The 66,168-nt window shown below is 45.7% G+C and overlaps 1 protein-coding gene across 2 annotated transcripts; it reads left to right on the top strand.

Annotated features, from left to right (window-relative positions):
- Positions 1 to 34,173: 34,173 nt before the first annotated feature.
- AQP1 (aquaporin 1 (Colton blood group)) lies at positions 34,174 to 62,642 on the top strand. 2 transcript variants are annotated; one of them, XM_020811431.3, is made up of 5 exons: positions 34,174 to 34,964; positions 54,718 to 54,882; positions 55,865 to 55,945; positions 56,726 to 56,842; positions 62,234 to 62,642. In XM_020811431.3, the coding sequence occupies exons 1-5, from the start codon at positions 34,575 to 34,577 to the stop codon at positions 62,246 to 62,248; spliced, it is 768 nt and encodes a 255-aa protein (XP_020667090.1). In that variant the 5' UTR covers positions 34,174 to 34,574; the 3' UTR covers positions 62,249 to 62,642. The 2 variants fall into 2 exon arrangements, with proteins under 2 accessions (XP_020667090.1, XP_020667089.1); XM_020811430.3 differs by lacking the exon at positions 62,234 to 62,642 and having other exon boundaries at positions 56,726 to 57,165.
- The last annotated feature ends 3,526 nt before the right edge of the window (positions 62,643 to 66,168 follow it).

The raw sequence follows: 66,168 nt of genomic DNA, 5'->3' as shown, positions 1-66,168 counted from the left end.
CCATACATTATTCGTTTCTGTACCTCTTCCACGCAACCCTTTCCCACGGGCAAAGCTGGTTTAGGGGATTCTGGGAACTGGAGTCCTAAACAGTCACTTTTCCAAGCTTCGTCTCTTACTCCACCCATGTTGCTAAACGAGAAAGCTTCAAGCCATCCAGTCACTCCCTACCGGGAAGATGCTCCATGTGGCTTGAGATGCACCACTTATTATCCTTTCTGCTTTCTACTATTCAGACGAGGCGCCAAAACAGGAGGTTAGTTTTTTGCAGGAGTGCAAAAGAAAACCCCTCTGCCCCCCCCCAAAACCCATACACAGGTATGAACACACACACACCTACAGCCCAATGAAGAATGAGCATACTCAGGAGACCTAGAATGTTTTCTTTTAGAGGCCGGAGGGCTAAGGAATCTCCAACTGGTATGGTTCAATTTCCAAACACCCACATTTCCCCTGTGCAATGTTTTGTCCAACGGCCCCCATGTTTTGATCTCGGCCCCTTTTCCTTCCCTTGGAAGGCTGCTGATCTGGCTGAACAGAAGATCTCAGGCCTTGCACAAAAATGTCATTTTATGGAAAGAAAGAAAAAGACCCTGGAAAATCAGATTTATTTGCTCCAGACTCTCTGGGACGCCGAAGCAATTGAGAAAACGATGCAAAAGCTTTGCCCCCTGCAGCGGGAGAGAGCGCGCCAGCCATAACCCTGGACAAGCGGGCAGAGAACCGGCGCCTGGGTGCCCGCCAAGGGAGCGGCCCAAAGGGTTTCTGCAGTCCGTCTAGAAGAGGGGGAGCCTCTTTCTGCAACTCTCCTGAAGCAAGCAAAAGAGAGAAGGAGAGAAATGTAGGATTTATGTGCGTTGGGCTCGTCGTTAAATTATCTTAAACTCATTTGGCACCAGGCTTGCAAACCATCAGCAAAATGCTCCCATAGCGAGGCGCAAAGAAACAAGCATGCCTGAATGATATCCAACCAACATGCACCTCCTTTCAGCCATTGTTTGTTTCAGTTGCATCTTAGAAACAACCGCTCTGAGCTGTGTGCCAAACGATGGCTTTCAAAACACCAAATCTTGGATGTAGAGATAGTTGCTGAAGAAGGTTGGGTCGTGGCACCTGTGGGATTCTAAGGCAGCCATTCCCAACCTTGGGTCCTCAGATGTTCTTGGACTACAACTCCCAGAAATCCTGGGCAGCACAGCTAGTGGCAAAGGTTTCTGGGAGCTGCAGTCCAAGAACATCCGGGGAACCAATGCCGGGAACCCCTGCCTTAGCAACTGCCCTCCACATGCGTTGGTCTATAGCTCCATCAACTTCATCATGAATGATAGTCTGGAGGCAACCATGTTGCGGAAGGATGTTTCCAAATACAGTGATGAGGATAATTTGTTACATTGAAATCGCTGTTAAGCGAAATCCTCGTCAAGCGAAACAAAAAAGCCCATTGAAATGCATTGAAACCGGTTCAATGCGTTCCAATGGGCTAAATACCTCAGCGTCCAGCAAAGATCCTCCATGGGGCGGCCATTTTCGGTGCCTATAAAGTGAGGAATCCATCTTGAAAACACGGCAGGGAGCCATTTTGCACAGCGGGCAGCCCTTTTAGAGCTGCCGATCAGCTGTTTCAAAATCATCGTTTAGTGAAAAATCGATTCCTGAAGCAGGGAACCGATCATCGTTAAGCGAATTTTTACCATCAAAACATTGTTTTGTGATCGCAAAAACATCGTCAAGCGTTTTTGTCGTTTAACAAGGTAATCGTTAAGCGAGGCACCACTATAGGTCTAAATGTCCAAAGACTTGAGATGTGGAGTCTCTGATGACTCGGAGGACCAGAACGACCCATTTTTTGATTCCACCTTATACATACCCCTCCTTCCATGAGCTGTCCACATCTTTCAAGGCCAGGGATTAAGCCAAGGGGGGGAGGAGAGGGAGAAACAATACCTGGCAATAGATTCATCGCTGTTCATACATCACCTCCTCTATGAGTAGGAGCTGGATAGAACAAACACACAATGCACTTCCTCAGATTTACTGCCTTGTTCACTTCAAGTCCTGCCAACAAAGCCTGGTTGAGGAAGCCCTAATTAGGAAGCGCTGATGTTTTTAATGGCCCTACCCTACGAAGCAGTTTTTGACGACTGTTCTCTAGGACGTTTCGCCTGGAACACTGGTAGAAAACATCTCGCTGGTCTTCCTGAGGGAGCATTGACTAGGTTTCCCTTTTTTCTTTTGCTTCTTCTCTTTATATAAACACAGCTCGGAGCTGTTTATAAAATACGACATACCATTTTGTCACATCAGCAATCTGTTTCCCTTCCCGTTTGGGGCTGCAAAGGGGCCTAGCCTTGTAAATCAATTTTGCCCACCAACAATAAAGACTTCTGCTGAATGGTCGCCCCTTCCAGGCATGAGTGGTGGGATTTTACAAGCCCCGTTGTTTATAAGAAGAACCTTGTAGATTCCCGTCAGACTTAGGAAGGGCCTCTATTCAGCAGAACCAAACAGGAAACATATATATGTCGCTGGATAGCTGGGAAGCGTTTATGCATGCCACCTAGGCCCTATAAGGCCATCGAGTTCATCCTCCTGCTCAGTGCACAATACAAATCAAATGATATCTGCCAGGTGGTTGTCTAAATTTTTCTTGAAGGCCTCCAATATTAGACCACTCACCACCTCTCGAGGTGATGGGTTCCATTGTCATACCTCTCTAATGTTGAGAGGTCTTTTCCTAATATTCAGCCTAAATCTGTCTTCCTGTAGCTTGAGGCCATTATTACATGTCCTGCTCTTTGGGATGATGGAGGACAGACAATGCCCCTCTTCTGAATGACAGCCTTTCAAGTATTTGAAGAGTGTTATCCTATCACCGCCTCAGCCTATTTTTCTCCAGGCTTCTTGTTGTTGTTGTTTAGTTGTTAAGTCGTGTCCGGCTCTTCATGACCCCATGGACGAGAGCATGCCAGGCACTCCCGTCTTCCGCTGCCTCCCGGAGTTGAGTCAAAGTCATGTTGGTTGCTTCGGTGACCTTGTCCAGCCATCTCGTCCTCTGTCGTCCCCTTCTCCTCTTGCCTTCACTCTTTCCCAACATCAGGGTCTTTTCCAGGGAGTCTTCTCTTCCCATGAGATGGCCAAAGGATTGGAGCCTCAGCTTCAGGATCTGTCCTTCCAGTGAGCACTCAGGGTTGATTTCCTTCAGAATGGACAGGTTGGAACTCCTTGCAGTCCAGGGGACTCTCAAGAGCCTCCTCCAGCACCACAATTCAAAAGCATTGATTCTTTGGTGGTCAGCCTTCTTTATGGTCCAGCTCTCGCTTCCATACATCACTACAGGAAAAACCATAGCTTTGACTATGCGGGACTTTTGTCAGCAAGGTGATGTCTCTGCTTTGTAAGATGCTATCGAGGGTTGTCATCGCATTCCTCCCAAGTAGCAGGCGCCTTTTAATTTTGTGGCTGCTGTCACCATCTGCAGTGATCATGGAGCTCAAGAAAGTAAAATCTGTCACTGCCTCCATATCTTCCCCTTCTATTTGCCAGGAGGTGACGGAACCAGTGGCCATGATCCTAGTTTTCTCCAGGCTAAACAAACCCAATTCTTTCAGCCTTTCCTCATAAGGCTTGGTTTCCAGCCCCCTAATCGTCCTTGTCACCCTCCTCTGAACTTATTCCAATTTGTCAGCATCCTTCTTGAAGTGTGGTATCCAGAACTGGACACAATACACAAGGTGAGGCCTAAACCATGCTGAATAGAGGGGTCCAGCACCTCACAGGATTTGGAAACTATACTTCTATTAACGCAGCCTAAAATAGTGTTAGCCTTTTTTGTAGCCACATCACACTGTTGGCTCATATTTAGTTTGTGATCTACAACAAAACCAAGATCCTTCTTGCTTATAGTTTTGCTGAGCCAGGTATCCCCCATCTTGTAACTGTGCAATTGGTTTCTTTTTCCGAGGTGCCAGGTCCACTTCTCCCAGTTGAATTTCATTCTGTTGTTTTTAGACCCATGCTCAAGCCTATCCAGATCATTTTGAATTTTGTCATCCACAGTGTTAGCTTTTCCACCCAATTTAGTGTCATATGCGAATCTGATTAGCATTCCCTGCACCCCATGATACAGGTCATTAATAAAAATGGGGAAGAGCACCAGGCCCAGGATTGAGCCCTGGCGTACCCCACTTGTTACTTCCACCCACTTTGAAAAGGAACCATTAATCATCACCCTCTGAGTATGATTCTGTAGCCAACTCTGTATCAGCTTTACAGTTGTTCTATTCAGCCTAGTTAGTTTGCTAATCAGAATATCATGGTACACCTCGTCAAAAGCGTTGTCAAGATATACTATGTCTACAGCATTCCCTCTGTCTATCAGGGAGGTTGCCTGATCAAAAAATGAGATCAGATTAGTCAGGCAGGATTTATTCTTGACAAATCCATGTTGGCTTCTAGTTATGACCGCCTTGTTTTCTAGGTGCTTCCACAATGATCGCTTTAGGATCTGTTCCAAAATTTTACCTGGGACTGAGGTCAGCCTGACCGGCCTGTAGTTCCCAGGGACCTCTTTTCTGCCCTTTTTGAAGATCGGAACAACATTGGCCCTCCTCCAATCTTCTGGCACCTCAACCGTTTCCCATGATTTCAAGAAAATAACGGATAGCGGTTCTGAGAGTTTTTCAGCCGTTTCCTTCAATACTCTTGGATGCAGTTCATCTGGCCCTGGAGATGTGAACTCGTTCAAGGTAATAAGACATGCTTGTAAACATATTTACACAGAAGTAAGCCCTACTGGGATAAAGGGATTCTTGTTTCTATTAACTGATTCTTAGGATGATCATTGCTTGCTGTCAAGGAGATTCTAACTTATGGTTTTCAAGCTATGGAGTCCTCAGAAGTGGCTTACCATTTCCTTCTTCTGGGGGCAACCAAGTCCATGCAGGCTGGCTTCCCCCCCCCCCCCAATAAACTACGGTTTGGAATTGAACTCCCAAACTCTGGCTCCACAGCCAGCTATCTAAACCACAGAGCTACGCATCCAACTACTTATACAACAATAAGCCAAGGTCATATGTCAGATCAGACACTCAAGGTATCAAGCCCGGTTTCATCCATGTTTCAATGTGTTAACATCAAACATGTGTGTGGCGATGGTGGTGGAAGGCAACAGGTTCCATGTTTAGTCACTGGCCTGTCCAGTTCAATTAATAATAGTAACCATGTACAGTCAAGTCCATTCTAACTTAAAACAACCTTTTCCATGGTTTTCCAGGTAGAGAATACTCAACAATGTTTTTCCCTTCCATTCCTCTAAGGGGGCAACCCCGGGAATGTGGAGCTGGCCCAAGGCCACCCAGGCTGGCTCTTCTCCGCTGGGGGCCCAGTGAGGAATCGAACTCCCAGCCTCCGGTTCCACTCCTCATCCAGGTGCTCCAACTCCGTGAACTGTCCGGATGATGGCTCAAGATGATACCTACTCTATCTTTATTCGATTCATATTCCCCTTCTCTTAGCACATTTCAAGATGGGGGATATTTGGCTCACTCGTCCTACGAGTGAGAAAGATCTTAGAATTGTAGATCACAAGCTGAATATGAGCCCACAAATGGGGAGGGAAAAGGCAAGCGCTATTTTAGGAGCCATTAACAAAGTACCGTATAAAGCTGGACCATAAAGAAGGCTGACCGCCGAAGAATGGATGCTTTTGAATTGCGGTGCTGGAGGAGGCTCTTGAGAGTCCCCTGGACTGCAAGGAGAACAAACCTATCCATTCTGAAGGAAATCCACCCCGAGTGCTCACTGGAAGGACAGATCCTGAAGCTGAGTCTCCAAAACTTTGGCCATCTCATGAGAAGAGAAGACTCCCTGGAAAAGACCTTGATGTTGGGGAAGGTGTGAAGGCAAGAGGAGAAGGGGACAACAGAGGACGAGATGGTTGGACAGGGTCATCGAAGCGACCAACATGAATCTGACCCAACTCCGGGAGGCAGTGGAAGACAGGAGGGCCTGGAGTGCTCTGGTCCATGGGGTCACGAAGAGTCGGACACGACTTAAGGACTAAACAACAAAAGTATAGTAACCAAATCTGATGAGGAACGAGTCCCCCCTCTATTCAGCCCTGGTTAGGCCTCACCTTGAGTACTATGTCCAGTTCTGAACACCACACTTTAGGAAACATGCTGACAAACTGGAACAAGTCCTTTTATACATTTATTTGTCAATTCATTTAATTTATTGGCCACCTTTCTCCCATTCATCATTCTTACGTTGTAGATCTTGTTATGTCGGTACCGACACTGAGCACCCCTAATAGATTTTTAAGGTAAGTGAGATTGAAAGAGCGGTTTCACCAGTTCCCCTCTTCCCCCAGTGAGCTTTCATGCCTAAGCGGGGATTCAAACTCTGGTCTCCAGAGTCCTACTTCCATCACTCTTTCCACTAAACCACACTGGGGTGTCTCTTTTGCAGGGTCCTCAACTCTTGGCAATGGTTTTTAGAACTGACGGGGGTATTGCAGGCCAAGAACGGCAAGTTGCCCACCCCTGCAATATACAGTATGATCCTTTTTGTCTCAAAGTCTCTAATCATCGTATAAACATAAAATATTTTATAAGGCTCTGCGGAAAACCCAAGCCAGAGGGTATGGGGGTTAGGGGAGAATACCCGTTTTGCACCTCTCTTTTCCTCCCATCCTCCTTTCCGTAGCTTTTCCACCCCTTCTGAGTTTCAGACATTTTTTTTAATCTCTGAAAAGAACTGAACTGCTTGTTCTTTGGAAGAATTACAGGAGCGCAAGACAGGGGACGATCCGCTTCGTCTGGAGCCCTTTTCTACTGACATTTTTCAACCCGCTGAGTTCAGGGCGTAGGAAACAGCCTCTGGTGACATTATTTGGCTTCGAACGGCACAACTCAAATGTGCCAGGAAAGCTGGGTACACAACCCGGGGAGGAGCGGGGGGGGCGACACCCCTTTTCAGCAAGTGCCTTTTGTGGCATTTGAGCTCTGGACAACGGAAAGGCCTCGGGCGTAGAGAGCCGAATGCATTTCGTATGTCGCGAGAACAACAACAACAACAACACCGGTCTCCGTTTCGGCGTGTAAACGCGCGAGAGAAGAAAAGTTTGGACTTTTTAAAAAAGAAAATCATCAGGAAGAAGCTGACTGGTTATTTATAGGGAAAACACATTTTTCATGGGGGAAGTTGCTTCTTCTTCTTTACAAAACATCTCCCACAATTTGCACTTCCTAACTAAATGTGCCAAATTAGAAACTGAGTTACAATGCATTTCTTTGGAGTGACAGATACAGGCGACCTGTGTCCTTGCTTTGGAAGTTCCTCTTCAGGAAGTGTGTATGGGCATCCTTGAGGTCTCTAATCTCCCTCCTCACCAAGTCCAGCCCCAGTGGGGGGAATCGAGCTCCCAACCTCTGGAGCCAGAGACCCCAACCACTGAGCTATCCAGCCATTCCAGTTGTGGGAAGGGGGGGAATTTCAGCAGGCGTGGCTTGCATGAAATCAACTTTTAAAGCCATGGTTCCCAACCTCGGGGATCCCCAGATGTTCTTGGACTGCAACTCCCAGAAGCCTTCGCGGCTAGCTGGGCTGGCCAGGATTTCTTGGAAGTGTAGTCCAAGAACATCCGAGGACCCAAGGTTGGGAACCACCATTTTAAAGACCCCAAAATACTGTCCTCTTTTTCATCTGGAGCTCTCTTTGAGACCTTCAAGTGGAAACCTATAGAAGAGGACCAGTGTCCAGCTAATTTAGGAGAACGCCCATCACAGAAGGTTTGGCCAAAGGTCCCATCAAGGGAGAGAGACACAGCAAGTGGGCCACACAACTGGACCAACTTTCGCTGCGCTACGATTTGCAAGGACTTCGTGTACTCTTTAATATCTCTGTCCCTGAGGACAAAATGCAGCACGCAGTCTTTTGACCAGCATCAAATGTATGCTCCGAAATTGGCCTGGAGGCCCAGTTTCTGAGGGACAATAACGTACGACCTGCCACACTCAGCGCTTGGCAAAAGCCGAGAGAATCAGAGCATGAATGTGGTCGGCTTAAAGAGGAGACGCTGGAATTGTTTGGAGCTGTGAATAAAATATTAATTACTCCAGGAGGGAGGGAGGATTCTACTCTCTCGAGGCAGAGCTCCTGGCAGAGAGCAAATGGATTTCCTCTTTGGAAAAAAAATAATGTAGTCATGGCCCTGAGCATTTGAAAGACAGGCCACAACAATTTATTTACCAACAGTTGCAACCAATGGCTGAGGAAGGGTGTGGGGTGTGTGCGCGAGAGAGAGCAGGGGGTTTGAGAAACTGATCCTGTCAAAACCCAGTCAATGCATACGAAAGAGTGAAGAATTCTGCCAGCTTCATTTCATCCCACATGTTTTTTTTAAAAAAAGCACTTTCTGCAAGGAATATGAAGAAAATTGCAAATTGGAGCGTGTTCGTATTAAAAACGAACCCAACCAAATCCTCACCCATCGCTCTCCGCTGAATTCAAAAGCTATCATTATTCCTAAAAAGACTCATAGCGTCCATACATACTGTGTCATTCGGATGAGGTGCTCCTTAGAGGGGCAGAGAGGAAAAATGTGATGGCTAATGTAATTCAGCACCATTAACAGAATTAACTGTTAGATCGCTCAGTGGTTTGGGAATCTGGCTGGGAGTTTGATTCCCCCCTTTCCTTAATAGGGGCTGCCTCCATAATCTATAGGGTCCCTTCCAGCTCTGCAGTTCTAAGATGAGGATGATGATTAAAATACTCAGATCTGCACGGGGCCAGAGTTGAGTCAACTGGAGATGGCACACAGAGACAGTCTGTTTGTATAGTTGTGTTATTTATAGGCTGCCTTTCTCTCCCTCGCAGGCAAAAGGCAGCTCACAACGAACTGAAACTATACAGCTCAAAACACCATAGGAAACTGGCTAATATGCAATTAAATATCTACCAATATAAGAAAAAAACCCATTAAAATTAATTAAAATTTTAATTTTTAAAAATTAAAAAATTGCCTCTGCAATTTTGTCGGAGGAGATTAAGTTTTAGAACAGTGCTAATGTCACTCTGTCCAGATTATGGTATATTTTTTCCTCTTCTCCTGTTCTTTAGCCCCATTCGGACTGTTTCATTTACCCACTCTTGACCTCCCTTTACTCTAAACTTGGAAGTAACTAGTTATATGCAACTTATTTGTTCCTTTTCCCCAATGACAAAGGATGACTCCTACATTTTGTTACAGATGTAACTTAACCACTGGCAGCTGCACTCCTTTGGTAGTAACTTTGAAGTTACTTTTAAGGTTGCAGGGGTGTGGCCTCACAACATGCTAGAGGAGGGAGATCACATGGTTCAAGGGTCGGCTGGTGATGCATGACATACTGATGCTTGAGGCTCCATTGTAAAGTCCGGAGGCAAAGGAAAAATGGACAGGAGGAGAATGTGTTTTCTACAATAGGCCAGTGACCTGTAGCATTCAAATATATGTATGCTCACATAAACCTCAGTCACTTTGCAGTTACAATACAGTTAGCTTATCATTAGAAGCGGAGCTCTCTCAAGTGAGAAAAGATGTCTAGTTGTCACAATATAATTAGTTTAAGAGATAGCAGAAAAGACTCTGTGGAGAGCACCAAAATTCAGAGCCATCGTTATCTGGTGAGATACAGTCTGTCGTCATGGAGAAACATGAACCGAGGCTCAGGAGATCTGGGTTCAAATCCTTACTTGGCCACAGAAAGTCAGTTTAGGTAAAACCATTCCTTAAATATCTCAAATTCATTGAAAACTCTCTTGGGGTCACTTTTCGGTCACATAGGTGGCACATTAAAAACAACAGATCTTTCAGCAGTGGTGGCCGTGGTGATAAATAGGATCATGAAGAGATGCAGAAATGGCCAGGGCCCTCATGTAGCTGGCTGGCCACATGCTCCCCACTCCTGATAAGAACAGCAAACGCCCTTTCTTTCAACTCGGGGAAGGCTCTAAGGACCCGGTCATCTCATAGATTTACAACATCTGGATGGGTTGCGATAAAGTCTTCCTTTGCCTCTAACTCCAAATTTCATTCCTCCCTCGCATCAGCCAGCGTTCATCTGGTAACGTTCAGGTCCGTCCACATTTTATTTCCCTGAAGAAATTCTGGCCCATCATTTCAACCCTGGAACGTCATGTTAAGATGGCTCCCAACCTCCCTTGGCCGACATCCTAAAGACATTGTTATTTTGTGAACTTCCTAGGAAAGGCTATCTAAAAGGGCACACCCAGATCCCCTAAAAACAACCTTGTTTTTCTAAAATATTTTGAGGTGGAGCTTTGGTGGAAAGAGCCGCAGTCGGTCCATTAAACTCCCTGACTGACAGGGATGATTACATAAAGCCAAACTTGAACCTTCTTAGATTTTTTTAAAAAATCTCTTTCCCCACAAGTATCAAAAAGCCCTTCCTGTTTTTAGTTGGTGGTGGCTGTTGGTTTTGGCAGTTGCTGCATTGAATCCATTTGATAACTTCCATTGTTGTCTTTTTGGGTGCCACGCTCCTCCTTCCTCTTTACCTCAAAGTCCCCGGCCACATTTGCCCCGTTCGCGGTCTAACACTACCTCACTGAGGTAATTCAGCATGGTTTTGTCAACAGTGCCACGATGCTACCCAGGAGCTGGCAATGTTACATGTGTTTGTCTTTAAAATGCATGTGGTTTATCATGACTGAACAGATAAAGTGGCAGAAAGGAATCGATTCGGAAGCATAAGAGGCAAAAATGGAGAGGCAATATATATGAAACTGCCCTGTGCTTAGACTCGCCGTTGGTCCATCTAACTGAGCACGATCATTTCAACTGGAAACTGTTCTGCAGAGTTTCTGGCTGAATTCTTCCTAGCTCTACCTGAAACCCCTGGGAGCCATAACCAGGGCTGAACCAATGTAGCTTCTGCAACGAGTCAAGAGCAAGTATGTCTGAGATGCTAGGGTAGCCACAGGAAATGAAACAGAGCAGGTATTTGCACATTCAGATTCTTTGGATGCCATTATTCAGGATTCTCCTTTCTGGGAGCGCCACCTGACAGACTCCCCTCAACAAATAATTTTTGCTCACCTGGAAAAAGGCTTAGCTCAAAAGCTTCATAGCCTTTCACCAGGTGAGCCAAGTTTGGGTGTTGGTCAGGTGACTCACCAGCTCATGGTCCACCTGTTTTCCCCCCATGAATCTCTCCAGTGAATTTTCCAGAAATTCATTTTTCCTGCTTGAGCTTTAGTTCTGGAATTTTGCTTTGCTTTGTTGGGTGCTATCTGACACCATCCAGCCAGAAGGTTCCAGCCTTAGACATGAACTTCCATGGTTAGCGCTGTAGCACTAAAGCTCCACCCTGGAACAAATCCAAGCAAAAAATAAACCATGCCTTCAGGAGGGACCGAGAAAGCACAGAAAGTTGGGGGGGGACGACAGTGTACTGTGCAAGAGCCCACTGAATTAAGGGGGGGGGGACTCCATCAGGAAGAGCCTTAGGAGTCAAAGACATCAGTCTCCCTAGGACAACTCAGCGATGTTTGATCCTATTTATTCCTTTTATGTTGTTTTAAAATCGATGTGTGTGTGTGTGCAAAACTTGCTTTTGCCAAGAAGAGGAAAAGAAGGTATCTAATTTCTGCTATCTTATTTTGCTCCTCCTGCCAAATGGTCTCTGCCTCTTTTGCAAAGCTTTGTTTATTTAAAATTAGCTCTTTTGTGATGTTTTTTGGGAAAAGTCCAGTGGCAAATTCACTGGGGAGGTAGTTATTCTTGGGGAAAACAGAGGCGGACCACGTGCTGGTGAGTCACCTGGCCTCCGTTCTGAGGCATGAATTCGAATGGCATCGGAAGCCTCTGAAGAAACATGCCACCAGCTTAAGGGACTAAAGGAAACATTTTCCCCGTCCTTCCCAGGCTTCCAGACAGACCTCAGGCACGAAGCCAAGCATCAATTAAGGGGTGCCGTGCATTGGACGGATCAGGCTGGCATTGTGTTTGACCGAAGGCAGGAATCAAAAACAAACCAAGAGGCCAACAATAAAAGATCCACAACAATGTTTATTGTTCATGTTCATGAAACATTTCTTTAAAAGAAAAAAAATCAGAACTGGGTAACGTTATGTAGTTGGTCTACAGCACCCAGAATTTCTCCAATTCTAGAAAAAAAAGTAACAAAAATATGTCAGAGAAGTAACTTTTCAAAGCTCTCCTGCCGCTGAAATGACAGAAAGTCCTGTATGACTTTGAAAACTAATGTTTGTTTGCTTGAACCTAAGTCTTTGTGGTTTACAGCTCTCTGCTTCATATGCAAGTTTGATGGACTTTCAGTCCATGTGGGGGAAATGTGTTCTTTCTTTTGCAGACATTTTCAGAGCGACAGCTGCATCGGTCCATAATCTACTGTAGCAAAAAAGAACAAAACATGGCATGATGCTTTCAAGACTAATAACAGTTTGTCCTGAAGACCATCTCCATCAGATTCAGGTGAGAATGGCTGACGGTCAGATTCCAAAAGATCTCCTGGATGGAGAATTAATGCAAGGGAATCGCCCCAGAGGGAGATCACAGCTGTGATACAAGGATATCTGCAAGCAGGATCTGAAGGCCTTAGGAATGGACCTCAACAGATGGGAAACCCTGACATCTGAGCGTTCAGCCTGGAGGCAGGCAGTGCATCACGGCCTCTCCCAATTTGAAGAGACCCTTGTCCAGCAGGCCGAGGCCAAGAGGCAGTCCCGAAACCAGCAAAATCAGAGAGCTGGACAGGAGACAGATTGTATTTGTCTTTAGTGTGGAAGGGATGGTCCCTCTCGAATTGGCCTTCTCAGCCACACTAGACACTGTTTCAAGACCTCTATTCAGAGCATGTTATCATAGTCTCTCGAGACTGAAGGATGCCTAATGAATTGAGGAAGAAGAAGAAAAAAATGAAGGGAAAGTAAGTGGATAAGCCTGAACAGTGACGTGTTGATGGACATGCAGTGTGTTAAAGATGGTGTTTTCTCTCCTTCCCCCTGCATTGTATGTATGACACGGTATTATAACCCATATGTTGCTGGGGGAAAAAAAAATTAAGGACAAACTATGCTGAAATTTGTCCTTCTGGGACGGCAAGGCAAGGCTGTGAACTGTAGCGGTAAGAGGATTGTACAAAGACGAGAAAGGGCCACACATCGCCCAGAATTATTCACAGGAGACCTGAGCATTTGGGATGCAGGGAAATGATGCTTCCCATCCTTGGGTCACCCAGGTGTTCTCAGACTGCAACTCCCAGAAATCCCAGCCAGCAAAGCTGATGATGAAGGTCTCTGGGAGTTGCAGTCCAAGAACTCCTGAGTGACTCGAGGTTGGGGACCACCGCAGCAGAACATGCGTCTCCCGTGGGGTGGAGAATGAGAAGGGAAAGAGAGAGAGAGAGATCAGGAGACAGACCGAAAGAGAGAATGATGATGGATCGAGACGCACGTCCTGGCAACACATTTAAGTGAAAAATAAAGTGGTTTAGTCTAATAACTTGGTGGAGGGAGAGGCTGTCAAGAAACTCACCTCAACACAAGTGGCATTCATTTTCCCCTTCTTTTTCAAAGCTTTTAGAGGCCACTCAATACATCGATGTATCAGCGACGCCTTCGCAACGCACTAATAGCAATTAATGGATGAGCTGTTTGTCTGATGTAAGCGTTTCCATTCCATGATCTGCAAAAAGCATTTTAAAAGGAACTTTAAAGAGAGAGAGAGAAAGAGAAAGCTGGATTCAAAAGGCTCCAATCAAATTTCAACCAAGCACTCAGAGTCCAAAGAAGGATGAGAGAGAGAATAATCAGATGATCTAAAACCTGTAAGCAAACTCTCCAAATGATAGGATCAAAAGATCCATGCAGGGATCACTTTGATCCTTGCTTTCCCCTCCACTTGTGTTTGTTCTTTCCTCAGCTTACTTCCGTGTATAAGACGACCCTCAATTTTTAGTCTAAAGATTTTAGACAAAAGTATAGTCTTATACATGGAAAAATACAGTACATGTACCAAACTTAATCTGAGGAAGAACATAGGAATACACCTTGTATTGAGTGAGATTATTAGACAATCTGGTTCATTATTGACTTTAAATCTCAAGAATTTCAGACCAGGATTTTGCCCAGCTCTACATGATGATCCCTGGGCTTAAAACCGGAATGAGCCCCATGGCTGAACTGCAGTACTGCGGTCAAGCCTCTGCTCAGGAGGCTGGGTTCACGTTGCCGGCTCAAGATTGACTCAGCCTTCCATCCTTTTGAGTACCCAGCTTGCTGGAGGGATGGCAAGGTGGAGGCTGCATAATTCATTTGTAAATGAATTAATTTGTAGAGAGTGCTTCAAGCACGATGGGGCCGTACGTTGGAACAACAACTACAAGAACTTTCTGTATGCCGCACATCTGCTCTCTCTCACGGCGTCATGATGTCAGAGACAAAAGGAAGAACTAGGATGTTCTCTGTTTGCCTTTTGGTCCTGTTTCGGAGAAGCATGAATGGAATCATTGAGTTGGATGGCCTAGAACGTCATCGAGTCCAACCGCTGGCTCAAGGCAGGGATCCAAATCAAAGCAGATCTGATGGTTGTCCAATTTTCTCTTGAAGGCCTCCAGCGCTGGAGCACTCACCACCTCCCCCTGAGGTCACTGTTTCCATTGTTGTACTGCTCTAACAGTTAAGAAATTTTTCCTGAAATTCAGCCTAAATCCAGCTCACTGTAGCTTGAGCCCATGTGTCCTGTACTCTAGGATGACCGAGAACAGATCCTGCCCCTCCTCTGTAGGAGTACCTTTCAAGTATTTGAGGAGTGCTATCCTATCTCTCCTTGTTTTCCCAAGGAGTTCTTTCAGCTTTCCTCATAGGGCTTGGTTTCCAGTCCCCTGATCCTCCTTATAAATAAACTCTGGACTTGGAGTTTGTTCTGTTTCAACATTCCTGTCTTTTTTTTTAAAATAAGTATACATGCGCAATCATGTATGCACACGTTACCTCCTTCAGTTTTGCTTGAACTCCAAAGAGATGCAGAATCTGCATTCTATTATAACTTGAAAGCCACATCGGGTGGACCGTCAGGGTTCTAGCTGAACAACACAATACATAAAACAGTGCGAAAATCAGTCTGGCCATTCGGGTCCAGCCTCATCCATTTGCGAACCATCCAAAGCCATGAAAAAGGAATCTATTTGTGTCTAAGAATCCAGGTTCTGCTGCCAACCTGCTAAAGGAATATGGGATCCATCCGAATGAAGAGCACATCATCTCCGAACAGTATGAAGGCCATCCTCCTTCTATAATTCTGGTTATATTCAGCCCTAGAGATTAATCTGGTTTTTGTTGCATCCCAGTCTTGATCTCTCGGGTCGTCCAGATGTCTCTGCCCTTCCTGGTGACACTGTCATTTGAGGGTTTTCCAAGTTTTTGTGTAGGGCTTTTTTCCATTTCTAAAAGGTTGAGATCCTGATTTACATCAGATAAGTTTATAGCACTTCCTTCCCCATTAACATCCCGTATGCCTATCCGCCATATTGCCAAAGGTGTAGTAGATCCGGGGCCTGTGAGGTTGAAGCCACAAGATTATTTGAGTCGCATGGACCATTATGTTTTCTGCCATCACCAGCCTAGGGGATTCTCTCTTCTATCTGAACTTAGTTGCCATCTTCTCCATAGCTGGGAAAGAAATGGGTTTTCTCAAGAACACTGATGTGGTTCCAAGCTATTCCTGCATAACACTTGGTGATATAAACACAGCCCAAAACTGCATGCTGCAAGTTGTACACCCCAATTTTTTCCCCTGCCAGAGTTGCTTGAAGACGGAAGGAAGAATGCGAATCTCTCTTTTAAACGAAAGAAGAACAAAATCTGAGATATATTTAGCGACTGAGGTAGGCAATCCACGATGGGAAAGAGCTCCGAGTATGTAGTCTGGCATGGGCAGTTTAAAGCCGTTAACTTTACAAAAGACCCCACCCTCAACTGCTGTTCTGTACAAATCCAGCCATTTGCATGTCTGTTTCTTTTTTATGGAGTGGGCTGGCCATGGAGGACTGCCACAGTGAGCACCTGCGTAACCCCTATGAATTATTTGGTTCAGCCCCGTGGGTGGGGAAATCTGTGGAAGAGATTGCGGTGGCTTAGGTATGTGGCTGTGGAGCCAGAGGTTAGGAGTTCAATTCCCCGCTCTGCCTCCTTGATTGGGGCTGGACCTGATGATCCAAAGGGTCCCTTCCAGCTGTGCATTTCTAAAATTATGATTATGTATGTATGCATTTTTCCTATAAGCAGCTCCTGCTCGGTTGATGTTGTATACATTCTGTAGCATCCAGTCTGGACTGTGCTTCTATTTTGGTTGTTGTTGTTTTGTTATTAATCCTTCGAGTTTGCAATATTCCTGTATTCACGTAAAGACCTCAGCCCCATAGAACCTAGAGGCTGTTGTGTTGTTTGCTGACGTGAAGACAGGATTTCCTTTTGTGAATGTCTTTCCTGTCTGAAGTTTACCACTGGCTTGAATTTATCTTATGACGATGCTAAACAGATGATGGTTTCCCCAAACTATTCCTCCTACACTGCTCTTCCCGGTAACGTTTACCTCTTGCTTTGTTCTTACTGGATAAGTCAAGAAATTACTTCCCTGCTCGTGAGCAAGAGAAGCATCTAGAATTATCATCATACAACAAGTTTTGTGTGTGTGTGTGTGTGTGTGTGTGTGTGTGAGTGTGTGTGTGTGTGTGTGTGTGTTTGCAATCTTTCACTGATCCTTGAATAAACGGAATCCTAGAATCATAGAAAACTGAAGTTGGAAGGGGCCTACAAGGCCATCAAGTCCAACCCCGTGCTCAACGCAGGAATACAACCAAAGCATTTTTTTGAGCGTTTTACAGTTTGAAGTAAGCCTTTTTTACCATGGATTTCACTTCTTCCCCTGTGCATACCCGTATCTGTATCTACATGGTTAAAATGCTGCAAAGAAGCAATTGTGATACGAATTTCTGATTTTCTCATCACAATTCTTTTTGGGCAGCAGGATCAAACAAATTTTTAAAAGGCACATCAGTGAATTTGTGCGACTGGTCCTCCACACACCTGCACTGCTTTTCTTTTGGTGTGGTGTTTTTACCCATGAAACACAAAACACGCTGCAGGAAAAGGATCAGGGTGCAATCCTCTGTATGATCTCCACATCTGTCATGTACAAATGGGAGATGTGCAGGAATGGAAGCAATGAAAACCGATTGGAACTCTGTACTTTCCAGTTCCCAAATCTCTTTAAGAAATCCCCCATGGAATTAAGGTGAGGTGGTCAGTGGGGAAGCAAAACGAAAAATGAATGGGGACAGGAAGGTCTTTATACATAACATTTACTTAAGTGTACTGATGCTCATTTTGTGAACTTTAGCTCAATCATCCATCCAAATGGAGACGCAAGTCAAGAAATCAGAAGACGACTCTCAACTTCTGACTCTACCGCCAGATACCTAAACCAGTGAGCATAAAATCGTATCCTTCTTAGGTCCACAAATGCTGAAAAAGATGGAATATGAGCAATGGAGAAATGAGGTATCCTGAAAGAATGTAGGGCTCTGTGCTCCGTGACAGGACCTTGAAGCGGAAGCACTTCACGCTGCAACATTGTGTTGCGGGTTCTATTGATTCAAACATAATATTAAATGTATGAACCCTTTAGCTTGGAAAACGTGATTTCTATAGCCTCTAGAACTGTCTGGCTAAGAGGGCTATCAGTCCCGCTACTTGGGAGGTAGAATTCGAAAACAGAACGTTGTCGAACTCGTGTGAAAATCGCCAGGACAAGCCACCCCTCGTCCTGCAGACCGTTCTTTTCTCTGAGTCCACGAAGCCTTTCTCGGCTACTCTTTGTGTTTCAGGCCTTTGAGAAACGTTTGCCGGTTGTAGCTAAGCTCATGATGCATTTCCAGTGGATTTATAGGATTCCACTGAAACGTCATCCGCCCCAAGAGTGCAAGGAAAAAAGGGGGGAAAAAACCAGCTGGGAACTCTGAGTGTACTGCTGGACTGGATGGCGGATGATTATTTCATGCTACTTTTAGCAACAAGTGGGAATTTTGAGTTCACTGAGTTTTCCTCTCCTTTTTTAAAAAATGGTGATGAGTATGTAGTTGGAGATTCTTTTTTTCTTTTGCCCAGAGGTAGAGCAATGATATGATGGGAAAGGGGGGGAAATGGGGACAGGAGGGCCAGAATGAAATGCAGCTGCCGTTGAGACTGGCATGCAAGCTTTTCGGGCCAGCCTCGGGTTGGCCAGATTGCAATCATGCTGCTGGAGGAGACAGTCCCGTTGTTCTGCTCTCATATGACGATGTCTATTTTATTGTAAAGCATTGCTTTTATGATTTGATAAAGGGTAGGAGGCACGTAACTGAGGATCTAGCAGGTTGTAGATCAAATCAAGCCCGACCTGTCTCTGGAGGAAAAAGGAATGAAACAGAGGCTTTCCTCGCTTTGAGCAGATCACAAGAAAGCGGGATTCTCTGGAAAAGACCACCAGGCTGGGAAAGGCGGAAGGCAGCAGGAAAAGAGGAAGACCCAAGACGAGGTGGATCCACTGCCTAAAGGAAGCCACAAGCTTAAGTTTGCAAGAGCTGAGCAGATCCGTTGAGGACAAGACATTTTGGAGCTTGCTCATTATCGGGTTGCCATAAATTGGAGGCAACTGGATGGTACACAATAACAACAACAGCCAGTGTGACCCTCACCAGTGGTGAAGAATCATGAAAACTGTCGTCCATAAAAGGAAGTCTTGAAAATCATAGTTTTCCCAGCTGTTCCCTTCAGGATTTCTAGTCCTTGGGGAATCTATTTATGAATTATGTTTTCAAATACTTGGTGAAATATCTCCTCTCTTCCCCAGCACTCAGAAATTATAAATTCAAGCTGACAGATGTGTTTTTGAGATCGTCTGAGGGGAGGCTGTTGGGTTTTGAGAGATTTCTCCCCAGACGCCCTTGCATTCCTTCTGATTGTTAATCAGGACCCTGCCCATTGAACGGAACCGAAAACATACACATGACATTTCCTCTCAGCTCCCTCCAAACGTCCATGCTTTTGGTGCGGATTTAATTTCCTTCCTTCAACGCAAGAGGCAGACAGTGCCTCTCGTGCGACACGGACTCATGCCTTTAAAGACCATTAGCACATCAGTCGAAAACCTGAGATGAGACCCAGACTGGTCTCTTGGTGTGTTCACCCTCTCCCGGGTTAAATCTCTTCCCTAGGGAAAAGAACCGGAGCAGACGCAACTGTAGAGTTTGAATAAATTGCCTTGAAAGAATGAGTAGGGATCGGCAGCTTGCAAGCTCTGGGACAAACGCCAACCCAACGACAGGCTGGGCAACTGTGTTGCATGGTCAGAACTTTGGCCCACCTAGAACAGTGTGGCCACCTTGGTCAAGCAGTGGTGGTCCTGGCCTTCAAGAAGGACACTTTTCTTGCCCATCTGAAGGTGCTGAAGCTTAAACCTAGGACAGTCCTGTTTTGTTTAGTCATTAAGTCCGTGTCTGACTCTTCATGACCCCATGGACCACGCCAGGCTCTCCTGTCTTCCACGGCCTCCCGGAGTTGGGTCAAAGTCATGTTGGTGGCTTTGGTGACCATGTCCATCCATCTCGTCCTCTGTTGTCCCCTTCTCCTCTTGCCTTCACTCTTTCCTAATATCAGGGTCTTTTCCAGGGAGTCTTCTCTTCTCATGAGATGACCAAAGTATTGGAGCCTCCGCTTCAGGATCTGTCCCTCCAGGGAGCACTCAGGGTTGATTTCCTTCAGAACGGATAGGTCTGTTCTCCTTGCAGTCCAGGGGACTCTCAAGAGTCTCCTCCAGCACCACAATTCAAAAGCATCAATTCTTCGGCAGTCAAACTTCTTTATGGTCCAGCTCTTTCTTTCTTTCTTTCTTTCTTTCTTTCTTTCTTTCTTTCTTTCTTTCTTTCTTTCTTTCTTTATTTATTTATTTATTTATTTATTTATTTATTTATTTATTTATTTAATATCCCACCTATCTGGTCGGTTAAGACCACTCTAGGCGGCTGGAAATCGCTGCTGGAAAACCGTAGCTTTGACTATGTGGACTTTTGTTGGCAAATTTATGTCTCTGCTTTTTAAGATGCTGTCAAGGTTTGTCATCGCTTTCCTCCCAGGAAGCAGGCATCTTTTAATTTCATGGCTGCTGTCACCAAATACTTGGTTTAGCTTACTTGTACAGTGCTGTACCAATAAGCTAAACTCGGTGCAGAAACTTGTATTCTCTGGAGATCCCCCATCCATGAACCAACCAGCCAGTTCCTGCTTAGCTTCCAAAATGTGATGCAATAGTCCTGTTCAGGGCAGTTTGGTGGTACTTTTGTTAACATATAAAGCTGCATTAATATTTTAGAACTGCAGAGCTGGAAGGGACCCTATAGATCATCAAGTCCAGCCCCTGTCAAGGAAGCCCTGCAGGGAATCGAATTCCCAGCCTCCAGCTCTGGAGCCAGATGCTGAAAGAACTGAGCTGTCCAACAGTTTTTCAGTGTGACTTTTTTGTTTCTTATTGGGGAAGGGTTGCTTTGACAATACTGCCATGTATGGCCTCCCCCCATTACCCTTCCACCCCCGTGGAGGCCTATAGGGACACAGCACACCATGGAGACCACAAAAGAGCCATGATAAGTTTGAGGACTCTGACCAGTGGCCACCACCAACCTATAGGATTATATAGGGGAACCTCATGATGCAGAGGTTAAACTGCTGTGCTGCAGTGAACACTCGGCTCAGTCCCAGGTACTTGGCTCAAGGTTCACTCAGCCTTCCATCCTTCTGGGGTTGGTAAATGGAGGGAGCCAGCTTGCTAGAGGGGCAATGTGTAGCCGGCGTAATTAAATTCGAAACTGTCCAGAAGGGGTGCTTTAAGCGCTATGGGGTGATCTATAAGCAGCAAGCTTTGCTTTTGGAACAGTAAGACCCTCTCGTTGGTTCTGACAAAGGACGCGTACCATCGAATGTTTGCATTAAGTTTCTCATGCTCTTTGGACGGCGGGAGGCGGAGAACGATCTCCCTCCTTCTGCTTTTCAAATTGAAGGTGGTAAATTAAGCGTGCCGTGTTTTTTTTCTCATTTCTTTAAGGGTCTCAGAGTCCTGCATATCACCAGGCTGACCCATCTCTGGTGTCCTTCTGCAAGCAGACCAAGACCTTTCTCTTCAGGCAGGCTTTCCTGAGTGACTGGCGGCTGGAATGGGTTTGTTTTTTTTTTCAAATTGGATTGTTGTGCTCTGTTGCTTTTACATGTGGTTTTTTGGGTTGTTCACCATTTTTTAGAATGATATTTGTTTGACCTTCTTTAGTATTTCTATACTAATCATTTCTCTTTTTAATGATGTAAGCCGCCTTGGGTCCTGTTTAAGGAGAAAGGGGGTAAAAATATTTTTAATGAATACATAAAGACATTTTAAGCAATGTCTTTAACTGTGTTCGGTGTGTATTTGATCTTCTAAAACATCATCATCGGGGGCTGTCAAGTGAATTCTGACTTATGGCAACTCTTTTATGTCTGCTGCATTACAACAGAACATAAAATCATAGAAAATCTTTGGCCCAAGTTCTGTGACTTAGTGTAGTCAGTCCCACTAGAGGACACCCATTGAATCTGTGGGGATTTGATGAGGTGTCTCTTCCAGAAATCCCATGGATTCAAATAGCTTTAGTCTAGTGGTGACCCTAAAGTAAGCTGCAATTAGAGTAGGGCCAATTTGAATCAATGGAATGTACAGAGGAGTGGACTCACCAAATCAACAGGCTTGCTCTATTGTGGCTTACTAGGCGAAGCAACAGGATTTCAGCCACAGAAATTTAAAGCTGGACAAACATCAACTGTGACGAGCGAGGGAAACAGAGATGAGATCTACAGGCATTAAGATGCATGTACTGTGGCTTAAGAGTATCTGGTCTCCTGTGTATATCATCAGCCTTTAATTGGAAAAGCAGCCCTTCTCGGAAGGATATTTCTAGGAGACACTTCACCTCTTCCACACATACATACCCCATCCGGCCTGCAGGAAACCTCCAATAGAGATAATGGAAGCCCGTTGTATCCTCTTATATGCGCCATCTTTTAGGGGAGGTGGGAAAAAGGAGATCATTTCATTTCAATTTTTCCAGAGACTATCTTTCCATTAGATGCAGGTGGACGTTAATTATGGACCTTGAGTCGGTTGCGTTGAGTGTTCATAAAATGCCTTTTAACTTCCGATGCGGTTAAGAGACCGTGCGTCATAGGTCCTCATCTCAGGGTCGTGGAACCTGGCTCACTTTACCGTCAAGGCATTAACGAAAGAGTAAGCACCGCAGCTCTCTGGAGCGGCTGCATATTCCCCGTTGACTCGTCTATGATTTGATCACATCCAGCTAGCTATATAAATAAAACTAGGCTTCTGTGCGTCTGTTATTTGTCTCGTGCAAAAACAAGCTGGGCAGATTTTCACCAAGTTCGAGATGGTTTGTCTTACGAGGCAAGTGATGAACATCACTTTGGGGTCCCTGGGGTTACATAAATGATTGGATGCATCATTACCAAAGGTGGACCACATATTTGAGCTGGGGAGACTTAAAATATTTATTTATCTAATTTATTTATTTATTCAGCTTTTACCCCGCCCATCGAGATTCAAACGAAGCTACTCTGGCCGGCTTGAAATAGGCTGGGCACCCCAACTGGGCACTTGCTGGGCACCCCAACTATTTTGTCATCAATAATTTGATGGCGTTTCACTAGATTTGCAGAATATCTTTGGTATAGTTTGACTTGGCATGTAGGATATGTAGCACATGCCAAAATCACTTGGGGGAGGGGGCCCGCAGGGGCACCCCAACTATTTTTTTATTGTCTACAGAGCCAGGCAATGTATCATCTTAAAACATCTTGATGGCTGAAGTTCAGACATTTACATGTATTGAATTGTGACTCTAGATGGTCTTTAATTGAAAGCCGTCATGGCAGGGGGATCTTGGCAGTCCGGGGGGGTCGGGCGCAGGGAACAAGCCCTATGAGGAAAGATGGAAAGAAACGGGTATGTTTAGCCTTGGGAAAAGAGGACTGAGGGGTGATAGGATAGCATTTTTTCAAATTCTTAAAAGGTAATCCTACAGAGCAGGGAAATGATCTGTTCTCGATCATTCCAGATTGCAGGACATGTAAGAATGGGCTCAAGCTACAGAAAGCTAGATTTACACTGATTATCAGGAAAAAATTCCTAACTATTAGAGTAGTATGACAATGGAACCACTTAGCTTGGGAAGTGGTGAGAGCTCTGATACTGAATGCATACAAGAGAACAGCATACAATGCATACAATGCATACAAGAGAATGCATACAAGAGAAGCAGCAAAACCAGGGAGCTGGAGAAGGGGATGCAGAGAGAAGGATGTCAGACTAATAGTGTGTCCACACTGGCATATAGATATGATATATGAATTGCTGACAGCAGAGTTTGAATTGGAAAAAAAAGATTGTGTCTGCATATATTTATGCTTAGATCAAGCCATCCTTCTCTTTTAAGTGTTGTTGCGCACCTTTCTGGCCCATCAGTGGAGCATGCATTCTTTTTGGCATCCTCATTGTTAAGCTAGGAAACAGCAGTTTCCAGCAGCCTCAGTTTCCAGTGAGAGTGAGAGAGGAAGAGTGTGTGTGTGTGTATGTGTGGGGAGAGAACAAGGGAAAGGAAGCAGGGAAGGGAAGGAGGAAATGGAATGGTACCAACAGAGGGAGAGATGAGCAATGTAAAAATTTCTTTTTCACTTCCCCTGACCCCCTGCAGAGGATCAGGGGAAGTGCTTAAATTGACGGCTGGTCAGGCTACAAGGGGATGTTTTCTGTGGACAGGCCCCAAGACAACAGAGATGCAGGTGCAAATCCTCCTTCAGGCATGACCTCATTAGAGGACTTGGGGACTCAACTTACCTATATTCCTGTGAAAGGAATCTGTTGAGGGGAATCTCAGTGCTTTTGCTCCGAGAAGTCTGGTTTTCCATCTCTGTCTCATATTCAGCCATGGTTTTGCTTCTAAAAAAGGGATTCTGCTTCCTCTTTAAAAAAAAAACACACAACTCTCCTATTTTAGGTCAAGAGATTATGAATGTCTTATGGAATGAAACAAGCTTTCATGCCAGGACCATACACCAAGAGATGTCACATCCCTGCTTTGGCAAAATAAGCAACGTAAACCCAAAGGTCTTCATATATGTTGGGAGGTTTTGCTAATGGTTAGGACCCCCATCGCCACCAAAGGCCACTTTAGGAGCTGAGACTTGTGGCTTTTTTTCCAACCTCTTATTCTATGAAGAGCAGACCTCAGGGCTAGCCTAAACATTAAGATATACATCGACTAGTTTCTTATCTGCTGTATTTAGGGCTTCTTAAATCTCAGGGCTGTTCCACCCTGAAGAAGAAGCCGTGGGCAGATTTCGGAAATGCTGCAATAGCCAAGTTGCCTGTTCCAACTTAGGGTCGGTCCCGCTGGCCATTTGAATCAATTCCTATTTTGACTTTTTATATATATATATATATATAGGGTTCAGGTCATGCAATATATAACTCAGGAGCCGTGTTCACTTGGGCTGATATCAAATCAGTTTATTTCTCGTAATTAAAACCGGATTTGGTACCTACACGGATGAAATCAACTCATTTTCTTTCCGTTTCAGGTGCACACTCTTCTTAAAAGATTTTGATTTATTTAAAAAAAAAACAGCAAGAGATACATCGCTAAATCTTGTGTCAACGAGGCATCATCTTGTGTCATAAGAGTCACTAGAAACCACAGAGGAAACCCTGAAGAGTTGACCCCAGCCATTAAATGATGGGAAAATGGGAACTGGGGGTGGGAGGCTTCCAGCGGGTTCAGCAAGAAGGGAGCTGACCCAGGATCCAACAGCGCCTGAATTGCTCTTCTGGATGCTGTCTCTCTTACATATGTGCAAATCTCCAACAGAATTTGACCACAGTCACAAAAAGGGTCTTTTTTGTTGTCATTAAGTCGTGTCCTACTCTTCGTGACCCCATGGACCAGAGCACGCCAGGCCCTCCTGTCTTCCACTGCCTCCCGGAGTTGAGTCAAATTCATGTTGGTAGCTTCGATGACCCTGTCCAACCATCTCATCCTCTGTCGTCCCTTTCTCCTCTTGCCTTCACACTTTCCCAACATCAGGGTCTTTTCCAGGGAGTCTTCTCTTCTCATGAGATGGCCAAAGTCTTGGAGCCTCAGCTTCAGGATCTGTCCTTCCAGTGAGCACTCAGGGTTGATTTCCTTCAGAATGGATAGGTTTGTTCTCCTTGCACTCCAGGGGACTCTCAAGAGCCTCCTCCAGCACCACAGTTCAAAAGCATCAATTCGTCAGCGGTCAGCTTTCTTTCCAGCTCCCACTTCCATATCATCACTACAGAAAAAAACATAGCTTTGACTTTGCGGACCTTTGTCAGCAAGGTGATGTCTCTGCTTTTTAAGATGCTGTCTAGGTTTGTCGTTGCTTTCCTCCCAAGAAGCATGAATCTTTTAATTTCGTGGCTGCTGTCACCATCTGCAGTGATCATGGAGCCCAAGAAAGTAAAATCTATCACTGCCTCCATATCTTCCCCTTCTATGTGCCAGGAGGTGATGGGACCACTGGCCATGATCTTAAGGGGCTCATCACGCCTTAAATCTGAGCCTTTGACATCTGCGTGTAACTAGAGTGACTTCCTACAATCCAGCCAAGCTCCCCTTCCAAAACTGGCACACGGAACTCCCTCCCTTTGGCATGCCGCTTCGTGCATGAACCATCATGCATGAGACACAGGGGAAAATATTTTCAGGTTTCCGCTGGGGTAGCCCGAGCCGTCTTGGCTCCTTTTGAGGTCATTCTTCACAATGCAGCTTCAGGAGCAGCACCGATCCCTGGGCGGCTGCAATTTCTCTCAGCACCGGCAAGCGCTGAGGGATTTGCAGACAGCTGAGATAACGCCAGCAGAGCCCGGGCAGAACATTAAATCCAGCCTGCGAGTATGAATAATGCAGAGCGCCCGCCCTTCGGGATCCCATTCAGCTCTCTGTTGTTGCCTGTCTGAATTCAGGAAAACAGAGCTTGAAGCCTTGATTGTTTTAACCCTACGAGTTCTCAAAGTGTGCAATGGAATAAAGGAAAACCAAACATTGTAAATACACGGTTGGGACCTGGAAAAAAAATATGTTGTCAGCAGACTTGATTGTAGTGGCCAGACACCCATCAGCGTTTGTGCAAGACTTATGTCACTTGTCGCAGCTAGTTTTGGCTCACTAACAAGGTGCCAGGGTGGATCCTGGTTACTCTGCTGAGTTTTCAATTTCTTTCCTTATTGCAAATATACTTAACAACCAGCCGAACAGACCAACAGCAAACAAACAACTGGTACCAACTGAGGAAAGAAAGGGAAAGAGAAAACAGCAGAGAGGTGGGGCTTTCTCTGAAATTTTCTGGCCTGGAGTGATTGTCTATCTATCCAGCATGACCCAATTCTTCCAGCCTTTGAATACAAAGCAGAGTCCTGCCTCATTGCTGAGGGTGTATCCCCCTCTTTCATCACTCGGTGACAGTTGTTTGTGGCTGTTGATCTGTTCGGTTGGTTGCTAGGATATATGCAGTAAAGAAAGCAGTATATAGTAGTAATTTCAAACCATTTCAAGAAAGGGGTGGACTCTGGAGAACTTGGACCTATTCTCTTCTTCGATTCTCTGTATTTCTACTGCATAGTAAAGAGGAATTTCAGCAGGAATTAAAAACTGTGCCACATAAATTCCATCCGTTCTTTAAAGTTTCATTAGCTAAAGTGGAGCCTCAATCCAGCTGCATCTTATGTACTTGTTACTCGCAGACTATATGGAAGCTAAACAGGATATGCAGCTATTTAAAAACAAGAACACAAAAGGAAAGGGGGAAAAAACCCACACCAGCCAGCTGAATCTGAATGGATTTTGTGTTCCGAGAGCTTCTTTTGTTTCTGATGCTCTCCGCTTCGGAGGAGGAAATAGAAGAAGAAAAGAGCCTTTTCTCAAAGTTCTGCAAGAATGTTCAAGGGACGGAGAGAGAAAGAAAGAGAATCTTAGCAGTTGAATCGTACCGGCCGTGATCTGTCCAGAGGGAAGGGCTGGGAAATTTTGCTGGGGTTCAGTTTTAGGAGCCCCCCACTTTGGCATTCCTGAGAAATGTATTTTGGAAATGAAGTCATGCCTCCCACCTTTCCCTTCACCATGTCCTTCTCTCGGTCCTTCTCTGATGGAGAGCCTGGGGTCTCCTCGGAATCCTGTCTCCATACGGACAACAGAGACAGCCGCCTCCCAAGGGGAAGAAGTGTGGGTGTTGAAACAGGCTGTGCGAAACGAAACAACTAGTTCTTAGAAGTTACTATAAGAATTTCTTATTTTTAGGGTTAGGCCATCTAACTATGGTGGCCTGGGGGATTCTAGGATTAGGAGTCCAAAACCAGTAATGTTTTGAAGCCCTGGAGGCGGTGGTTTAAAGTGACATTTTAAATTTTCTTCCTCTAAAGTCTTTGTGTTTGAAATTATATTGTTTGAAATGTTGTCTGTCTATCTGTCTATCTGCCTGCCTGCCTGTTTGTTTGGTTGTTTGCTTGCTTATTAATTATTAATTATTAATTATTAATTATTAATTAATTATTAATTAATTAATTAAGCTATTTAGCTATTTAGCTATTTATTTAACTATTTATTTATCTTATTTAAAGTCCTCCATTCTCCCAAAAACAGGACTCAAGCCGGCTTCAGCAGGAAAAGATCCATATTGGAAAATGCAACCTCGCATGCTTCTCCTTTTGGCATTGCGGCTGCAATCCGGTTACTTCTCACAGTAAGTGGCAATGAGAGGAAGCCTCATGGAGATTCAGCAAAGTCTCCTCCTCCATCGGTTCCACTGATTCAAGGGCCCTCCCTTATTTGCCTACCACACAAGGCAGCAGAATTTCAGCCTGGATGTCAGGCAGTCGTACGCTCTGTACCTGCCACTAAACATAGAATCCGCCCCCATGCCACACAGTCTGAAAAACGCCCCTTCCTTCCTGTAGATAAACACATACGGTATGACCCCCACCCCTTATGTGCAGAATCCGTATTTGCTCTTTCACATATCCATGGTCTGAAAATATAGTAATAAAATAATTCCAAGAAATATGTATTTTAAATATGAAATTACCAGAACCAACCTCTAGAGGGAGGCAGAGACCATGCTATGTATTAGAGAACAATTTTTCCAGGATTGTCATCACCAGAACGGGCCACTAGATGGAGCAAGAGATCATGCTATGTGTAGCATTCATTATTTAAAATAACATTTGTTATAATCCATTTTTTTCACCATCCATGGGGGGACTTGGAACCGATCCTCCAACAGATATGGAGGTCCTGCTGTATAGATAAGAAGAAAGCTGTAAGCTGTATATCAAAAGCTTTTGGTTTCTTCATACCATGAAGCAACTGGACTGATAATTTTGCCCATCCCCCACAAGGAAAGAGAGAAAACTGGGCAGATTTCACCATCCTTACCTCTGTGATGAAAAAGGAATAGCCAAATCCCAAATCCCTCCAGTGTGAAATAGGATGCAAAAAACTGGCCCAGTCGGCGGATGCCTTTATGGACTGTCAAACGTCAATTGGATTGCAAGCTTTTGGACAGCACAGAAACACTGTAGATCAGAAGCCCAGAAATTCATGGAATCACCAAAGCTTGCCATTTGTTCAATTTTTTTAGTGGTTCAAGAAAGGCATTGGTGTGGTCCTAAGAGCCACACAGCATTTTTCCAATTCTTTCTTTCTTTCTTTTTTAAAAAAGGGATAGATTCTGCCCAGCCCAATGATCTTTCTGAAAATCCTGAGGAAGGAAAATGTCATTTTGTGCAGAAATCGTAATAATTCTGCACAAATTACTGTTTGTTTGTGGGTTGAGAGGGAGGCGGAAGGGTGACAAAACATCCCATAAATCTCGATATCCCAATGAAATTTCTCAGGGCTGGGAGAAAGCCTCCTACAGAGATATCTTGCTGGGAGGTGAAAAGAGGCTATAACATGGAGACTGAAAGTGCAGAAAAAGCAGATGATACCATCGGATGCAGTGATGGAGCAAGACAGAATGAAGAAAGGGGGGGGGGAGGTTGAGAAAAATTTCCGAGGAAGAAGGGAAAAGAGACAGCCGGAGAGAAAGAACAAGGCCAAACACCACGCCGAAAGGTCAAAAAAAAAAATACAAAGAGGGTTTTTGTCTGATCACAAAAAAGTTCCCTCGGAGTCCAAACTGGCACAATCCTTGTCGCATTGAGGCTCAGCTAGCCAGGATCTCAGTTAGGATGATTTCTTCCTTTCCTCCCTTGCAAAATGTGACGCTTTCATAGAGAGTGAAAGGGTTGGGTTAAATAGCCTTCGCTTTTTAGATTGCTTGAAAAGCTCGGTGTATTGGGAGGTTGGGGGGGGGGGTTTGATTCCCCGCTGTGCATCTCAAGAGAAGAGCCAGCCTGGGTGGCCTTGGGCCAGCTGCACAGTCCCAGGACAGCCCCAGAAGAAGGGAAGATGGTCAACCACTTCTGAGAACAGTAAGATCTCCATATCTGTAGGATCAGAATCAACAGTTTCAGTTATCTGCAGTTTACCTGAAACCGCAGATAGAAGCTAACCCTATATACAACGAACAAGAGAGTGGTCCTCGTGGCCTTTGTCCTGCCTCCTTCTAAACTTTATATAGAGTTAGCGACTACCCACAGTTTCAGGCATCCACTGTAGATTGTGGACTGGATCCCCTGCAGGTACAGGATCCAACTGGATCTTACAGGACCCCCCCCCCCATCTAGAAAACTCTGGAAAGGTTCAATTTGATAGCATATAATTATTAGGATTAAGACCAGTACTTTGGAAAGCCCCCTCCCCTTTGAACAACAGCTCCCATAATTCTTCAGCCATCAAGGCCACCAAAATCCCCCCGATCAACAGTACTTCACTGCACTCAACATCGGTTTCTTTCTCTTTTTTAAATGTTATCAAGGGGAGTGGGAACAACCAGTACAGGATTTGATCTCAATAAACGTAGGATGATTTGTTCTGAACGAGTGAAACCGTCCTGGGAATGAAATGAACCTTCCCCGCTTCCTTGTCAAGCGAAACCACATTGCACCTTGGAGATGAGATAGTTTTGCTAAAAGTCCTTCCGGAATCAGTGAAAGCTGAATCAATAGTTCTGGGCAAAATCAATTTCATTCCAAAGCAAGTATCCTGGGGCATGGTGGAGAATACGTTTAATTAAACCACCCCAGAATAGAGCCAGCCTGGGTAGCTTTGGGCAAGCTGCACATCGCCAGGGCACTTCCAGAAGAAGGGAAGATGGTCAACCCCTTCTGAGGATTCTCTACCTAGAAAACACTGATATAAGGGGTCACCTTAAGTCAAGAGTTAGTTTGATGGCCCATGATGAAGTTAATTCACCGTGTTCACCCCTTGCATTTCTTGTTTTGAAATGTCCTGGATGCTGGTGCATATTGTCCACCAGCCCATAAAACCCCCGGAGTGAGAATAAACAAGCAAATTCCACCTGGGAAAGCCCCCATTTTGGACTACAGAACGATCATCCTAGTTGGGTGAAGGAGTTGGTGGTGGTGGTCTCTTTGAGCTCTTTTTCCAAAATGTGAACATATTTAAACTCTGGAAGGATTATGCAGACCGCTTCTACTCTGATCTTTCAAACAGGTAGATTATTGTCATCCTTTTCCCCCTCTCTGTTCCTTGTGGACAAGAATGATGATTCTACAGAAGATAAATACATTTGCACTGCAGTGGAGGTTGGGTAAGAATTTTGTGGCGGTAGCAAAATTGAGAAAAGCTAAACCATAAAGAAAGCTGACCGCTGACGAATTGATGCTTTTGAATTGTGGTGCAGGAGGAGGCTCTTGAGAGTCCCCTGGACTGCAAGGAGAACAAACCTATCCGTTCTGAAGGAAATCAACCCTGAGTGCTCACTGGAAGGATAGATCCTGAAGCTGAGGCTCCAGTACTTTGGCCAACTCATGAGAAGAGAAGACTCCCTGGAAAAGACCCTGATGTTGGGAAGGGTGAAGGCAAGAGGAGAGAGGGGACAACAGAGGAGGAGATGGATGGACAGGGTCGTCGAAGTGACCAACATGACTGACCCAACTCCGGCTTTTGTCCCGAGGCGAGTTCAAACCCTCCACAGTTTCTGAGGGTTTCGGATCTGTGTCGGATTTCACCCTGCTCCTTCTCTTGAGTTTTTGTCATGGAAACGTCTTTCTGACTTGATGTGGGATGAGCTAAATTTAATAAAAAGAATACCGGGGGGAGGGGAGGGAGAGAGAAAGTGCACAGCAACACCACACAGCATACTTCACATCATGAGGACCGTTGAGAGAGATGCTTACATGGTGCGCCATTCATCCCAATGGGCACGGCTGCCTCATTTCCTTCCGGGTCACTCCCTGGGCCGTGGTGCAGGAGTCGTGAAGTTGAAACATACCGTTGTGTGAGTGTCACTAACCAGCAACGCTTCGTTGCTCCGAGAGAAGGCGGAGGGGGAGCTCCTTGCAAGAGTTCTTCTCTATGCGTCTCACATTTACTGTATGTCACATTCACTTCCACACCGGCTCTTGAGAGCTGGACCATAAAGAAGGTTGACTGCCAAAGAATTGATGCTTTTGAATTGTGGTGCTGGAGGAGGCTCTTGAGAATCCCCTGGACTGCAAGGAGAACAAACCTATCAGTTCTAAAGGAAATCAACCCTGAGTGCTCACTGGAAGGACAGATCCTGAAGTTGAGGCTCCAGTACTTTGGCCATCTCATGAGAAGAGAAGACTCCCTGGAAAAGACCTTGATGTTGGGGAAATGTGAAGGCAAGAGGAGAAGGGGACGACAGAGGACAAGACAGCTGGACAGGGTCACCGAAGCCACTAACATGACTTTGACCCAACTCCAGGAGGCCGTGGAAGAGAGGAGGGCCTGGCGTGCTCTGGTCCATGGGGGTCACGAAGAGTCGGACACGACTTAACAACTAAACAAATAACAAAGCACAAGGAGTACAGATCCGTCTTCATACTTTCTTGATGAGTGCTCTCAAAATATGAGAAGGGGAAATACATTTATGGCAACGCTAATGCCTGTTTCTCCCATCATGTCCGCCTATCTGTCTGGGAAAGACAGATCATTATCATCATCATCACCTTAGGACGGGCAGAGCTGGAAGGGACCCTATGGGGTCATCGAGTCCAGCCCCTTAATATTTCCTCTCATCCATTTTGGGGGGCTGGGGGTTTGTGGCGCCCGTGGGATAGATGGTTGGATGGACCCGACGGAAAGTTGGGGGGGGTCTGTTTTGTACGACCAAACGGAGAAGGGAATGATCCAGCGGGGGGAATCGAACTCCCAACCTCTGGCTCTGAGATATTAGGCACAGAGCTGTCCTGAAATTCCCCCATGGACTCAATAATGCTCTTAGAACGGCAGAGCTGGGAGGGACCCTAAGGGGTCATCAAGTCTAGCCCCTGTCAAGGAGAAAGACTTTTAGGAGGCCCCACTTCCTGTGCAAGAAAGACCTGCTCAGAGTCTCTTTTTTTATGCAGCTGTTAAAGGGCTCTGCCTCCCTTTTTTCCAGAGGGAAGCTTTGGCTCTCCATTTTGGATATTAACTCTCGTAACTCCTTCCCATCGTTCCTGCTGTCTGGGGATTCTAGGACCTTCTCCAAAAAAAAATCTGGAGATCAAAAGGTGCAGGATTCATGAAGTTGAAAAAAAATGCCTTCACATAGTGTCCTTAAAGTCCCTGATTCCTTGATCCTAAATGCAACGACTCAGTGCTGATGGGAAAAGCTACCAGATCATTCCATATAAGTACCCTTCTCCGTTTGGTCGTACAAAACAGACCCCCCCCAACTTTCCGTCGGGTCCATCCAACCATCTATCCCACCTGCGCCACAAACCCCCAGCCCCCCAAAATGGATGAGAGGAAATATTAAGACACCGTCCATCAATAAAGAGAAATCACTGGATTCGATCTCAGAGCCACTGCTCCCTCTGGCTTGTCTGTTTGTCTGTCTGTGGATGAATTCTGCCTAAATGGAATCCCCAAATGAGGAGGAAAAGAGAGATCATCCTAACAGTGTTGGCGGGACTCAGAATGCCTGGCGCGGGCCAGGAAGTGTTGAGAAAGTCAACAATGCAGCTTTTTTGTGTGTGTGTGCAGCTGGCAGGGCAGATAAGGACTGTGCTATGAAGGAGGAACTCCGCACTGCAACTTCACAGAAGCTGTAGTACTAGCTCTCGGCTCGCTGAGTTCCTGCCTCTGTTGAATTCAGTGGGATTTCCTCGCTTGCAAATGTGTTTCGGTTTGCAGCACTTGTTAGTTACAGGTTTCCTTGGGTTCGCTCACCGAGGAGAGCCGGAGATTGAAGAAATGAGATCTGGATTTAAGTCGACACCATAGGCAAAATGTCAGGGTGAATGTCCAGAGAAAACTAAATAGGGGAAGACCAGAGAAGCAAGCTGGAAGATTTTGGATGGCGCTAACACATGTATTGTGCATGTGAATATCTCTAAAGTTCTGAGCAAACTTCCAGATCACACAGAGCAGACATATCTACATTTCTCCGCAGAAAAGTCATCAGGGTAGTCTCCCTTTCCCAAAGTAAGCCTGGCTGTGCTCCGTGGGATTTATTTCTAAATACACATGCACAGGGGTGGTGCCCCATAAGAGTCATACAGCCACCGTGACCCGTCCATGTTAAGAAGTTGGAAAACTGGGATGTTTTGTAGCCTCCAGTTTTGTTTTTAGAATGACCAGTCCTGTTTCTTTGGCTAGCTCCGCTCCCCAAGTCAGTGGAAGGGAGACCAAATAACCCAGGAGCATGTCAAGAGTCTCTTGAGAGAGGGAGGGGAAAAAAAGGGAGAGAAAAGTTTCTTAAGCAACCTCATTCTGGTTTTCTTCAATTTCTCCATTCGGTGAGAAGAGGCGAGAAAGATGCTAGAAATAATGCCACAGGGAGGAACTCCTAAAGCCTCTTTTAATCAGGATATTTGAAAAAAAGCCTTTCAAAGCAGCAGCAACAGGAGCAGCGCAGAGAGACCGGAGTTTGCAAGGAAGGATGGAGGAGTGGAAGTTCTTGGGCGGGGAAAGCCAGGGAAGGAGGGGGAGAGGGAGAAAAAAAATTGGCAGGCATGTAGTGGTGCCTTACATCAGTATAGGAGTCAGCATCTCTGCTGATGTTCTTTCCTCTCTCTCTCTCTCTCTCTCTGTGTTACAACACCCCTTCCCTCCTCCAGACCACCCAAAACCCTATAAATAATCGGAGCGCTCGGCTTCTTTCTCAGACTCCTGGCTCTTCAGCAAAGAGGCTTGTGGAGAAGGGCAGGTGGTGGGTGATAAGAGGAAGGGCGAGAGAGAGAAAGAAGCAGAAGAAGACCGAGGAGCCCGCTGGAGGAGACCAAAGGAGGAAAGAAAAAAAAAAGGCACCGAAACCCAGAAGCCATGGCGAGCGAATTTAAGAAAATGGCCTTCTGGCGTGCCGTGGTGGCCGAGTTCTTCGCCATGAGCCTCTTCATCTTCATCAGCATCGGCTGCGCCTTGGGCTTCCAGTTCCCCGTGTCGGCGAACAAGACCACGACGCCGGTGCAAGACAACGTGAAGGTGTCGCTGGCGTTCGGCCTCTCCATCGCCACCATGGCCCAAAGCGTCGGCCACATCAGCGGGGCCCACTTGAACCCCGCCGTGACCCTGGGCCTTCTGCTCAGCTGCCAGATCAGCATCCTGAGGGCCGTGATGTATACCATCGCCCAGTGTCTGGGGGCTGTGGTGGCCACGGCCATCCTTTCCGGCATCACCTCGTCTTTGCCGAACAACTCCCTGGGGCTGAACGCGGTAAGAAGGGGGTCTAGGTTTGCTACTTTCTCACCTTTTCTTTCTCTCTTTCTCTCTCTGTGTGTGTCTGCATGGGTGTCAACAAAACCATGAGACCAGCAGTCCCATCGATTGTGCTCCTCAAAGCGCGAGGGTGGTTTTAACCAGCATCATTTGTCCTAATTCCCCCAGGCCTCCTCTCCGGCACAGGGCAGTGGAAAAAGCCGTCATGTGGCCATTGATTTTATTGAACCCAACTCCCAGGTCTTTTCTGCCAATGGAGTGGAAGCCCCGTGCTTCTCTTTTTAAACGATGTTTGTATTACACAGCGGGAGAGGGAGGTCCACGAGCCGGGCGGTGGCCAGGGTAGGAGATTGGCGGTGGTAGACGTGGTAGCAAGACCTTGTGCGACGTCAATGTGGCAGGTGAAAATGTGCTCTAGGTAGATGCAACCCCCCTCCAAAAAAAAACCCACATAAAACTCACAACCCAGCGTTGTGGCGCTATGCATGATTTTGTAGAAGTCTGTTTTGTTCTTGACAAAGGCGTAGGTTGTCACTGTTATGGACAGAGGGTCAGGAAACCTCTTTCTCAGCCTACCTGAGTCCAGGAGCCCTCTCCTCTTTTGCAAATAGTCAACCCATCTGGAATTCCTGCTTGTCCCTCTCCAGCTGTTAACGGCACAAGATCCCTCTGCCGGAGGAAAGCCGGCACCTGCTTACGAGCTTGCTTCCTCTCTCTGGCTCTCCAGCGTCGGCGGTCCAGACAAATTCGCTTCTTTACAGGGCCAGGGCGAGATGCGTTGACAAAGAAGGACAATGTTAAGAAGAGCCTTTTGGATCCCCGGCAGCATTTTAGGGCGAGTCCTCTATGCTACAAACAGCTGCTTGACGGGCAGAAATTCCAACATTCATTCCTGGCCTGTCCTTTCATCTTCATATGAAAGGCTAAAGTTTCACTGTTGGCTCGGTGTCTTCCCACTAGTTCTCACAAACAGAGCCGTTGGGCACCAATATTCTTTCAGCCATGGCTTAAGGTGGCATTGAATGGATTCAGTACCATTAGAGATCCACAGAGCTAAGAAATGGGTCTACAGACCCATTTCCAAAGGGACAGCTCTGCTAATTTTTACTGCCTTGGGCAAAATGAAAACAGAGAGGCCCGTGGCCGTTTCAAAACCAGCTGATTTATCCCGGTTTTCAGTTGCCCACCCAGCTTTCTGCGGTAATGACTTACTTGACAGAGCCGCTTGAGTTCTTGACATTTTGCAGATTTGGAGAAAGTAAACTCTCTCTCTCTCTCTCTCTGGCTCATACAAATGACTTGTCTTCTCTGCACTAGATAGATTTTTTTGAGTCACTTGAACATACTGGTTTGGTTTTTCTTGGTCTTAGTTCCTGAACGGGTTGCAATTGCTTTAAAGCTGGCACAGAAGACAGCTGTTCCCCGTTTTTGGTTCGATCTAATGCAACAGCAGGGAAAAAACAGTTCGGCGCCCATATGGTGCTACGAGCGGGACTGTCACAAAATGTTGCAGTGTATGCCTTCCGCCCATAAGAGGAACATGTTCCTTTGAAGGCTACCAGCTAGCCTGGCCTTCCTCGTGGATCCCATTCCGTGTCAGGGGTTAAAGCAACTCTACCCACCCATCCAATTTCATTTCCTAATGCCATAAAATATAATTTGGGTGTCGAGGATCCCAAAATGTGCTTTAGGTTGCTAGAAGCGGTGGGTGGCTACAAATCCTCCTGGCCAAGGTTGGTTTTAACTATATAGCTTGGCCTGGTGTTTTGGACTTGTTATTCCTGTGTGGTTTTAATCATCGTGAACCACCTTGGGGAGGGGGGGGGGCGGAATAGGCAGCAAACAAACAAACAAACATGCCAACCTCCACATGCTGTTTTCCGAGGGCTCCGTTCTGAGCTTTGTTTATTTATATGCTAGCTGACGTTTTTCCTGGGAAGAGGACGATGCTAGTCTTTGGGTTTTCACATCTTTCGAAAAGGCAAACGTTTAGGAAGATCGGTCTGAGGTCTCGGCTTGGACGGGGGGCGGTTTAGCCTGAAATTTTGGGGTAGGGTTCCCACCCCACTGCTCTGGCCACTAGCCAGCTTTGCTTTCCCACGGTACTGTTGTTGTTTTCATTTAGTAACGTGGCTGCTGGAGAAACGTGCAAAAGCTGCGAGTACAAGGGGAAATCCTCGATCCTCTGTGGTTTTTCACCCCTCTTGGTGTATCTTGCACACGGGAGGCTGGCACGTCACACTTTTTTAACTCGCTGGACTCGGTCCAGATTTAGGCATCTGCCACTGGCGCGGCAGAACCAGCTTTCCTGAGCCCCTTCCCTGCCCGGGGAAATCCTTCAGCCGGCAGAGAAAGCTAGGAGACCCTGGAAGAGCGGGGGTGTACGCATGATGATGGCAAGATCCCAGAAAATCAGGCAGAGATACTGTCTATGGAGGTTGTACCCGAATGAGGAGTGTCTTGTGGTCTTGAGTAAGGATGGTGTTTCACCCCCAACATCCAGGTCGGGTCAGCCCTCCTCCAGCCACCTGAATCCAGCCAAGGCTGGAAACCAGTATCGGACTGGGGTTCAAGAAGTTCAGATTCAAATCCCACCACAGTTGGGAAGCAGGTAGGGCCAGGCGCCTCCCTGGTTTCCCCCAGGTGATAGAGGGTTTTGGGGACGGACGCCAAACAGCTGCTCCCCATAGAGCCAAGGTGGCCTCCTTCCACCTTCAGAAGCACCTGTGCCCCTGGGGGGTAGATGTCAGATGAAGAGACCGTGGGGTCCAGTGGTTGGCCTATTGGGATGGGATTCTGGAGGCCCGGGTTCGAATCCTGGCTTGTCCACAAAACCCAGTTGGGTGGCTTGAGGCCAAGTCCCTTCTCTCAGAGAGGACGAGAGAGTAAGGTGTGCCGAATTCAGTTCCTGGCAGAACAAGGGGGAAATATCAATGTCAACAGAAACAGACTGCTAGTAAAAGTAAGGAAATCTCGACGACCCGGTGCTGGCCAGGGAGCGTTAGGCTGAAAAGCCAAGGTTTAAAAGGTTCAAAGATCTTGAAAGAAATGCCTTAGGTGGGGGAAACAGTGGAAGAATTCCACTTAAAATGAGCCTCGAACTTCTGAGAGCTCTTCAAGGGAAAAAAAACACCCTTTTGTTGGTTCCCTGTGGCTGTCTTTTTGCAGCCAGCTGGCCTGCGTCCCACAACATCAGCACAAAACCCCTTGCTTGGGATTTTGAAGCCTTTATTCTCCTTTAAACAAGGGCCTTATCTTTGGCAATAGCTGGCTCCTGTAAACATCTGGGTGGTGCTGTTAAACGCCCTGACAGAAGGGGAGGGATATCGGTGAGGAGAAGGCAGCTGGGGGGGGGCAGAGGATCCCCACCTGAAACTACTAGGCTTCGAGTTTCGCTGAAGCTGAAGCATAAAACCAAGGGAGCCTGCCTGATCCATGAGGACTAGGAACTTGTTGAGACAGAGCCCTCGGGCAAAGAACATAAGGGAGAAGATGCAACTGGGTTCGAGCGCCTTGAAGAGGGATTGCGGTATAAACGAGCAGCTTCAGAGCTTGGAAAAGTTACTTTTGTCATTCGAAAGGGTAGGCGCCCGAAGCAGGGCGCTCCTCCTTCTGCTCACTGGAAGGAGTTGAAATCACCACGGTGATTTAGAATGACATTCTCCACCAATATACAATTCCAAATAAGCAGATGTATAAACTTCAGCCAGCATCGTTAGTGGCCATGCTTTCTGGGGCAATTATTTGCTGTCTAAACAATTTGCGTTTCCAAGCTCCCCTCTTTCTGAGCATGACATTCCTCCTGGGGTGCTTGGAAATGTGCCTTTTTGAACCACGACTCCGGAATCCCTCGGGCCACATTCGTATTCTTGGGTTTGTGTCCCCCCCCAAATAGCAAATTTATAAATTTACAAAAGAAAAGTTATAGCCCCCCCCTAAAAGGTTACTTTCCTTTTCGACAGATAACAGAGTCCTTCTTAAGAGTCAGGTTTCTGTGCACAGAACACAAAGTGTTTTTTTTTTAACTTAGTTTTTTTTTTTGTCCAATAGTATATGAATTCCTTGTTTATTATAACAACCGCTTTCTTGTTGTGCCAGTCGGAGATCATCGTTGTGTATCCAAAGGCGTTGGGTGGCTGGGCGCTATGCCCCGGATTCGTGAGATGGTAGAAATGTTGCACACAGAAACTGCCAAGCTTAACACCTCTCTCCAAGAAGGGGGGGGGAGTAAATCAGTTGGATAGGATCCCTTTCCAAAGGATTGCAGGAACTTTGGGGCAAATCGTGAGAAGGTGAGGCTCTGGAAAGGACAATACATCTAGGGAAGAAGGGGAGATAAAGGAGAAGAGGAAGGTGGAACACGAGATGGAACGACTCATTAAGGAAGCCACGACCATTCATATGGCAAGCCTGTGGCAGGACTTTTTAGAAGTCACTCATTCCTCAGGTTGACGTAAATCCCCTAGCTTCTTGATGGCACATAACAACAACACTTAAGGTTCACACTGTCTCATAGGCAAAAGGAGTGCAAGCAAATCACATGGGTCAGGATAACACCATCAGTGGGGAGAGAGCTAACACTCTTTCTACATGCTGAGGTCCAGGTTTGGCTCCCCCAGCACGACAATTGCTTCCATTTTTTTTTTAAAAAAATCCATCCATTGGTCGCTTCCAACCCATCCATAGGATGTCCAGCTTGACATACCCTGAAGAATGTCTGCCTGCTTCTCAATCAGGTTGCACAACGAGGAGCTTTTCTTCCCCTGATGCTTTTTTAAAAATGCTCCCCACCCACATCCTGTCCATTTCTTAGATTCTTGGAACAGCAGAGCTGGGACCCTATGGGATCATCTAGTCCAGCCCCTGTCGAGGAGGCCCACCAGTGGGGGAATCGAACTCCTGACCTAAACCGCCGAGATCTCCAGCAGTTTGCCGGGGGCTGTAGAAATAGAGCAGCAAGCCTGAGAAATGCTGGGACGGATGTCGGCAAGCAAGTAAACCAAGGGCAGAAACAACCATTATAGCCAGCCCGTGATTAGAAGACGAAAAATAGTCAAGGGCTGACTGTGTGTGATTGTCACTGCAGGAATTTCCCTCATCTTCTGGAGTTTGCAAATTCTCTCACCCCAGATGGCACTGGGGAAGCCCTACTTCTGACACCCAAAGGAAGTGGCAACAGGGTAGTTAGTGGTCCCAGACTGTTGTTGTTGGTGCATTTACGTGTTTCAGTGAGATAAATTGCATTAAAGCAGGGGACATGTGTTCTAAGCAGGTTTGCACCGGCCCGTAACCCATTGTGAAAAGTTTTCCTGCAGATGTTAGCCAATGTGTCATTGACAGACACGGTCCCTGTTCACACGGGAACCCGAGAAATCTCCCTGGTGCAGGAGGAGAAGTTTCTGCATGGCCAGATTTGGGGAAATCGCGACGAATTCCTTTAAACAAAAATCCTTCACCTCCCCACTGGGGAACGAAGGCCGCCGAGAAGCTTGGAGACGTGCTTTCCAGAGAAACCTGGCCAGGATCAGGCTGCGAGATCGAAGCCAGCTAAAATCCCATGGACTGGAAACGGCCCAGGAGGCGATCCCAAAACGCCAGGCTTGCTCATTCTCTCCAAAACCACCTCTGGGGAGAACCAGCCCACGCGGCAGAAAAAAAGAAACCACAAAAGCCGGGATGCCCGGGTGGCACAGCTATTCCAAAACAGCCCAAACCGTGCCGATTGTTATTAAAGCCGTGAAGTCTGGGTCCCGGAGGGAGTTTACTACCAGACGACCCCGCAGCGTGTCATTAAAAACGCCTGGGTTTCCTCAGGAATTTTCCTGTGTGTGGTGTGTGTTTGTGTGTAGGGTTGGAAGCAGCTGTAGGAGAAAGGAAACCTCGACTCTCTGGCTCATTTTATGCGATTCTTCATCGTTTTCAACGTTTCTCTCCTTGTAGAACTGATATGGGGTTATGGGGTGGGTTGCCCATATAAGACGGTGCAACCCCAGCTTATCAGGGAACCAAGAAGGAATCTGAAAGATGGAGAGGCCGAGAGAGGAAAACGGGGAATCCTGTTCCCTCGGGAAAAGTCTCTTAACCTCTGTCAACACCCTCTGGGAGATGCGCTACTCGTACGGCCTCAGCTATTATATCTCGGAAGGAGCTTCCAAATCAGCCTGGATACGTTACCGGAGATGAACATCTGGGTACCTGCAGGGTGGCGAACGGTCAGATCTCACCGCCTTTAAAACTCATACAGAAAAACGCAACATCTTTTTCTTAAAAGTCCTATCTTTGGCCACCTTTTCGTAGCCACGATCTTCTCTTTCGACAATGCCGTAGATGTCAATTCGGGGTCGGGTCAGGCAGAAAGAAAAACCCTCTCGATTCCATTTTTTTTAAAAAAATCACAACGGTCACTGTGCTTCTAGGGGGGCGCCCATATTTTCCTAGATCCGTGCGCTAGACATTGATGGAAACGCTGGATCCTTGCCTACGGAGGGAGGAACGGCCACCACACCCACATGTCATTACGGATACCAACATAAACTAGGCAGTCCGCCCCTTTGTGGGCCCCATCGGACAACGCTTTGCGGGAGTTGTCAGTGTTTTGGATCCAGGCGGCACGATGGGCTTTGTTGTTACGTGTTCTCAAGCCGCCACTGACTTAGGGCAGCCCTATGAATGAGTGATCTCCAAAGGACCCTGTCTTCAACAGTCTTGCAAAATCAAGGCCATGGCTTCCTTATGGAGTCAATCTATCTCACATCTGGTCTTCCTCTTTTCCTGCTGCCTCCAACTTTTCTTGCCACTGCTGTCTCCTTGTGATGGACCCCAAGGACAGTGTGTTACATGAAATGCATTTTTTAAAAAAAATTAGGAGTGGGTACTTTATAAATGTGCAGCTATGGGCTTCTGGTTCAGTGTTAGGTCCATGGGGCCAATAAAGGTGCAATTCACTGTGTTCCTCCCACATCTTTGAATTGCAGATGAAAAACCCCATCCACAAAGGGGTTATTTGCCCCGGGGAGAGTTGGCAGTGCTTGGCCTGTTTTTTGTGGAGGGGGGGCGGTTGAGGAAAAATGCCTCCAGCAGTTTGCCCAGAGAGAAACCTGAGGGTTCCGCTTTTGGTATCGGCGTGGGCCTAATTTCAGAAAGAGGCAGAAATAAGTGCGAAATTGTGTGGGGGGTGGAAGGATCAAGGTGGGGAGCCTCGAGCCCACCACCCGCGTTATCCTTACATGGGAGGACAGACAGAAACATGGAAAGAAAGAAAAAAAGGTCCCTAGGGAGAATGCAAATGGATTCTCAATTAACGCACGGCACAGCGCTTCCAGCTCTATACTTAAATATTGAATATTCGGCTCTTGCTTCATGCCTCACCCCCCCCCCACAAGCCCCCTGCTCCATTTCCTCTCGGCTCTTCTCAGACTCCACTCCTTCAACCTCACTCTCTATTTATACTCTTTACAGTATATTATTAACTGTCCCCGGAGCCTTGACATTTCCACAGATGTGGAGGAAAATATGTACCAATGTGCCCTGGCCAGACAGACGGTTCGAGGCTGAGTTATGGCTGTAGGTGGATATTGGAGGTAGACTGCGCCTGACGATGGAGGCTCTGATTTCTCTCCTTTTGCTAAACTAAAACCGGTGACACACAAGAGGCAAAGGTAGTGCGTCACTCAGCACGTTGATTTAACAACAGGACCACAGCTCCCCAGTGGCACTAAAAAGGAAAAGTCCCCAAAAGTAACATTTCTAAGCACTGGGATGATCTGGCACTATAATCAAGGCCTTAGATAGTCACCAAAAGAAACAAAGAGTGAGGAAGAAAAAGAAAAGCCGCCTGGTATGGTGTATCTACAGTGTTTTAACATATATGGATTTATCCACCAGCTGAGGATGAGACCAAAGGCCACTCCTGTCCCCGAAAATATCTGAGCGCATGTCCTCTAGGGAAGCCCACGAGCAACAGCAGTATTGTAGTCAAGAGCCAGTGTGAGTTCATGGTTAGGGAGCTGGCCATGGACTCATGAGAACTGGGTTCAAATCCCCGTGCAGGCACAAAATTCAGTGGGTGTTCATTTTTTTTAATTTAATTATTCCATTTTTGAATTCAATAAATATTCCAGAAACAGCAAGTTGATTTCTAGCCACTGAGTCATCCTTTCATGACAGATCTCAAGCGACATCTCAAATAATGTCCTCATGATATATTTCATGATAGCCTCAGTTTAATAAGTTTATCTTCTGGGAGAGATTTCAAGCGTGATTTGATTTCGCACACATGTATTTTGTTTTTCCGGTGGTCCAGGGGCATCTGCAAATCTCGGTGCTGTTGTTACTGGATTTCCCTGGGAAAGGATCACTTGTTGCCAGACTGGGAAGATTAATTGTCTGGCTAAAACAGGCCCACCACGCGCAACGTGCTCTTCTTTCCTCGGATAGATGCTTGGAGACGGAGGTAGGAGAAGAGCAGGGGTCTCCATGGAAAGAAAACCGGGCAGGGCACCAGCTGTTGTTTTTCAGTAAGGGAAAAAGAGGAGGAAGTTTACAAAGCTTTGAACGGATCTGTAGGAAAACGAGGACTGAAGAGGAAGCTAAAGAGGAAAACAAACAATAGAGTAGTCGTAGGGAGTTCTCCAAACCGATCACAATAGGTCGGGGGGGGGGACCATTGCTGGGAATGAAACCATTAACAGCAACAGCAACAAGAGACAACTGAAATGGCATTTGACTTTAAAAGTCTATGCTTGAGCTGCTCTGATGCTACAGAATGTTCACAAACACTCCAAGTGTGGAAAAGGGAGGGAACGTTCCGGGAACATTGAGATTTGGCGACAAAGGAAGCTGTTGGTATGTTGTTATTGTTACCTAAAGTCAAGTCGCCTCCGACCCGATGGGTGAGCCATCTCCCAAATGTCCCGTCCTCAAGTGCCTTGTTCAGCTCTTGCTAACTGAAGCCCGTGGCTTCCTTGATTGAGTCAACCCATCTCATATTTTGGTCTTCCTCTTTTCCTGCTGCCTTCAGCTTTTCCTAGCATTATGGTCTTTTCCAGAGAATCCTGTCTTCTCAGGAGGTGCCCAAAGTGTGACAGACTCAGTTTCATCATTGTTGCATCCAGAGAGAGTTCAGGCTTGACTTGATCTAGGACCCACTTGTTTGTCTTTCTGGCAGTCCGGGATATCTGCAAAGCTCTCATCCAGCACCACATTTCAAAGGAATCTTTTTTTCCCCCCTGTCAGCTTTCTTCAGTGACCAGGTTTCACACATATGCATAGGAATCGGTGATACAATCCTGTAGGGCTTCCTTGCTTAGATACAGGTCAAAGTCAAGGATGTGCATTTCAGTTTTTGTTTTGTGTTGGGAGGGGTTGCCTACAAATCCCATAATTCTACTTTCTGGGAGTTCAACCTGCCGGAATGTGCCAGCCTCAGTTTCATCATTTTTGTAGAGCACTGTTTCTGAGCTTGGGGGTCATAACCCCCAAGGCAGTTGGCAAAGGGTTTTCTGGGTGTGTGTGTCATGGGTCGCCTTATATACATTACAGCCCTTCCTTTCTGAGAAGGGATAACTTTACCCCATTAAAAAGGCCTTTTTATGCAAACACAACGGTGGCGTGTGTGTCGCAGGCAACGTGGCTATTATAAAAGGGGTTTTTTCATGATTTGAGAAAGGTTGGGAACCTCAGCGGTAGAGGAAGCCCACCAAACTTTGAGCAAAAAGAACTTCGCTTAAGAACAAAAGCCAAGGGTGGTGAGACAGCCAAGAGGAAGGCGTGGATGTCATTTAAGTGCTCGCTCGCTGTACTTAGCACAGGGCGAGCCAAACTCACCACTTGGAAGGATTGCACTGTGAACCTGGGGGTGGGGCAGGACGCGGAGAACAAATCCAAACCGCAATGAATTCAGTGGAAAAGCTTTTGGTGCCAGGCCAATGGTTAAAAGTCGGGGAATGCAAACCCTGGGCACTTAACGGGCTTGGCTTCTTCAGATGCCAAGACCGGGCAAACATTATTAGTGGCGAAAAGCTACCCTTGAGGTCTCACTTCCAGATTGCCACTTAGATTTTTCACTTGAAGCCTCAAATGACTTTGCAGGAAATCTCATCAGCAGGTGGGATGAAGAAGGGAGGGAATATCTCACCAAGAGTGTGAAGGATGCAAAGAAGTGTAGAAATAAGGAGTTGGAGAAGTGTAGAAACAGGAGAAAAGCTGATTTTTGTTGTTGTTGCGTTTAATCAAACCCCGGGTTTCCCTACAAAGCTGGAGAAGCTCTACCTTTGAAGATGACAGAATTCCAGGCTGATTTGTGAGATTTTTGCCAGTAAAGTCACTTCTCTCCGTTCTAAGGGGATGGCACATGATGCCCTAGCTATCTAAGTAACAGAATCACAAAAGGGAGGATGACATGGTGTAGAGAAGAAGGATCACCCCTTCCTCCCTGTCTCATAATTTTGCAAATTGGGGTCGCCTGGCGATATTTATGAGATACCCAGTGTGTTGCAGTAGATAGAGTGATGGGTGAGGATTCAGGCCTGGGTTCGAATCTCTGCTCAGCTGTGAAAACTCATTGGGGTGTGGAACTGGTCTAACCACTCCTTAAATATCCCTCCTACCTTGGAAGGCCGATTAGAGTCACCAAACTTTGGTTCCGATTTGACGGCTTTTAACAGAGGAGAGTGACGTTTTTGGGTGTCAGATTAAAAAGATGCCAAAATCAATATTCCGGCACACAGCCTATTGTGAAATTAATGAACGCCTTTCTGCAGTAGATTTAGATGTAAAACTGGTTTTGTAACGTCGTTATCCAAAATGTGTCATGTAAAATATAGCGGGGTTCCCTTCCTGCAGAAAGAGGCCCATCAGAGTGAAAAGCTGAAGCCCCCTCCAACCGAATCAGAACTCGGGAATAACCCGTGAGATTTAATGCATTAACATCAAAATAGTTTTGTGTTAAAAGAAATAGTTGTATGTTATACATCCAGTCTTTCTTTCTTTCTTTCTTTCTTTCTTTCTTTCTTTCTTTCTTTCTTTCTTTCTTTCTTTCTTTCTTTCTTTCTTTCTTTCTTTCTTTCTTTCTTTCTTTCTTTCTTTCTTTCTTTCTTTCTTTCTTTCTTTCTTTCTGTTTAAAACTTCTAAAATACCTATCTGACCGATGGTCATCCTTGGGCGGTGTACAACCGTAAAGCATGATAAACAGATAATTGAAATAAACAACAGATTCAAAAGTCATTTAATCTTGTTGTTGCATTCAATCCAACCCTGGGTTTCCCTACAAAGCCTTAAGAAAACAATATCGTGAGTATTTTATAACATTAGAGCCTTGCTTGTAGAGTGTGGTTGTTGATTGGTTGGCATGTCCTTCTGTTTTAATGCACGAGGGACGGTTTAAATGTCAACGTATTAAATTAATACATTATTTCCAATCAGTGCCCACGTTCTTAAAGGGTACTACCTGGACGTTGAACTGGGCCTGAGGGTTTTAAGGGTCTTGCCAGGCTGGAGGTGACGCGGTGTGAAAGATTTTTTGGTCCTTTTCATCATTAATCTGTCTTGTGGCAGAAGGAGAGGGAGAAGGAATTAATTACTTTCATGTCATGCAAAGTAAAGGAAAACAGTAGCGCCGGAAACTTGGGGGGACATTGCTGTGTTGGGAACGTTGTATATGTAGGAAGATTAAATCTGTTGCTCGGATGAAATGCACACACAGAGAGGTTTCTGGTTGTTGAGGGTGCATGGGAAATTTTGGACAAACCAGGGGGTGAAGTCTGGCTGATAATGCTTCTCCGTGTACAGATCCCCTGAATATACATAATGTATGTTTCTGTGTATAAGACTATACTTTTGTCTAAAAATTGAGGATCGTCTTATACATGGAAGCAAGCTGAGGAGAGAACAAAAACAAGTGGAGGGGAAAGCAGGGATCAAAGCGATCCTGCAGCGCTTTGATCCCTTTCCCCCCACCCTTGCTAAGCCCCACTTAGATTTCTTAATTTTGGATTAGAAAAGTGGGGAGCATCTTATACACTGAAAAATATGGTATATATTTCACCATGTGCTGTATGTCACATACCCCTGCAATTGTATGCTATCATTTCTCCCCCACTGCCAGAGAAATCTTTTTGTTTTTTACATTTTTAATTCCACTCCCAAGATGCTTTATTAAGTGTATCATCTATTAATAAAATCCACTTTCTGACAAAGCAGCATACCACAAATGAAATTTTTAAGAGCACATCTTTCTTTTTTCATTTGTACCAGAGTGTTGCACAATTTAAAATTATGGATGCATGTGAAGTACAGGTAAAATTAAAAGCAAACTAAAATGTAAAGATAATTAGACTGTTGTTGTCCAGGAGTGGAATACTTCAATAGTGTTATCACGGCCATTTGCTAGACCTTCTTTTTTTACATGTGGTGGGGCATAAATTGTATGAACATAAGTGCTGCATTGATTGAATTTCTCCACAATCACGGATTCCAAGTGCACCTGAAGCTGATCGGCCACCACACTCTCGACTACTTTACTGATGAAAGAAACATTGGCGACAGGCCTATAGTTGCCAATATCGTCCACCGCCAAATTCGGTTTCTTTCTAATGGGCCTAATGAGTGTCTCCTTCAGGGTGGGGGGGGGACCCTGCCCTCAAGGAAAGACCCATTAATTATCGCTGTGGCCTATTCAGTTGTTATAGGCCTGGCTGCTTTGATTAGCCAGGCCGGACAAGGGTCAAGAGATGAGGTAGTGGCCCGACAGCGGTCTAGCGTGGTCTTTCATGTTCAAGAAATCACATTTCAAAAGGGATGCCATGCTGAAGCCCTAAAGACCAACCACAAAACAAATGCTAGTTTTCAGATTAGATGAAGTGAAAAAAGCTGCCACCACCCACTCAGACGCTCTCAGATGCTTTCAACAGTTAAGGTTTTCCTCTTCCAATAATGGACTAGCTGTAATGTCTTTTTGTGCCCAGAGCTACTCAGTTTCCATCCTGCTTTCCCCTTCCATCCCATTTAAATACGAAAATGTAAGATTTTTATTTCCTTGTATAGAAGCTGGTGAGTACTTCACTGTGTAGTTTTACATTTTGATGATGATGATGATGTGTGTGTTGGTTGAAATCTATTTGCAGACATTTTCAAATGCTTTTCAGTTCTGTATATTTCTGGAACATATAGTTTTCTTCTGCAACTCCTGCCTCCCCCCCCCCAAAAAAAAGCCTCACAAACACATGGATTTCTCTGAGACAAGACGTGTTTCTTTCTATTGCCTTCCTACTTCCCCCACCCACCCACCTCTCGGGAGGTAAAATCTTGACATCTTTGCCTGGAACTGCACAGCTCATTGATCTTTTCCACTACCTCTAACATACCTTGGAAAACAACTGGCAAGCTTTTAAAGACAAGGGTGGCAGGACTACAAGGTTGTGCACCAGGGAGCAGCCTGGGTGATCAGATTTTGTACAACTTTCAGCTTCTAGACCTTATTGAAGGGTAGCCTTATGCGGGATATGCTTCAGTGTATCAAAGATGTGGATAACTCTTGTCAGGTCAGAGTATCCTCAAGGCCATCAGCATCATGGAACCTTTCTATAATTTTGCAGAGGGCACTAAAGGCTAGAGAGATGGAGCATGATGGAGGTCTTTAAAACATCACGTTGGGGGAAGAGAAAAATAGTATTTCTCTTGCCCCCCCCCCCCCCCGGTATTCGTTTGAAATGTGGTGCTGGAGGAGAGCTTTGTGAATGGCCAGAAAGATAAACAAATGGGTCCTAGATTAAATCCAGCCTGAATTATCTCCCGAGGCTAAAATGCTGAAACAGAGGCTGTCCTTCTTTGGGCACCTCATGAGAAGGCAGGATTCTCTGGAAAAGACAACAATGATGGAAAATTCCATACCCTGTCAAGGAGGCCCAGTGGGGAATCAAACTCCCAACCACTGGACTTAAACCACTGTGCTATCCAGCAGTTCAACATCAGTGACAAATCTACTATGAACCATTCCTGCTCTGAAGCCCCTGAAGGCTAGTGACATGTCCGCAGGGAGGTCCTCATGAGAGAGAAGAAGATGCAGTGTTAAATAAATATTGCAAACTTTACTGCTAAACCTCTCGGTTCACACTCCTCTCCTTCACAATAGTTAAACCCTACTGATTTATTTCTCTTCCTTGAAACCTCGTTCCCACAGGGATGAGACAATGGTGCAGATTGGAGGAGACAGTCAACAAATTAAACAGCTTTTGCTAGTGATGCCAAACGAGAAACCCATAGAAACCCCCTGTTTTATATACAGTACTTTCCAAATAAATGGGGCCATAATTCCTCTCTCTTTTTTTCTCAAGATGTCAGGTTGATTGTAACCAATAAAAGGAAAACTCTGGTTTCTCACTAGGCTTTGGATCTCCTGGAAATCAGTAGCTGAGGAGGTCTGCTAACGCCACCCGTGGAATGTAAAAGAAGTGGTTTATGAGGAAGGGCAAATCAGTGGAGTGGGAGGCTTGGCCTCCAGATTCTAAGAAAGGAGCCAAACATTAATTATTATTATTCAAAAATTCCAGACACAGTCAATTGAAATTATAAAAACATTGACAATATTATATGTCATTTTTGTTGTTGTTGTTATATTACCAAGAGAGGAGGATGCTACAGACAATATGGGTGGCAACTTTAGGTAGCAGTTGTATATTGTTCACTAGAGATGGGCACAAACTGATGATTTGGCAATTCGTGCCAGTTTGTTTATTGGCCGAACGGGTGTTCGGCGCTTCCCCACCCCGCCTCCTCTGCCTGGCGCCCACTCAGGGGCAGTGCCTGGAGGAGGCAGGGCAGGAAAGCCGGGGCACCTTCTCTGAGCGGGTGCCTGCTGGAGCAGGCGGGACTGGGAAATACCAGACCCCTGTTTTGCCAATAAACGAACCAGAACGAACTGCGAAACTTGTGGTTTGTGCTCATCTTTCTTGCCAATAGCCCTTAAGTTCTCCCAACAGTTGTGAGATATCAAAGAAACCTTCTCCAGATGAGCCAGCTTTGCCTGGAAGAGGAGATTTTAATGTCTGGGAAAGCTCATTTTTCTAGCTTCCTTGGATCATAGGCCAACGAGTCAGTTTGATAGGGTGGCCATTGCAAAGGGCAAAGCCATCATGATTTTTGAACAGTAAGAATGGGAAGAGGCACAGCAAAGCAAGCCGGTATTTGCTTCGCCTTTCCCATTTCCACTTGGATACTCCACCATCACCGAGGAGAAGGAACATAGTTCCTTCTTTCTTTGAAAATTGAGATATAACTCTCCAGGCCCAGTCTTCTGGGTGTGTGTACTCTGGCTTTCCTGCCTTAAAATATTGTCTCTGTGTGGAGAAATGACTTCTATATGAATAAAGGGATTCTGTTGTAGATTGAGCTCCGTGTTATGTACTTAGAAGATCAGAAATTATCCCATCCAAACTGGATATGTGATGGGGTGTGTATCTCTTCAAATGCAAGGAATGTGCCATACCATTGAGCATGGGGCTTATATCAAAGTTGTGGCCAACGTGACCTCAAACCCATTCACCCACCACCACATAGGGCTTATCTGGGGTTTGAATCAGGAGATCCCAAACTCCGAGTAAGTAGCCTCTTGGTCAACCCAGCCCCTCAACCCTCTCTAACCACTACAGTGCCCACCATCCCCTTCACCACGGCTTGTCTTGATGGGGGACACGGGAGTTGTGGTCAAAACCTTTGGCAGGGACCGGATGGCGTATTTCTGCTTTATTTATTTTTTCTACTGAGGAAACAATGGGCACCATTGGAGATGGACCTGTTGCCTCCAACAGTTGCGGTCTATCTTTGTGTCCGTGACTCAGCTCTTCACAGAGGATTCTCCATGTATCGTGGAGAAGGAAGGAAGGATGACAGACTCATCCATCCCAGCTTATAGGAAAATGAATCAAATTCACAGGGAGGCGGCCGCCTCGCCCAAGGCTGCTTTGATTGTAAAAGCGCACCGTTCATGCCACTGAGTCATCTTGTATAACCAATAAATAGCATAATTCTTCTTATTGCATTCATGTAAGGGAAAACATTCTCTGGTCCCCCCCCCCGCCCATCCCCCAGTTGCTATCCTTAAATAATGTTCTTGAAAAAAATCCAATAAGGAAAAATATGCAACCACAGGGGATGAATGTAGCTTGCTTTACCTGAGTTCCCATTTAATTTCCTGCTCCTTTTTCGCTCTCTTTGTTTACAGAAGGCAGAGAGCAAATAAGTGGCCTGGATCTAAAATATGTTCTTCATTACCTGCATTCCTAGATAAAACACTGGACATGGGGCTGCTTCCGAAACAAATCAGCAAGAACTGGAACTTGTTTATGTAACTAAGGTTTCGCAAAGTGCTGGATAGCTTAGCGGGTTCAGGACTCTGGCTGTGGAGTCAAAGGTTGGGAGTTTGACTCCCCCATGGGGCCTCTAAAAATGAGTTTTTCACTTGGGAAAATGAAAATACCAATTCCACACATACAGATCCACTGGGCAAAAAAAAAGGTGACTCCGATGAACTTTTGACTTTTAACAGAACCCCGTTGTCCGTGGGAAATGCCAAACGGCCCAAATCTGCTCACGGTTAAAACGCTTTTCAGATCGGTGAAGCCAACCCACATTTTCAAGAGATCGAGAAGTTCTTTCTCTACCGGGCTCTAGAACGATTCATGGAGGGTGCAGTAGAAACAACGAGAAGTCAGTTACACATCGCAGCACAAGTGGACAACCGTGGTCTCTCTGGAGAGGAGTGTTGCTACACAACCCCACTGTGGGGCACAACTGTTTGCCCTTACACAACATTTGGAGGTGTAAATCAAGACATGTCAGGATGCATGTCTTGTTTTAAAAGAGAAACACCGTTCAGGGCAGCTTCCAGGAGAAGACGTCTCTTTTAGAACAAGCCCAGGTCCTATCTGTGCTCATCTTTTTGACTCTGAAATATGGGCAGTTTTGAACTTCTAACTTTTGCTATGTCAGTTGGCAGTTGTCAAAATGGGCAAGAAGACCACACGTGGCCTTTGGGGCTGATTTTTCCCACCTCCTTTAGTGTAAAAGTCCTTAAAGCCCCCGTGAAAGTGGACTTCTCCCCAGAGAGTCACCGTTCGAGACAATCCCGCCGAGGAACGTCCGGCAGCAGGCGGAATAATCATTGAATCGTAGGGATTTGCTGCTTCACTTTAAGAGGGCAAGTGTTTTTGTTCACAGTGCATTGTGGGGTTTGTTGTCCTAAGGCAGGATAAATAGTCATTCCTCCCATTCTCATATTTTGTTTGGAGTGAGTGTGTGTTTGGGGGAAAGGATGACCGGGTGCATTCCTGATCTTTTCCAAAGCAGAACATCATGTTCTAAAGGTGGAATTCAATCAAATTTTTGCCTCAAGAAGCAGCAGTGTTTGGCAGTGAAAACTAGAACAGAGAGAGAGAGAGAAAGAGAGAGAGAGAGAGAGAACAGGCCTATTTCTCTGTCAGTCGCTGTTGAATAGACAGTTTGGAGAAATAACTTGGCATGACCAAAAGCATGAATTGTTTTTAAAAGGTGAAAGTAAAAATTAGACGCTTGCAAGTAATTTTTATCCCCTTAGATACAGATCACCTTTTACATTAGAGACGCAACTGCTGGATCCAATTAACACATTTCTTTGGAAAATATGCCGGCACAATAAACGTTGATGTGTGTTATGACACAGCCATTCATATTGGCTGCGCCAGGTTCATGATTTTTCTGTTATCATTCAGGGTGTGATCGGGCAGCAGGAAAGGCTGTGTGTCCAATCACACCGGAAAAGATCGCTTGGCAATCTCCCTTTAAGCAACCTTTCTGTCTGCCAGAGATGGCTCCAACGGCCTCCCCCCCCCCCCCCCAAATAGCAGATCCACAGCTGGACCAAAAAGGTCCCGTTTGCTGGAGTGCAATTTTCTATATGTCGCGTAACAACAGATTGCGTCACGGTTCCACGAGCGGTCCAAAATGCGATCGATTTCCCCATGTGAGCGCACCCTCCGTTTTGGATTGAGACGTTCCTCTGAAGAATGGGCAGGATGGCTTTCCAGGCCTGCCGGTGGTCATTTAGGCTTCATTCTTGTTTGCAAAATGTCAAAGGGAGTCCCTGGGTAGGTGTCTTCATAGGTAAAGGTAAAGGTTTCCCTTGACATTTAGTTCAGTTATGTCCGCCTATAGGGGGCAGTGCTCATCCCCATTTCCAAGCCATAGAGCCAGTGTTTGTCCATAGACAGTTTCCGTGGTCACGGGGCCAGCGCGACTAGACACGCAATGCCGTGACCTTCCCACCGAGGTGGTACCTATTTATCTACTTGCATTTTTACATGCTTTCGAATGGCTAGGTTGGCAGGAGCTCACTCCATCGCATGGATTCGATCTTACAACTGCTTGGTCTTCTGACCTTGCAGCACAGAGGCTTCTGCGGTTTAACCTGCAGTGCCACCACGTCCCTAGGTGTCTTCATAGGTTGAAGCAAAATGAACAAAAATCTCAGGACTTAGGAGGCAGGGTGTCTGCTAGAAAAGGATGTGGACTCAAATCGTGGGACTCGTGGTTATGTCGGATTTAAGCCACACCGGTGACTTGATTCACCCCCCCCCAAGATGGCTGGGACTTGAATTCTCAGAAGTCACCCTCCCCTCCATTTTTTTTCCTGGGGGAAAAAGCTTGCCTTTAATAGGGACTTGGAAATTGGGACCAAAGACTTGCCAATATCCTTGATACTACCTTAGTTTAGTGTATTATTATTATTGTGGTCCATGATCAGCACAAGAGATTGAACATAATACAGATTAGATTTCTAAGGCAATCACAATCCTAATACAGAGGCGGTGGGGGGCAGGGCGGGGGAGAGATAAAGAAAAATCTTAGCTTAAAATCAAGGAAGGTTGCTTTCTGTGTATCTTAAAAAAACAGGCTGCCCTGCCATGGAAGCTAATCCCAAATGTTCTTTCCTTATGTTTCTCTAAGGAGACATTCATCTTTCTGCCTTTTCACACCCCCTGTTGCTTTCACTTGTTTGAACTCAGCGTTGTTTTCCGACAGGATTCTGCCTGAAAAAAATTTGCAAATGGTGAAGAAATTTGCAAATAATTTGCAAATGTTGAAGAAATTTGCAAATGATAAAGAAATTTGCAAATGTTGAAGAAATTTGCAAATGATAAAGAAGAAATTTGTTGAAGAAATTTGCAAATTCCCCCCCCCCAAAAAAAACACAGAGAAAATTCTGTTCCACTCTTGTCAAAAGTCTGTAGGAATGACAGGTCATTTAAATGCCCGCTCTTTCTTATCCATGTAATCTAATTGAGGCCTCATTTAAAGTGATTCATTCACATATGGGTGTGTGTGTCAATCATTAGGGCAGCCATTTAGGGTGCCAAAGTTTTTCATAAACCTTCTTTGGTTATGGGACGTCTTGGAGATCCAATGAACAAGCTCAAGTGACAGGAAGCCAGATGAGAAAAAAACTTCTTAACTGTTAGAGCAGTACAACAATAGAACCCATGACTTCAGGGGTAGGTGGTGAGCGCTACAATGTTCTGGGCAGTCAAAAGAAAACTGGACAGCCAGCTGTCAGATCTGCTTTGCTCAGGATTCTTGCCTTAAGCAGGGGGTTGGACTGGATGGCCTCACAGACCCCTTTCCTGCTCAGGCATTCTATGATTCTACAGACAGGTTGCCTCGTTTCCTTGACTGTTGTGGACTGTAAATTCCTCACATCCTCTTTTCTGTTTTGCCCTCACAGCTGGCTGAAGGAGTCAATTCAGGACAAGGTCTCGGCATTGAAATCATTGCCACTTTGCAGCTGGTGCTCTGTGTGCTTGCCACCACAGACAGGAGGAGGACCGACGTCTCCGGATCGGCCCCACTGGCCATTGGCCTTTCTGTGGCCTTGGGGCACCTTCTCGCTGTAAGTAGAAAGTCCGGCTAGGGAGCTGCTTCTAGTTTCTGTTGCAGTTTTGATGTTTTGGTAAAAAAAATTCTTTTTGCTACACAGTAGAAGTGTACAGACAGAGAGGAGGCCAGCTACAAGTTCTCCGACAGTCTCAACCTTCTCTCCTTAACTGGCACTTACAGTCTCAGTAACTCATCCTGAAACATTTAGTAGAGGAAAGACTAAAAAAATGTGAACAGATCTACAGCAAACAAGCAACCCGCTGACGTCAACTGACTAAAGAGAGGGGGAAAGGAACGCTAACTGGAGAGGCGGGGCTCTCTTTTAATTCAGAGATGGGAGGGAACGATTGGTCAATGCTCGATGGATTGACAGTCACACCAGCCCAGAAACGTCCCTCCCTCGCAGCATGTGAGGTTTTAAAAAGTCCAGCGATTTCAGAGGCAAAGAGTATATTCTTCTCAAAGGATACAGCTACAACCTGAGAAAGTTTTTTTTTTTTAAAAAAAATATATTTTCCAGAATTTCTCATTCTGGCTGGGTGGGGGGTTTGAGCTTTGGCCCTGGCTATCTTAGTCCGAGGTTTCCAGGAATTGTCATCTAACAGGGACACTTTCCCAGGCTTTCCACTGGACACATCATCATCATCATCGTGATAACCAACAACAACAACATGCCATAAAGTCAGCTCTGACGTACGGCAGCCATTTTGTTTTTTTTCCTTGGTATCCTGGTGGTTTCTCATTCTCCTTTTCTAGGTGCTTTGGAACTGTTTAGGTTTTCTAAGTCCACACAAATGGGTTCTTTTCCTCCAAGGCGCAGCGAGCAATTGAACTCCAGTCCTGACCCCCTCATGATTCATCTCACTGAACTAACCAGGCAGTTTGCTACTGGGTAGAGACTATCTATCTGTATAGGTGGAAGGTGGGCAAGACATCGGCTTTCTGAGATGAAAGATGCATCTCTGCTAATTGTCTTTCCCTTTGCTGTTCTGCAGATTGACTACACCGGGTGTGGAATCAACCCTGCCAGATCATTTGGATCCGCTGTGGTTGTGGGAGATTTTAAGAACCACTGGGTAGGTTTCAAATCCTCATAACCCAATGGGAGAAGTATTTATCCACATAGTGGAGAAAGACACAAATCTCCTTGTGATGCGAAGTTCAAATAGACACCCTTTAGAAGCTTGAGTTTCAAATTTCTGGTTAAATTCCTCTAGCCACACAGCGGAAGTTCAGGGATTCGAAGAGCAGAATAGCTTCAAGCTCCCTAGATGAGTCCACCCCTCCTTTTTTTCTCACCAAGTGGCGCTAACAATCTCAATAACTCACCCTGAGACATGATTAGCAGAAAGAATAGAAACATGTCATTTACTTACAGCGGGCAGATAATAGCAAGGGCTGATTGAGGCAGCAGACCTCAACAGATTCACTGACTGCTTCAGACAAGAGAGGGAAAGAGGTTAAAAGCAGAGAGGTGGGGCTCTCTTTGAATTCAGAAGCAGGAAGGAACTATTAGTTAGGACTAGATAGATTGACAGCCCACAAAGGTCCCTCCCAACCACGCCTACTAAAGCTTGTATGCGAGGTTGCTATAACTCCACCAGGTTCTATGGCACTTTTTGCTTACAATTTCTTGGGCTCTGCAGATCTCCTCCACAAAGAAATAGATCATCATAGTGCCGTTCTGCTTTTCTTCCATCGCCTTGTTCTTCTCTTGGATGAAGACAGGTGGGGGGGGGTCTCTCCTGTCTTGGCCCTAATGAGCTTAGATGATCAGAGGGAATAAATGATCTATCTGAGCCACAGTACCAAGAAACCAGCCAACCCCCCTCCCATCATGTGCCTTTCCCTTTCAGATTTTCTGGGTTGGCCCCATCCTTGGAGGCGTCAGCGCCGCCCTGGTCTACGACTTCATCCTGGCTCCACGAAGCTGTGACGTCACTGACCGCATGAAAGTCTGGACCAGTGGCCAGGTAGAAGAATACGACCTCGATGCCGATGACTCCAGAGTGGAGATGAAGCCAAAATAAAGGAGAGTCAAGACAGAAAGAGGAAAAGAGAGAGAGAGAGAGAGAAGGGGGAAAGGCGAATCCATTTTCTGGAGTTTTTAAGAAGCAGTATTATAGACTCTTTGTAAAACAAGAAAAGATTCTTCCAAAAGTATTTGCAAATTCTTAGGGTTATCCTTCTATATAGATATATAGATATATATATATATTTCCTCTCCCATTCTTTCCAGACACCTAGATCTGTGGTTACACAATAAAGGGGGCGGGGCGGAGACCTGGATCCAAAATGATTCTATTTTTGTGCGAACGTGAGCTAGAAAGATGTGTAGCAACCATTCAAGAAGCTCTGATATCCTATTGCTTCTAATCCAAAGGGATCAGCTTCTTCTCAAATAGAGGACACGCTGGCACATTATGTTTACGCCGTCAGAAAGGATGATTGACTAGAGCTTGCTTGAGGAGATTTCCCCAGAGCAAAGGTTTTGAATCCAGCGAGGGGGCCGCATTCTGTTCGGGGGCCGTGCAATTAAGGGTGTGGAAGCAGCAACTCTTGAGGGAACGTTCTAGAAGTGAAAGATCACCTATGGCCTTCTCTGAAATCGTACGGTTCTCAATAAGGAGCGACACCCATTTCTTACACCAACACAGTGGTTCTCCCACCTTGGGTCTCCAGATGTTTTTGGACTACAACTCCCAGAAATCCTGGCCAAACACAGCTAGTGGTGAAGGCTTCTGGGAGTTTTAGTCCAAGAACATCTGGGGACCCATGGTTGGGAACCACTGGACTAACAGACCTACACCATGGTAACATGAGCAGCTCATGGACTGGGTCAGGGGGTGCTTCACCCCAACATTTCAGGGGAGAGGTGTCCCCCTTTCTTAGTCAGGAGCTGTCACTGACTGGCAATCAGAACCCAAAACAGGGTTCCTCTTATGGAGCTGCATAGGTTTCAAAGCTATAGGGCTTGTGAGCTCTGACATAGCTGGACTTCCAAATACGTTCGTGTGGCATTTATATCACCTACACAATCCTGATTCCGGAATATAAATGTAACACTAAAGTAAGGAATATCTCCATTTCTTACAACCTGATTTTATATATTACTCTTGGTGAAAAAAAATTCAATTTATATATTTCTTTAACCACCCTTTGATTATAATTTGGTGGTGGGGAGTTGATATAGTTAGTGCGGATCTTACATCCCACCTGTGGGCTGGCAATTTCCCATTCCAATCTCCACAGATCAAAGCTGAGGAGAAACTCTATTCTGTATATCATAATTTTTTATTCTGGGAGTTCTACATGACTTATACACACACATGAAAGATTACTAAATGTGGCTCGCCTGGGATGAAGGGCCTAAACTAGAAAGCTTTGAAGCTTAGCTAGGCCTAGCTTCCACACTAGCTTCCTGTTCCTGCCCCAGTGCTAGCTGGGAGCTTCCTTTCCAAACAGGAAGTGTAGGGGGAGCTAGGCCTAGCTGAGCCTCAGAGCCCTCAAATTGAGGCTTTTCTCCCAGATGAGCCACATTTAGGTATTTGTGAGGTACCTGTAAAGCAGCTAGGACCCTCAGAATGGAGAATTATGGTGTCTGTAGTCCCCCAAATCCCATCCCTATTGCTCACAGTGGTTAGCATTGGTAGGATCAATCCTGATGGTCAAGCTTCTTTCATAGCCCTGCTTACATGTGCTAGGGACATTATGCATTGAAAGCAAATACTCTTTCCAGGTGTGGTATCTCCTTTAGCCTTAATTGAAGTCGATGGGGATTGCACTGAAACTGTTGCAAACTTCACACTCGTTCCCCCGGATGCTGGTGGACAGCTTTTCAACGTGAACTGCTGAATGGTCTAGGGCAGTGGTCCCCAACTTTGGGCCTCCAGATGTTCTTGGACCTCAGCTCCCAGAAATCCTGGCCAGCAGAGGTGGTGGTGAAGGCTTCTGGGAGTTGTAGTCCAAGAACATCTGGAGGCCCAAGGTTGGGGACCACTGGTCTAGGGAATTATAGGGAAGGAGCTAAGTTAACACACATTCATCTCCATGAAATATTGTTAAATCTCTTGCATCAGAGAGTGAGAAAGAAATGTTGGCATCTTTTAGGTATAAATTGTACCTCCATAGACCCACAGCTGGACCCATCGTTTTAAGAAAGGGGAACATGGGACTTTAAAGCTGAATCAAAGATCTGAAGTCAAAATGAAAAACGTGTACATAGAAAAAGAGAGAAACTATCTACCCCAAACGCATCCAAGTGCATTTTGTAGTCTTGTGTGGATCGGAACCATCATCTCCCCAGATCTTGCCCAGAGCTCCCTGCCACGTCGGTTCAATTTAGCCAATCCTCACCCCTTTTTTATAACCACAGAAGACACCCCAGGACTCTCCCCTTGGGTTCAGTCAGTGCACGAAGAGGCAAGTAAGACCTCCCGGATTTGCCTTCCACAATACAGCTCACTCTGTACGGCCCACATTTTTTTGGCTGGCATCTGAAGTGCCCTCGCCCAATGCTGCAACAATTTTGTCACGAGAGGTGTAGCGCTCCGATTTGTTCAACATGTGCTATGTAACGATCTACCTGGAGAGAAGATGGAGAAATGGGGAAGAATGCTTTGGTTTCTTTCCCTGTTGAGAGTCCTATTGGTTTCAGATTTCCCTCTTCTGGGTGGAGGTAGTACAGTAAGACCGCTATATCCACTGAGGATGGGTTCCAAGACCCCTCGTGGATGCTGGAAAATGTGGATTATAGGGAGCATGGTTGAATGCTATACATAGCCTGGTCTCTGGCTCCCTCTAAAGGGTGGTTCTGGTAACTTCATCATTGAAAATATTTTGGGGGGAATTTTTTAAAAATATTTTTAATATTTTCAGACAGTGGATAAGTGAATCATCAGATACTGATACAGTGGATAAGTGAGTCCTACTGTATATGCTTATAAATTTCCTCATCAGAAAATCCATAGAGCTGTGATGGAGCACCTTTTCACCCTGGGGACAAATGGCAGTTTTCGAGATAGCAGCCACAACGGGAGACGGGAGAGTGGGTGGAGCTAAGGGCAGGGGGCGTAGCCAAAGCAAGAGGGTGGGGGGGGTAGACGTTTGCCTGCAAAGGGTATAAAACACCGTTCTAGGCATGCCAGCTGAAGAGGAAGTCAATAATCTCATGGCACACAAAATACAGCTTTGCTCCAGACATGATTCAAACCCAGGACTCGGTTCCATGAAACAGTTTACCATACAGTATCAGTGGGGCCAGGGAGGATGGAGGAAATCGGACCCATTGCACCGTGGAAATAGTTTCAGAGCATCTCACATTATCATTTAAATAAAGATGAAGCAATGTTCTTGAGATCGCTCCATGTTAAGTCAGCGCTTGGAGAGAAAAAAAATCTCACACCAAAAAAAAGAGAACATATTTTTGATACCCCTGCAGGAATATGATCGAAGCCACTGGTTCCCAATATTGGGTTACCCAGGAGTTCTCGAACAGCAATTCCCAGAAGTCTTCAACCACCAGAGTTGCCGGCCGTGGTTTTGGGGAGCTGCAATCCAAGAACATCGGGGTGACCCGAGGTTGGGAACCATTGATCGAGGCTCTCCACCTCACCTCACCCCATCTGGCCTGGCCGAATCTTGTTTGTCTTGTGTGTACGCACACCGTTTGTCCTTTGGATTGCTGCTCCTCCCCAACCTGCAGAATTCTGGGCATTGTAGTCCGAAACCCACACCCCTTTCTCGCCTCGGGCTCCAGCTCTGCAAGGATGAGGCAGTAACATAGACGTCTAGTGGAGGATGATGGGCTGCCAACTCTGATGAGTTCTATCTTCTCCATCTGGCTGAAAATGGAAAAACACGGCTCTCCAATAGGTAGACAATGGCTGAAATCCCATTGGCTTAGCGTAGTAAATCATAACTAGAGTAGACCCATTGAATCAGTGGGGATTTGGTGAGTCAACGAACTAGAGTAGACCCATTGAATCAGTGGGGATTTGGTGAGTCAATGGCTCGGTGAGTTCTGTGGGTTTATCAGCTCTCCTTTAGTTGGGACTTACTACAATAAACAACAGGATTTCAGTCTGTGTCTTGATTCTGCCTCAACAATTCTACTTTTACTAACCTCTCAGGGGCAGTTATGCAAAAAATATCCCCTTTCTACATTTTGCTAGCTGTTGCAGAGAAATTCTGGGACAACTTGTGTGTGTGTGTGTGTGTGTGTGTGTGTGTGTGTTTTCTTAGAGAAAGACTAATTTGTGTTGTAAGAATGAAGGGAAATTAAAAAAAAAAATCAGCCAAAGATATAAAATACATGGACACTGGAAATATAAATATTATTAACACACACCATAGAACCTAAACCGTGGTCATATTAATTATTCTTGCTTTAATTAATGTATTCAAAAATCGTCAAATGTTTTGTTAGGTCAACCCTTGTGATTTCAACTGAAACTCAATTTTGTAGCAACCTAGGAACAAAGGTGCCTGCTCCTCTTGGGAAGCTGACTTGGTCTCCTCAAAAATCTTCCGGTTCTCCTCGATTTTGGATTTTTGACCAATTTTGCTCAAATTTAGCTCAAGGTAGAATTTGGTGGCCATTTGTTACAGACTGAATTTTTGTTTTAACACACTTCAGAAAGCCGTTCTTTTGAGGTCCAAAACGGATGTGACGGGCCTATAGACCCCGTTTCCATCTCTTTTCTATTCATTTCTGAAGCATGAAGAGATGCGGGTCTTATTCTAATACCAGTTCCAGTCGTGTGGGACACTTTCCCCCTCGGTTGACGTTATTTCCAGTGCTGAAATTCAGTTGATCTCCAACCAACCCCAAATGAAAGAGTGGGGGGAATTGCTATTCATCGCTAGAATTCTTTCTCTCAATGACCATATTTTTTCCCTCAAGAAGGCCCGACTAGAAAAATCCTACTCTATTGCATAACGCCACTTCCACCCCTGAAAAATCTGGCAATGGCCGTAGTCTTCCTTTTACCCCCCCCCCCACTTTACGTAATTATCTGGGCCTTAATTGACAACTGGAGCAGGGGAATTCCATTAAGCGAATGGCTTTGCTCTACCTGGAACCAGCAAACTAGATTTAGGTCTCAGGCTGAAAGCCTAAGATGAGGACTTCCATGGTAGCCTAAAGAGAAAAAGTGGTTCGTGGTCAGACAAAGAAGGTTCGAGTTCCTCTGCTTACAAGAGCAATGAATCTCTGGTCCTCCAGATGTTTTGGGGCTGGAGTTTCAGTCACTCTAATAGTTTGGAAGGAGGGGATTCGAAGCACAGCTGGAGGACCTCAGGTTTCTTAATCTGTTTTACCTAATTGCCTTTTAAAACAAATAAACCCTTATCGTGTCTTTTAGCTGAACAGGGCTTGAATGACTAATATGGGAGCATCAACGCTTGTCCCTCATTGAAACCTGTTCACACGTTCAAGTGTTCGGAACCAAACACGGATGGAGAACTCGAGTGTCCTGGAGGCGTAGACGGCGTCCAATCTGTGTACCATTTCTGACCAGCGTGTGGGGGGGGGGGTGTCACTCCGTGAAATTATTTTTTGGGGGAATGCTCCTCTCCTTGTTCAACCCACCAGCCGCAAGTGCTTTGTGTTGTACTTATTTTTAAAGCCCGTACATACTTTAATTCACTCAGTCTGTTACAGAAATGATAGCTGATGTCTTCTGTCGTTTATGAATCCATAAAGGGTCCAGATAACCGGGTGTAAACATTTTCAGCTCTGTGTGAAGACCAATAAAGGAAGCAAGAAGAAAACTCCCTTGCTTTGTCTTGTGTACATGTCAATATGGCGTCATCGTGACCGGATATGTGACGGGCTTAAAAATAAAGAAAACATATTGTGCTCACCACTGTGACGTGGCCCCATGGTGTGATGGGTAACCCAGTGGGACCTCTAATTATCTCTTTTATGGTCCTCTAACTACTCAGATTCTAGCAAAATGGCCAGTACTTTAGCATTTTTAATACCACGCTTGCTGTGTTGATTCCAAACAATCTAAAACAGGGGTTCCAAGCCTTGAGTCCCCCAGATGTTCTTGGACTACAACTCCCAGAAATCCTGGCCAGCACAGCTAGGGGTGAAGGCTTCTGGGAATTGTAGTCCAAGAATATCTGGGGTTGGGAAGCACGGATCTGAAGTATGGTGTAAAAGAGGAGGAGGCAAGAGGATCTTGAGGTGGTGGATTATACCAATCCAGACCCTATGTAAAGATGGTACATTTGTATGCAGTCCACATACAACATTTCCAGACACGTTCTGTCTCTACTCTGCCCATGTAGTGGAAGAAGCGAGAATACTTGATAACTCAGTGGTTTAGATATCTGGCTGTAGGTTGGGAGTTCGATTCCCCACTGGGCCTTCTTGAGAGGGGCTGATCATCCATAGGCCCCCTTCCAACTCTGCAGCTCGATGATGATCATGATGACTTGCTAAATCGTTCATGTTCTACACACCTCAACAATACACTTTCAAGCCACAGAAGACTCCTTGCCTTCAGCCAAGAAGACAAAGATTTCACTTGCCCCCCCTCAAAGACTCTGTAACTTGTACAAAACATCTCCAGTGTCTTCCTTCCATGAGAAGCAAAGTCCACGTGCACGCACGCATACACAGAGAGCAAGCCTGGGAGATCTTGGCTTGTTTCAACCAGCAGTTCCCAACCTTGGGTAACCCAGATATTCTTGGGTTGCAATTCCCAAAAGCCTTCGCCCCCAGCTGTGCTGGCTGGGTTTTCTGGGAAATGCCATCCCAGAGTACCTAGCCGACTCAAGGTTGGGTTTACCATCTCAACTGGGGTGCAGTTTGCACAAAACTACGCCATTTTGCACAAAACGGGCCATCTCTTCTGCGAAATATTGCTCCCGACAGCCTGTCAGGATTTTCCTCACCATTTTTACCACTGAGGAGAAGTATGAGATTTTGCTGTCATGAGACGAGTCAAGATTTGCAACGACCACTCTGAAGCGAGACTAGATTGGCTCGCCCCTGAGGCGGCCCTCAGAGCACTTGGTGGCGACGCCTGGTGGTGGTCCAAAAGAGGCTGTCATGGCTTCATGTTTCACAGCCGTTGACACACGCCAACTCGGAAAAATTTAAATGTTCAGACTCCAACTCCCACAATGCCACAGCCAGCATGAGCCTTGGAGAGCTTCAACTCTCCGAAGTAACTTTTCCAACCTCGGAGGTCTCCTTCAATTCCCCCTTTCCCGAAACGTCTCAGCACTCTTACTTGTCGCATCATTTCACCTCTGAGCGAACATGGTTCCTTGTTGCAAGATCAGGAGTCCGAACAAAGCAGGAAACGGCGCTGGCAAGACGTGCCACGGAGACATTTCCAGGTTCGTTTCCCAAACAATAAACACGTCGAAGGAGAGAACTCGTGGTTCCCGCTACAGCTCAATCCCCAGAAATGCCCTGCTACCCAGGTTGACCTTCCACCCCTCTGGTGAGCTGCAGAAACGATGGCTCTTGTGGAAATTCAACGAACGGTTGGGTTGGATGATGTGTTAGACCAGAAAGGTGCAGTCCGGCATTCTCCGAAAAAGCGAGGGAGATGTTTTTAAGCCCAAGAGTTGCCTCAAGTTGGCCTTCAACCCAATCTTTCATTAAATCGATGGAAGTCGACTTGCCCCTCTGCTGGCATCAATGCCTTCAGGTCGATCTTAGCACGAAGAACATTTTCTTAAGAATGGAATAGGTCAAGCACATAATGGAATTAAAAAGAACAGGCGCCCTATAATAGGGATGTCAAACTTTTCTACCCCTGTCAGCCCCCCCTGCATGATTCAGGACCTTAGAAAATCAGGTCACCCGAAGTTTCACTAGCTATCTGGGACCCCTGACCCACTGACAATAAGAACCATTTTTAAATGGTTTAAAATCAAATGTCTCCATGACAGGAATGAAAGCATCGGCTATTTTGCCAGAGAAGTGTGGGTTTCTTTTGGTTTGGAAAGTGACCTAAAATACTCTTCTGCCAGAGGCTCGTTTGTTTTAAATTGCTTGCCAAACTGTTTTACAGTAAGACCTGCTTCTCTGTGGGATCAGTATCCACTGATTCATTGACCCAAAGTCTGAAAATATGAAAGATATTAAAAGAAAAATCCTCCTCAATTATTTTTAATGATGAAGTTATCAGAATTGGCCACTAGAGGGAGCCAGAGGCTGCACTTATGTACAGCGTTTGCTAGAGGAATATATTTCTATGATTTCTATGATAGTATTCATTATAATCACATTTTTTTCAGCATCTGCAACAAGGGGCTTCGGACCGATTCCTCGCTGAGACGGAGATCCTACTGTATTTCAGTCGGTTTGGCATATGTTAAGCTCTCTATCTGAGTAAATTGAGAAGGAGGAGTGCCAGGCTTTGCTGCATGTATCTGCTGGGCAGCACAGCATCCTCTCCGAGGGAGCAACCCAACTTCCCTGAGGAGCCAGCCCAAAGTAGTTGTGACAGAAAAACTGGGTGGCGGCCTCTCCTCACATACTAGACCACCCAGCTTCCAGTTCTTTCCTTAAGGAAATGCTAACAGTGATTTATAATCATGTGAATATCATGTGCTTATACAGTGGTGCCTCACTTTACGATTGCCCCGCATTACGACGAATCCACTGTACGACAATCTTTTTGCGATCGCAAAATGATGATCTAAATGGGGGGATTTCGCTTTGCGATGATCAGTTCCCTGCTTCAGGAACCGATTCTTCGCAAAACGATGTTTTTCTAACAGCTGATCAGTGGTTTCAAAATGGCCGCCGGCTAATTAAAATGGCTCCCTGCTGTGTTTAGGGATAGATTCCTCACTATACAGGCAGCGAAAATGGCCGCCGTATGGAGGATCTTCGCTGGACGGTGAGTTTTTGCCCCATTGGAACGCATTGAACAGGTTTCAATGCGTATCAATGGGGTTTTTTATTTCGCTTTACGATGTTTTCTCTTAACGGCGATTTTCCTGGACCAGATTATCGTTGTTAAGCGAGGCACCACTGTAAACCAAATTAAAGAATACTGACACATATTGCGTGGTATATTATTAATGTAAACAGACTCTTACTTTCTGTCATTTATTCTATAAGTTTCCATCCTGTCTTTCTTTCCTCTTGTAGGTAGCCTTCTTCAGCCTGGAGATCTCCAGATGTTTTGGGCGACGTCTCCTCAGCCCCAGCCAAGTTGGGCAATGGTCAAGGATGAGGAAAAATAGTACCGAAACATCTGGTAGAGCCAAGCTGAGAAGGGCTGACTCAAATCAGCTAACAAAACATAGAGATATTTGAGGT

Source organism: Pogona vitticeps, chromosome 6 (assembly GCF_051106095.1).
Source record: "Pogona vitticeps strain Pit_001003342236 chromosome 6, PviZW2.1, whole genome shotgun sequence".
NCBI lineage: Eukaryota > Metazoa > Chordata > Lepidosauria > Squamata > Agamidae > Pogona > Pogona vitticeps.
The sequence above is the reverse complement of the archived record's forward strand: the minus strand, read 5'-3'. Positions and strand labels throughout refer to the sequence as shown.

What these genes read in the sequence shown, in the direction of transcription:
- AQP1 (XM_020811430.3), top strand. Translation starts at nt 34,575, where the DNA reads ATGGCGAGCGAATTTAAGAAAATGGCCTTCTGGCGTGCCGTGGTGGCC. An exon ending in CCTTGGGGCACCTTCTCGCT is followed by an intron (nt 54,883 to 55,864) that starts GTAAGTAGAAAG and finishes GCTGTTCTGCAG; the next exon opens with ATTGACTACACCGGGTGTGG. An exon ending in GAGATTTTAAGAACCACTGG is followed by an intron (nt 55,946 to 56,725) that starts GTAGGTTTCAAA and finishes TTTCCCTTTCAG; the next exon opens with ATTTTCTGGGTTGGCCCCAT.